Here is a 72089-nt window from a genome sequence, read left to right as displayed (position 1 = left end):
TAAAGCTCGACTTGTCGCAAAGGGTTTCCGACAAATTCAAGGAGTTGACTACGGTGAGACTTTCTCACCTGTAGCGAAGCTAAAGTCTGTGAGGATTTTGTTAGCAATAGCTGCATTTTTCGATTATGAGATTTGGCAGATGGATGTCAAAACGGCGTTCCTTAATGGTGATATTGAGGAAGAGTTGTATATGGTACAACCCAAAGGTTTTGTCGATCCTAAAAATGCTGACAAGGTATGCAAACTTCAGCGTTCCATTTATGGACTGAAGCAAGCATCCCGGAGTTGGAACCTACGCTTTGATAGAGTGATCAAAGACTTCGGTTTTATACGGACTAATGGTGAGGCATGTATTTACAAGAAAGTGAGTGGGAGCTCTGTAGCGTTCCTGATATTATATGTAGATGACATATTATTGATCGGGAATGATATAGAACTATTAATCAGCGTTAAAGGTTATTTGAATAAGTCTTTTTCAATGAAAGACCTTGGTGAAGCAGCGTACATTTTAGGCATCAAGATTTATAGAGATAGATCAAGACGTCTAATAGGCCTTTCACAGAGTACATACCTGGACAAGATTCTAAAGAAGTTTAGAATGGATGAAAGCAAGAAAGGGTTCTTGCCTATGTTGCCAGGTAAGGTCTTGAGTAAGACTCAAGGTCCGGCTACGGCAGATGAAAGAGAGAGGATGAGCAAGATCCCCTATGCTTCGGCAGTAGGCTTTCTCATGTATGCCATGCTGTGTACTAGACCGGATATCGCACATGCTGTTAGTTTGACCAGCGGATATCAAAGTGATCCAGGGATGGAACACTGGACAGCGGTCAAGAATATCCTGAAGTACTTGAAAAGGACTAAGGATATGTTTCTTTGTTATGGCGGTGACCAAGAGCTCGTTGTAACAAGTTACACCGATGCAAGTTGGAACACCGATCCTGATGACTCTAAGTATCAGTTTGGGTACGTGTTTATATTGAATGGTGCGGCAGTAAGCTGGAGCAGTTCCAAGCAGTGCACGGTGGCGAAATCTTCAACAGAATCTGAATATATAGCGGCTTCAGAGGCTTCATCGGAAGCGGTATGGATGAAGAGGTTCATTGTTGAGCTTGGTGTGGTTCCTAGTGCATTGGACCCGTTAGTCATTTATTGTGACAACACGGGTGCCATCGCCAATGCAAAGGAACCAAGGTCACACAAGAAGCTAAAGCATATCAAGCTGCGTTTTCATTCGATTCGCGAGTACATCGAAGATGGTGAAGTAGAGATTTGCAAAGTACACACAGATCTGAATGTTGCAGATCCGTTGACTAAAGCTCTCCCTAGAGCAAAGCATGACCAACACCAGAATGCTCTAGGTGTTAGGTGATGTCTACGGGAGCTTCTATTCTTGTAGACAGTGTTGGGCCTCCAAGAGCAGAGGTTTGTAGAACAGCAGCAAGTTTCCCTTAAGTGGATCACCCAAGGTTTATCGATCTCAGGGAGGAAGAGGTCAAAGATATCCCTCTCAAGCAACCCTGCAACCACAAAGCAAGAAGTCTCTTGTGTCCCCAACACACCTAATACAATAGGTGCACTAGTTCGGCAAAGAGATAGTGAGATACAAGTAATATGGATGAGTGTGAGTGATAATAGCAATCTGAATGAAATATGGCAGCGAGTAAACATTCAACAAAACAGTAAACAAACGGAGATTCGATGCTTGGAAGCAAGGCCCAGGGATCCTGCTTTCACTAGTGGACACTCTCAACAATGATCACATAATAGGACTACTCTACACCCTCTTGTTGGATGATGAACACCATTGTGTAGGATTATACGAACCCTCAATGCCGGAGTTAACAAGCTCCACAATATTCAATGTTCATATTTAAATAACCTTAGAGTGCAAGATAGATCAACACAACCAAACCAATTACTAACATAGCATGCACACTTCTACCATCACACTATGAAAGGAGGAATAGATCGCATCCATACCATCATAGTAATAGTTAACTTCACAATCTACAAGAGATCACAATCATAGCATAAACCAAGTACTTCATGATGCACACACTGCCAACATTACATCATGGAGGAGGAATAGACTACTTTAATAACATCACTAGAGTAGCACATAGATGATATTCAACTTGATCACAAAGAGAGAGAGATGAACCACATAGCTACAGCGGAGCCCTCAGCCCCGGGGGTGGATTACTCCCTCCTCATCATGGAGGCAGTGATGGCGGTGAAGATGGCAGTGGAGACGGCGGTGGAGATGGCTCCGGGGGCAATTCCCCGTCCCGGCAGGGTGCCGGAACAGAGACTTCTGTCCCCCGAATTGGAGTTTCGCGATGGCGGCGGCGCCCCTGGAGTCTTTCTGGAGTTTCGTCAATTGGTACTGCGTTTTTAGGTCGAAAGGGGTTTTATAGGCGAAGAGGCGGCGCAAGAGGGCACCTGGGGGCTCCACACCATAGGCTGGCGCGGGCCCAGGCCAGGCCGCGCCGCCTTATGGTGTGGTGGCCCTCTGGCCCCTCTCCGACTCTTCTTCGGTGTTCTGGAGCCTTCCGGGAAAAATAGGAGGTTTGGCGTTGATTTCGTCCAATTCCGAGAATATTGCCCGAACAGCCTTTCTGGAACCAAAAACAGCAGAAAACAGGAACTGGCACTGTGGCATCTTGTTAATAGGTTAGTTCCGGAAAACGCATAATAATGACATAAAGTATGAACAAGACATGTCGGTATTATCATAAAACAAGCATGGAACATCAGAAATTATAGATACGTTGGAGACGTATCAGCATCCCCAAGCTTAGTTCCTACTCGTCCTCGAGTAGGTAAACGATAAAAGATAATTTCTGAGGTGACATGCTACCAACATAATCTTAATCATACTATTGTAAAGCATATGAGATGAATGCAGCGGTTCGAAACAATGTAAATGCAATGAGTAAACAATTGAATCATATAGCAAAGACTTTTCATGAATAGTACTTTCAAGACAAGCATCAATAAGTCTTGCATAAGGGTTAACTCATAAAGCAATAAATTCATAGTAAAGACATTGAAGCAATACAATTGAAGATTAAGTTTCAGCGGTTGCTTTCAACTTGTAACATGTATATCTCATAGATAGTTGTCAATGCAAAGTAATATAACAAGTGCAATATGCAAATATGTAGGAATCAATGCACAGTTCACACAAGTGTTTGCTTCTTGAGGTGGAGAGAAATAGGTGAACTGACTCAACAATAAAAGTAAAAGAATGGCCCTTCGCAGAGGGAAGCATCGATTGCTATATTTGTGCTAGAGCTTTTTATTTTGAAAACAAGAAACAATTTTGTCAACGGTAGTAATAAAGCATATGCATCATGTAAATTATATCTTACAAGTTGCAAGCCTCATGCATAGTATACTAATAGTGCCCGCACCTTGTCCTAATTAGCTTGGACTACCGGGGTCATCACAATGCACATGTTTTAACCAAGTGTCACAATGGGGTACCTCTATGCCGCCTGTACAAAGGTCTAAGGAGAAAGCTCGCATTGGATTTCTCGCTATTGATTATTCTCAACTTTAGACATCCATACCGGGACAACATAGACAACAGACAATGGACTCCTCTTTTATGCATAAGCATGTAGCAACAATTAATTTTCTCATTTGAGATTGAGGATATATGTCCAAAACTAAAACTTCCACCATGGATCATGGCTTTAGTTAGCGGCCCAATGTTCTTCTCTAACAATATGCATGCTCTAACCATAAGGTGGTAGATCGCCCTTACTTCAGACAAGACGAACATGCATAGCAACTCACATGATATTCAACAAAGAGTAGTTGATGGCGTCCCCAGGAACATGGTTATCGCACAACGAGCAACTTAATAAGAGATAAAGTGCATAAGTACGTATTCAATACCACAATAGTTTTTAAGCTATTTGTCCCATGAGCTATATATTGTAAAGGTGAAGAATGGAATTTTAAAGGTAGCACTTCAAGCAATTTACTTTGGAATGGCGGAGAAATACCATGTAGTAGGTAGGTATGGTGGACACAAATGGCATAGTGGTTGGCTCAAGGATTTTGGATGCATGAGAAGTATTCCCTCTCGATACAAGGCTTAGGCTAGTAAGGTTGTTTGAAGCAAACACAAGCATAAGCTAGTACATCAAAACTTACATAAAAGACATATTACAAGCATTATAAGACTATACATCGTCTTCCTTGTTGTTCAAACACCTCACTAGAAAATATCTAGACTCTAGAGAAACCACTCATGCAAACCAAATTTTAACAAGCTCTATGTATTTCTTCACTAATAGGTGCAAAGTATATGATGCAAGAGCTTAAACAAGAGCACAACAATTGCCAAATATCAAGTTATTCAAGACATCATACCAATTACTACATGTAGCATTTTCCGTTTCCAACCATATAACAGTTAACGAAGCATTTTCAACCTTCGCCATGAAAATTAAAGGCTAAGAACACATGTGTTCCTATGAACCAGCGGAGCATGTCTCTCTCCCACACAAGCATTTATTCAAACAAGAACAAGAACAAGAAACATACAGACTCTCCAAGTAAAGTACATAAGATGTGACCGTAAAAATATAGTTTCAAGAGAAGGAACCTGATAATTTGTCGATGAAGAAGGGGATGCCTTGGGCATCCCCAAGCTTAGATGCTTGAGTCTTCTTGAAATATGCAGGGGTGAACCACCGGGGCATCCCCAAGCTTAGACCTTTCACTCTTCTTGATCATAGTATATCATCCTCCTCTCTTGACCCTTGAAAACTTCCTTCACACCAAACTCGAAACAAACTCATTAGAGGGTTAGTGCATAATCAAAAACTCACATGTTCAGAGGTGACACAATCATTCTTAACACTTCTGGACATTGCTCAAAGCTACTGGAAGTTAATGGAACAAAGAAATCCATCCCACATAGCAAAAGAGGCAATGCGAAATAAATGGCAGAATCTGTCAAAACAGAACAGTCCGTAAAGACGAATTTTATTGAGGCACCAGACTTGCTCAAATGAAAATGCTCAAATTGAATGAAAGTTGCGTACATATCTGAGGATCACTCATGTAAATTGGCATAATTTTCTGAGTTACCTACAGAGAATTTTGCCCAGATTCGTGACAGCAAAGAAATCTGTTTCTGCGCAGTAATCCAAATCTAGTATGAACCTTACTATCAACGACTTTACTTGGCACAACAAAACACAAAACTAAGATAAGGAGAGGTTGCTACAGTAGTAAACAACTTCCAAGACACAAATATAAAACAAAGTACTGTAGCAAAATAACACATGGGTTATCTCCCAAGAAGTTCTTTCTTTATAGCCATTAAGATGGGCTCAGCAGTTTTGATGATGCATTCGCAAGAAACAGTATTTGAAGCAAAAGAGAGCTTCAAGAGGCAAATTCAAAACACATTTAAGCCTAACATGCTTCCTATGCAGAGGAATCTTGTACACAAATGAATTCATGAAGAACAAAGTGACAAGCATAAGAGGATAAAACACGAGTATCTTCAAGATTCTCAACATAAAGAGGGGAAACTTAATATTATTAAGATGCATATAACCATATTTCCCTCTCTCATAATAACTTTCAGTAGCATCATTGATGAAATCCACAATATACCCATCACTTAAAACATTCTTATCATGGTTCATATGCATAGAAGTATCATTAATTTTGGCACAAGTAGAGTTCTTTTCATTAATAGTATTTGGAGCAAGATTATTATCAAGAATTTGGACATGGTAAACAAGTTGCATATTAAGGGAATTGTTTTTGGTAATCCAATCATGACTATGACAAGTTTCATAAGGATAGTTATAACCTATATCATAGCATTCTTTATAATAATCATCAAAGATCGGAGGCACAGTGTCATCATAAGAAATAAAATAGTTATCTTTCACAGTCGGTTTATCTGTGTCCACACCATCATTGTTATTAGAAGGAGATGTATCAAGAACATAATGACCAGTAGCAAAAGGATTTTCAAACACCTCTTCCCCAAGCTTAGAGCTTTCTATATCATTATGGGAGGAAGCATGGATAGCACTGACAATATGGCAATTATTATCATCATCATTTTCAGAATTAGTTTCCCAGAGATTTGTAATATCAAAAGTAGTGTGCTCATTCAAATCATGATCACTAATGTATATAAAGGGCATAGGAAGATCATCATATTCAGATTCATTGTCACAATAATCATTAGGAGCAACATACTTACGGTTACCTAGCGTTATCTCATTCACGCGGGGATACGCCGTTACCTCTTTCTTTTTATTCTCCTTCTTCTTCTTCTTCGTTCCCTTCTTCTTCTTCTTCTTCTTCTCTTCCTTCTCCTCGTTCCCTTCTTTAGGAGGAAGAGGCTTGAAGGGTGGCTTGTCCGCAGAACCTGATTTATTTTCAGAAACAATAGAAGAAACTTGGGAGGATCCCTCCTTTTCATTAATTAGTTGAAAACACACAGCGGTCCTATCATATTTTGGCACGGTGTCATCTTCTAAAATATTTTGTATGTAAGTATTTGTATGGCTATTATCAATGCAATAAGAAAAACACCCATGCAGGACATCATCAATATCAAGATCACTCATATGTAACAAAGAGATTTTTCTCGACAGTTCTTCACACCCCAAAAATAAAGTAAGTTCATCATGCTGATTAGGAGTAATTTCATCATCACAATACAAATTTGCAGCACTCATTGGGTTCAAATTATCATTGGAGGAGCATTGAAAATTAAAATGACTCACTTCATGGCAAACTTCACAAATAAAAGGATAGAGGGCACAAACTTTTTTACCAAGATCATCTAGAGCCCTAAACCACTTTCTAGTTTTTTCATTAGCATGATGGATACAATATTCATCTTTGATTTGATTAATTCCACAAGGTCTATGTATTCCACAAAAATTAACATGCTTATAGGAAATAGCATTCTTAGGAGTTTGAGCATGCTTATTGCAATAATTAACAATAATTTCATTCTTCATGCAAGCCTCTTTAAAAGGTTCATGATACTTATCAAAATTCTTTTTAGGCAATTCAAAGTGAGAAGCGAAGGCTTTATAAAGATTTGCAGCAACTTGAGAGTCAAGACCATAAGTAGCACTCATATTTCGAAATTTATCGGTATCCATAAAAGCTTCAATGCATTCATAATCATAATTTATACCTGACTCTTTACCTTTGTCGTTCTCCCATCCTTCAGCGTTGTCCTCAATCCGATCAAGAAGATCCCACCTAGCTTCAACCTCTTTGCTTGTGAAAGATCCTTCCGAACAGGCATCCAGATAGTCCTTGTGTTGTCCTGAAAGTCTCGCATAAAAATTGTTAACAATAACATTACGGGGGAGCTCATGAATGGAACATTTGAGCATTAGTGACTTCAATCTCCCCCACGCTTGAGAAATACTCTCTCCATCACGAGGATAAAAGTTATAAATATAATTCCTATCAATATGCACTTCATGAGGAGGATAAAATTTAGAATAAAAGAGAGATGCAATTTCCTCCCAACCAAGAGAATGACTATTCTCCAACAATTTATACCAATGCGCCGCTTTACCAGACAGCGAAACAGAGAATAGCTTCTTCCTCACTTCATCCATAGAGATACCTGCACACTTGAATAACCCGCATAATTCATGCAAAAACAGTAAATGATCTTTAGGATGGACAGTTCCATCCCCTTCATAGCGGTTGTCCATAACACGTTCAATGATTTTCATGGGTATCTTGAAAGAAGTACTTGCAGTAGGTGGATTTAAAATATCAGAAGCATCATTAGAGTTATTGCATATGGGAGATAAAGCATTATCAGAGCAAAATATTTCTTCAAAAACTGAAGAGCAAAAAAGATTATTTTTATATAAACTAGCTTCCCCAAGCTTAGACTTATTCATAGCATTAGTAGTGATTGCGTTCATACTAATAACATTGCTACTAGCATGCAATTGTGGCTCCATAGGTTCTTTAATTTTCGCATCACACAATTCATGTCCTAACTTAGGAAATAAATCAAAAAGCTCATAGTTGTATTCCATTATGCCTAACTAGTGTAAACAAGAAACAAAAAGTTGCAATTGCAGGATCTAAAGGAAATAGCTTCGAGCACAAACACAATGGCGCCAGAAAAGTACTGTTACCTGGAACCGAAGTATGTGTGCCTTTTACCTTTCCTCCCCGGCAACGGCGCCAGAAAAGTGCTTGATGTCTACGGGAGCTTCTATTCTTGTAGACAGTGTTGGGCCTCCAAGAGCAGAGGTTTGTAGAACAGCAGCAAGTTTCCCTTAAGTGGATCACCCAAGGTTTATCGATCTCAGGGAGGAAGAGGTCAAAGATATCCCTCTCAAGCAACCCTGCAACCACAAAGCAAGAAGTCTCTTGTGTCCCCAACACACCTAATACAATAGGTGCACTAGTTCGGCGAAGAGATAGTGAGATACAAGTAATATGGATGAGTGTGAGTGATAATAGCAATCTGAATGAAATATGGCAGCGAGTAAACATTCAACAAAACAGTAAACAAACGGAGATTCGATGCAAGGAAGCAAGGCCTAGGGATCCTGCTTTCACTAGTGGACACTCTCAATAATGATCACATAATAGGACTACTCTACACCCTCTTATTGGATGATGAACACCATTGTGTAGGATTACATGAACCCTCAATGCCGGAGTTAACAAGCTCCACAATATTCAATGTTCATATTTAAATAACCTTAGAGTGCAAGATAGATCAACACAACCAAACCAAGTACTAACATAGCATGCACACTTCTACCATCACACTATGAAAGGAGGAATAGATCGCATCCATACCATCATAGTAATAGTTAACTTCACAATCTACAAGAGATCACAATCATAGCATAAACCAAGTACTTCATGATGCACACACTGCCAACATTACATCATGGAGGAGGAATAGACTACTTTAATAACATCACTAGAGTAGCACATAGATGATATTCAACTTGATCACAAAGAGAGAGAGAGATGAACCACATAGCTACAGCGGAGCCCTCAGCCCCGGGGGTGGATTACTCCCTCCTCATCATGGAGGCAGCGATGGCGGTGAAGATGGCGGTGGAGACGGCGGTGGAGATGGCTCCGGGGGCAATTCCCCATCCCGGCAGGGTGCCGGAACAGAGACTTCTGTCCCCCGAATTGGAGTTTCGCGATGGCGGCGGTGCCCCTGGAGTCTTTCTGGAGTTTCGTCAATTGGTACTGCGTTTTTAGGTCGAAAGGGGTTTTATAGGCGAAGAGGCGGCGCAAGGGGGCGCCTGGGGGCTCCACACCATAGGCTGGCGTGGGCCCAGGCCAGGCCGCGCCGCCTTATGGTGTGGTGGCCCTCTGGCCCCTCTCCGACTCTTCTTCGGTGTTCTGGAGCCTTCCGGGAAAAATAGGAGGTTTGGCGTTGATTTCGTCCAATTCCGAGAATATTGCCCGAACAGCCTTTCTGGAACCAAAAACAGCAGAAAACAGGAACTGGCACTGTGGCATCTTGTTAATAGGTTAGTTCCGGAAAATGCATAGTAATGACATAAAGTGTGAACAAGACATGTCGGTATTGTCAGAAAACAAGCATGGAACATCAGAAATTATAGATACGTTGTAGACGTATCATTAGGTACCTTACAATGTAATCTAGATTATTGACTCTAGTGCAAGTGGGAGACTGTTGGAGATATGCCCAAGAGGCAATAATAAAGTGGTTATTATAATATCTTTGTGTTTATGATAAATGTTTGCATATCATGCTATAATTGTATTAACCGAAACATTGATACATGTCTGTTATGTAAACAACAAGGAGTCCCTAGTAAGCCTCTTGTATAACTAGCTTGTTGATTAATGGATGATCATAGTTTCGTGATCATGAAAATTGGATGTTATTAATAACAAGGTTATGTCATTAGTTGATAGATATAATGGACACACACCCAAATGAGCGTAGCATAAGATCAAGTCATTAAGTTCAATTTGCTATAAACTTTCGATACATAGTTGCCTTAGTCCTTCGACCATGAGATCATGTAAATCACTTACACCGGAAGGGTACTTTGATTACATCAAACGCCATTGCGTAAATGGGTGGTTATAAAGATGGGATTAAGTATTTGGAAAGTGTGAGTTGAGGTATATGGATCAATAGTGGAATTTGTCCATCCTGATGACGGATAGATATACTCTGGGCCCTCTCGGTGGAATGTCGTCTGATTAGCTTGCAAGCATATGATTGGATCATAAGAGATGACATACCACGGTACGAGTAAAGAGTACTTTTCGGTAACGAGGTTCAACAAGGTATGGAGATACCGATGATCAAACCTCGGACAAGTAGAATATCGTGTGACAAAGGGAATTGGCATCGTATGTAAATGGTTCAATCGATCACTAAAGTCATCGTTGAATATGTGGGAGCTGATACGTCTCAAACGTATCTATAATTTCTTATGTTCCATGCTAGTTTTATGACAATACCTACATGTTTTGTTTACACTTTATATCGTTTTGATGCGTTTTCCGGAACTAACCTATTGACAAGATGCCGAAGGGCCAGTTGTTGTTTTCTGCTGTTTTTGATTTCAGAAATCCTAGTAAGGAAATATTCTCGGAATCGGACGAAATCAATGCCCAGCATCCTATTTTTCCACGAAGCTTCGAGAACACCCGAGAGCCGCCAGAGGGGAGCCCTGGGGGGGCCACACGCCAGGCCGGCGCGGCCCAGGCCCTGGCCACGCAACCCTATTGTGTGGTGGCCCCGTCAGCCTTCCGACTCCGCCTCTTCGCCTATTTAAGCCTCCTTGACCTAAAACCTCGATACGGAAAAGCCACGGTACGAGAAACCTTCCAGAGCCGCCGCCATCGCGAAGCCAAGATCTGGGGGACAAGAGTCTCTGTTCCGGCACGCCGCCGGGACGGGGAAGTGCCCCCGGAAGGCTCCTCCATCGACACCACCGCCATCTTCATCAACGCTGATGTCTCCCATGAGGAGGGAGTAGTTCTCCCTCGAGGCTAAGGGCTGTACCGGTAGCTATGTGGTTAATCTCTCTCCCATGTACTTCAATACAATGATCTCATGAGTTGCTTTGCATGCTTGAGATCCATATGATGAGCTTTGTAATCTAGATGTCATTATGCTAGTCAAGTGAATTTTACTTATGTGATCTCCGGAGACTCCTTGTCCCACGTGTGTAAAGGTGACAGTGTGTGCACCGTGTGGGTCTCTTAGGCTATATTTCACAGAATACTTATTCACTGTTATGAATAGCATAGTGAAGTGCTTATTTATATCCCTTTATGATTGCAATGTGTTTTGTATCACTATTCATCTATGTGCTACTCTAGTGATGTTATTAAAGTAGTCTATTCCTCCTGCACGGTGTAATGGTGACAGTGTGTGCATCGTGTAGTACTTGGCATAGGTTATGATTGTGATCTCTTGTAGATTATGAAGTTAACTATTGCTATGATAGTATTGATGTGATCTATGCCTCCTTCATAGTGTGATGGTGATAGTGTGCATGCTATGTTAGTACTTGGTTTAGTTGTGTTGATCTATTGTGCACTCTAAGGTTATTTAAACATGAATATCGAATATTGTGGAGCTTGTTAACTCCGGCATTGAGGGTTCGTCTAATCCTACACAATTAGTGGTGTTCATCATCCAACAAGAGAGTGTAGAGTATAGCATTTATCTATTTATTCTGTTATGTGATCAATGTTGAGAGTGTCCACTAGTGAAAGTATAATCCCTAGGCCTTGTTTCCAAATACTGCAATCATCGCTTGTTTACTGTTTTACTGCATCTTTACTTCCTGCAATATTACTACCATCAACTGCATGCCAGCAAGCACTTTTCTGGCGCCGTTACTACTGCTCATATTCATTCATACCACTTGTATTTCACTATCTCTTCGCCAAACTAGTGCACCTATACATCTGACAAGTGTATTAGGTGTGTTGGGGACACAAGAGACTTCTTGTATCGTGATTGCAGGGTTGCTTGAGAGGGATATCTTTGACCTCTTCCTCCCCGAGTTCGATAAACCTTGGGTGATCCACTTAAGGGAAACTTGCTGCTGTCCTACAAACCTCTGCTCTTGGAGGCCCAACACTGTCTACAAGAATAGAAGCACCCATAGACATCAAGCACTTTTCTGGCGCCGTTGCCGGGGAGGAAAGGTAAAAGGCACTCATACTCCGGTCCCAGGTAACTAAGTACTATTCTATTGCCGTTGTGTAAGTGCTCGAAGCTATTTCCTTTAGATCCTGCAATTGCATCTTTTTGTCTCTTGTTTTTATTTTCACTAGTAAGGCTTAATGGAAGACAACAACAAAATGAGAGATCTTTATGAACTTTATCTTGAATTAGGACATGATGTGTTTGAAGAGAAAATTAAAAAACCCATGGAACTTATGCATACTAATGGGAATGTTATTAGTATGAATGCTTTAAACACCATTGTTGCTAATGCTATGGAAGAATTTAAGCTTGGGGAGGTCGGTTTTGATGAAAATGATCTCTTTAGCCCTCCAGGTATTGAGGAGAAAGTTTATGTTGATTATGATATGCCTCCCATATATGATGATTATAATGATAGTGGTCTTTTGGTGCCGCCTACTATGGAGGATAAGTTTAATTATGATTACAATATGCCTCCTATATTTGATGATGAGAATAATAATGATAGCTACTTTGTTGAATTTGCTCCCACTACAACTAATAAAATTGATTATGCTTATGTGGAGAGTAATGATACTTTTATGCATGTGAATAAGAATGCTTTATGTGATAGTTACATTGTTGAATTTGTTCATGATGCCTCTGAAAGTTATTATGAGAGAGGAAAATATGGTTGTAGAAATTTTCATGTTACTAAAACACCTCTCTATATGCTGAAATTTTTGAAGTTACACTGGTTTTATCTTCCTATGCTTGTTACTTTGCTCTTCATGAACTTGTTTATTTACAAGATTCCTATGCATAGGAAGCATGTTAGACTTAAATTTGTTTTGAATTTTCTTCTTGATGCTCTCTTTTGCTTCAACTCTTATTTCTTGGGAGTGCATCATTAAAATTGCTGAGTCTATCTTAATGGCTATAAAGAAAGAACTTCTTGGGAGATAACCCATGTGTTTATTTTGCTACTATTTTGTTGAGTCTTGGAAGTTATTACTACTGTAGCAACCTCTCCTTATCTTTATTTTATTGCATTGTTGTGCCAAGTAAAGTCTTTGATAGTAAAGTCAATACTAGATTTGGATTATTGCGCAGAAACAGATTTTTGTCTGTCACGAATTTGGGCAGGGTTCTCTGTAGGTAACTCAGAAAAATCTGCCAATTTACATGCGTGATCCTCAGATATGTACGCAACTTTCATTCAATTTGAGCATTTTCATCTGAGCAAGTCTGGTGCCCCTGTAAAATTCATCTTTACGGACTGTTCTGTTTTGACAGATTCTGCCTTTTATTTCGCATTGCCTCTTTTGCTGTGTTGGATGGATTTCTTTGTTCCATTGACTTCCAGTAGCTTTGTGCAATGTCCAGAAGTGTTAAGAATGATTGTGTCACCTCTGAACATGTGAATTTTGATTATGCACTAACCCTCTAATGAGTTTGTTTTGAGTTTGGTGTGGAGGAAGTTTTCAAGGGTCAAGAGAGGAGGATGATATACTATGATCAAGAAGAGTGAAGAGTCTAAGCTTGGGGATGCCCCCGTGGTTCATCCCTGCATATTTTAAGAAGACTCAAGCATCTAAGCTTGGGGATGCCCAAGGCATCCCCTTCTTCATCGACAACTTATCAGGTTTCTTCTCTTGAAACTATATTTTTATTCGGTCACATCTTATGTACTTTACTTGGAGCGTCTGTTTGTTTTTGTTTATGTTTGAATAAGTTCATCCTTGTGTGGGAGAGAGACACGCTCCGCTGGTTCGTATGAACACATGTGTTCTTAGTGTTGCTTTTAATGTTCATGGCGAAGGTTGAAACTGCTTCATTGATTGTTATATGGTTGGAAACAGAAAATGCTGCATGTGGTAATTGGTATAATGTCTTGAATAATTTGATACTTGGCAATTGTTGTGCTCATATAGATCATGTTTAAGCTTTTGCATCATGTACTTTGCACCTATTAGTGAAGAAATACATAGAGCTTGTTAAAATTTGGTTTGCATGAGTGGTCTCTCTAGAGTCTAGATATTTTCTGGTAAAGGTGTTTGAACAACAAGGAAGACAATGTATAGTCTTATAATGCTTGCAATATGTTCTTATGTGAGTTTTGCTATACCAGTTCATGCTTGTGTTTGTTTCAAATAACCTTGCTAGCCTAAACCTTGTATTGAGAGGGAATACTTCTCGTGCATCCAAATCTTTGAGCCAAAAACTATGCCATTTGTGTTTACCATACCTACCTACTACATGGTATTTCTCTGCCATTCCAAGCAAATACTTCATGTGCTACCTTTAAACAATTCAAAAGCTATTATCTCTTATTTGTGTCAATGTTTTATAGCTCATGAGGAAGTATGTGGTGTTTTATCTTTCGATCTTGTCATTTACTTCTGACAGACTTTCACAATGGACTAGTGGCTTCATCCGCTTATCCAATAATTTTGCAAAAAGTGCTGGCGCGGGGTTCCCAGCCCCCAATTAATTAACTTTCATTAATAATTATCTTCACATGTTTTGCTCTGATTCATCAGTAAGCAACTTAATTTTTCAAATAGACACTCCTTCATGGTATGTGATTGTTGGAAGGCACCCGAGGATTGGGTTAGCCATGGCTTGAGAAAGCAAAGGTTGGGAGGAGTGTCATCTAAAAAATAAAATAATAAAAACTAAACTAAAGTACATGTGTAAATGATACGTCTCCGACGTATCGATAATTTCTTATGTTCCATGCCACATTATTGATGTTATCTACATGATTTATGCACACTTTATGTCATATTCGTGCATTTTCTGGAACTAACCTATTAACAAGATGCCGAAGTGCCAGTTGCTGTTTTCTGCTGTTTTTGGTTTCAGAAATCCTAGTAAGGAAATATTCTCGGAATTGGACGAAATCAACGCCCAGGGGCCTATTTTTCCACGAAGCTTCCAGAAGTCCGAAGACGAAACGAAGTGGGGCCACAGGGTGGCCAAACCCTAGGGCGGCGCGGCCCACCCCCTGGCCGCGCCGGCCTATGGTGTGGGGCCCCTGTGCCCCCTCCTGACTTGCCCTTCCGCCTACTTAAAGCCTCCGTGACGAAACCCCCGCATCGAGAGCCACGATACGGAAAACCTTCCAGAGACGCCGCCAACGCCGATCCCATCTCGGGGGATCCAGGAGATCGCCTCCGGCACCCTGCCGGAGAGGGGAATCATCTCCCGGAGGACTCTACGCCGCCATGGTCGCCTCCGGTGTGATGTGTGAGTAGTCTACCCCTGGACTATGGGTCCATAGCAGTAGCTAGATGGTTGTCTTCTCCCCATTGTGCTATCATTGTCGGATCTTGTGAGCTGCCTAACATGATCAAGATCATCTATCTGTAATTCTATATGTTGCGTTTGTTGGGATCCGATGAATAGAGAATACTTGTTATGTTGATTATCAAAGTTATATCTATGTGTTGTTTATGATCTTGCATGCTCTCCGTTACTAGTAGATGCTCTGGCCAAGTAGATGCTTGTAACTCCAAGAGGGAGTATTTATGCTCGATAGTGGGTTCATGCCTGCATTGACACAGGACGATGACAAGAAAGTTCTAAGGTTGTGTTGTGCTGTTGCCACTAGGGATAAAACATTGATGCTATGTCTAAGGATTTAGTTGTTGATTACATTACGCACCATACTTAATGCAATTGTCTGTTGCTTTGCAACTTAATACTGGAAGGGGTTCGGATGATAACCTGAAGGTGGACTTTTTAGGCATAGATGCAGTTGGATGGCGGTCTATGTACTTTGTCATAATGCCCAATTAAATCTCACTATACTCATCATGATATGTATGTGCATGGTCATGCTCTCTTTATTTGTCAATTGCCCAACTGTAATTTGTTCACCCAACATGCTGTTTGTCTTATGGGAGAGACACCTCTAGTGAACTGTGGACCCCGGTCCAATTCTCTTTACTGAAATACAATCTACTGCAATACTTGTTCTACTGTTTTCTGCAAACAATCATCTTCCACACAATACGGTTAATCCTTTGTTACAGCAAGCCGGTGAGATTGACAACCTCACTATTTCGTTGGGACAAAGTACTTTGGTTGTGTTGTGCAGGTTCCACGTTGGCGCCGGAATCCCTGGTGTTACGCCACACTACATCCCGCCGCCATCAACCTTCGACGTGCTTCTTGACTCCTACTGGTTCGATAAACCTTGGTTTCTTACTGAGGGAAACTTGCTGCTGTACGCATCACACCTTCCACTTGGGGTTCCCGACGAGCGTGTGCTTTACGCGTCATCAAGCTAAATTTCTGGCGCCGTTGCCGGGGAGATCAAGACACGCTGCAAGGGGAGTCTCCACTTCTCAATCTCTTTACTTTGTTTTTGTCTTGCTTAGTTTTATTTACTACTTTGTTTGCTACACTAAGTCAAAATACAAAAAAATTAGTTGCTAGTTTTATTTTATTTGCTATCTTGTTTGCTATATCAAAAACACACAAAAAAAATTAGTTTACTTGCATTTACCTTACTTGATTCATCATGTTTCCTTTTAATTTTACCACAAAAGACATACCGGTAGGACGTGGGTCTATAGTTGGGAGAAATAATATAGAAGAATTTTTCAATCATGTTAGTACCATTGAAAATTTTGAAGATAGACACTTGGTAGACCTTGCGCCTACTTATGAAATTGCTGCTGCGCATTTAGTTCGCCTGTTGGAAACTAAATTTGTTAATCTTAATCCTATAATCCAACACATGTTTCTCACACTTGGTGATATGGAAGAAGGGGAAAAGAAAGATTTTGTTTTAGAAACCCTTCTTAGAGAATTTGGTGGTCTAGCGAGAGAGGCTAGAAAGGTCTTTGCTAAATTTAATATGCTTGGTTCTCATACTAATTTTGTTAGTCTCCTTGAAAAGATGGACATGGAAAGAATAAGATACACTAATAATATTGATGATGGAGGGGAGATCAAAGCACCAATACCATGTAAACTCCTAGCTATGAATGATGCACTAGAAAATAACTATGCTTGGCTTGTTCCTGAAAATTTGTTTGATGAGAGTAGCACGCCTAAGACTAATGAAAAGGGAGATGCTAAAACTTATGTATCTAATATATTATGCCTGGTTGAGAAAACTCCGCACCCCGCTGAGAATGCACCATCCTTCGATAATACTTGATACACACTTTCTGCGCCTAGCTGAAAGGCGTTAAAGAAAAGCGCTTATGGGAGACAACCCATGTTTTTACCTACAGTACTTTGTTTTTATTTTGTGTCTTGGAAGTTGTTTACTACTGTAGCAACCTCTCCTTATCTTAGTTTTGTGTTTTGTTGTGCCAAGTAAAGCCGTTGATAGAAAAGTAAGTACTAGATTTGGATTACTGCGCAGTTCCAGATTTCTTTGCTGTCACGAATCTGGGTCCACCTCCCTGTAGGTAGCTCAGAAAATTAAGCCAATTTACGTGCATGATCCTCAGATATGTACGCAACTTTCATTAAATTTGAGCATTTTCATTTGAGCAAGTCTGGTGCCATTTTAAAATTCATCAATACGAACTGTTCTGTTTTGACAGATTCTGCCTTTTATTTCGCATTGCCTCTTTTGCTATGTTGGATGAATTTCTTTGATCCATTAATGTCCAGTAGCATTATGCAATGTCCAGAAGTGTTAAGAATGATTGTGTCACCTCTGAATATGTTAATTTTTATTGTGCACTAACCCTCTAATGAGTTGTTTCGAGTTTGGTGTGGAGGAAGTTTTCAAGGATCAAGAGAGGAGTATGATGCAACATGATCAAGGAGAGTGAAAGCTCTAAGCTTGGGGATGCCCCGGTGGTTCAACCCTGCATATATCAAGAAGACTCAAGCGTCTAAGCTTGGGGATGCCCAAGGCATCCCCTTCTTCATTGACAATATTATCAGGTTCCTCCCCTGAAACTATATTTTTATTCCATCACATCTTATGTGCTTTTCTTGGAGCATCGGTTTGTTTTTGTTTTTTGTTTTGTTTGAATAAAATGGATCCTAGCATTCACTTTATGGGAGAGAGACATGCTCCGCTGTAGCATATGGACAAGTATGTCCTTGGTTTCTACTCATAGTATTCATGGCGAAGTTTCTCCTTCGTTAAATTGTTATATGGTTGGAATTGGAAAATGATACATGTAGTAATTGCTATAAATGTCTTGGGTAATGTGATACTTGGCAATTGTTGTGCTCATGATTAAGCTCTTGCATCATATGCTTTGCACCCATTAATGAAGAAATACATAGAGCATGCTAAAATTTGGTTTGCATATTTGGTTTCTCTAAGGTCTAGATAATTTCTAGTATTGAGTTTGAACAACAAGGAAGACGGTGTAGAGTCTTATAATGTTTTCAATATGTCTTTTATGTGAGTTTTTCTGCACCGGTTCATCCTTGTGTTTGTTTCAAATAAGCCTTGCTAGCCTAAACCTTGTATCGAGAGGGAATACTTCTCATGCATCCAAAATACTTGAGCCAACCACTATGCCATTTGTGTCCACCATACCTACCTACTACATGGTATTTTCCGCCATTCCAAAGTATATTGCTTGAGTGCTACCTTTAAAATTCCATCATTCACCTTTGCAATATATAGCTCATGGGACAAATAGCTTAAAAACTATTGTGGTATTGAATATGTAATTATGCACTTTATCTCTTATTAAGTTGCTTGTTGTGCGATAACCATGTTCACTGGGGATGCCATCAACTATTCATTGTTGAATTTCATGTGAGTTGCTATGCATGTCCGTCTTGTCTGAAGTAAGAGCGATCTACCACCTTATGGTTAAGCATGCATATTGTTAGAGAAGAACATTGGGCCGCTAACTAAAGCCATGATCCATGGTGGAAGTTTCAGTTTTGGACATATATCCTCAAATCTCAAATGAGAAAATTATTAATTGTTGTTACATGCTTATGCATAAAAGAGGAGTCCATTATCTGTTGTCTATGTTGTCCCGGTATGGATGTCTAAGTTGAAGAATAATCAATAGCGAGAAATCCAATGCGAGCTTTCTCCTTAGACCTTTGTACAAAGCGGCATAGAGGTACCCCTTTGTGACACTTGGTCAAAACATGTGCATTGTGATGATCCGGTAGTCCAAGCTAATTAGGACAAGGTGCGGGCACTATTAGTACACTATGCATGAGGCTTGCAACTTATAAGATATAATTTACATGATACATATGCTTTATTACTACCGTTGACAAAATTGTTTCATGTTTTCAAAATCAAAGCTCTAGCACAAATATAGCAATCGATGCTTTTCCTCTATGGAGGACCATTCTTTTACTTTCAATGTTGAGTCAGTTCACCCATTTCTCTCCACCTCAAGAAGCAAACACTTGTGTGAACTGTGCATTGATTCCTACATACTTGCTTATTGCACTTATTATATTACTCTATGTTGACAATATCCATGAGATATACATGTTACAAGTTGAAAGCAACCGCTGAAACTTAATCTTCTTTTGTGTTGCTTCAATGCCTTTACTTTGAATTATTGCTTTATGAGTTAACTCTTATGCAAGACTTATTGATGCTTGTCTTGAAGTGCTATTCATGAAAAGTCTTTGCTTTATGATTCACTTGTTTACTCATGTCATATACATTGTTTTGATCGCTGCATTCACTACATATGCTTTACAAATAGTATGATCAAGATTATGATGGCATGTCACTCCAGAAATTATCTGTGTTATCGTTTTACCTGCTCGGGACGAGCAGAACTAAGCTTGGGGATGCTGATACGTTTCCGACGTATCGATAATTTCTTATGTTCCATGCCACATTATTGATGTTATCTACATGATTTATGCACACTTTATGTCATATTCGTGCATTTTCTGGAACTAACCTATTAACAAGATGCCGAAGTGCCGATTCTTTGTTTTCTGCTGTTTTTGGTTTCAGAAATCCTAGTAAGGAAATATTCTCGGAATTGGACGAAATCAACGCCCAGGGGCCTATTTTTCCACGAAGCTTCCAGAAGTCCGAAGACGAAACGAAGTGGGGCCACAGGGTGGCCAAACCCTAGGGCGGCGCGGCCCACCCCCTGGCCGCGCCGGCCTATGGTGTGGGGCCCCTGTGCCCCCTCCTGACTTGCCCTTCCGCCTACTTAAAGCCTCCGTGACGAAACCCCCAGGACCGAGAGCCACGATACGGAAAACCTTCCAGAGACGCCGCCAACGCCGATCCCATCTCGGGGATCCAGAGATCGCCTCCGGCACCTGCCGGAGAGGGGAATCATCTCCGGAGGACTCTACGCCGCCATGGTCGCCTCCGGTGTGATGTGTGAGTAGTCTACCCCTGGACTATGGGTCCATAGCAGTAGCTAGATGGTTGTCTTCTCCCCATTGTGCTATCATTGTCGGATCTTGTGAGCTGCCTAACATGATCAAGATCATCTATCTGTAATTCTATATGTTGCGTTTGTTGGGATCCGATGAATAGAGAATACTTGTTATGTTGATTATCAAAGTTATATCTATGTGTTGTTTATGATCTTGCATGCTCTCTGTTACTAGTAGATGCTCTGGCCAAGTAGATGCTTGTAACTCCAAGAGGGAGTATTTATGCTCGATAGTGGGTTCATGCCTGCATTGACACCGGGACAAAGTGTGAGAAAGTTCTAAGGTTGTGTTGTGATGTTGCCACTAGGGATAAAACATTGATGCTATGTCTAAGGATGTAGTTGTTGATTACATTACGCACCATACTTAATGCAATTGTCTGTTGCTTTGCAACTTAATACTGGAAGGGGTTCGGATGATAACCTGAAGGTGGACTTTTTAGGCATAGATGCAGTTGGATGGCGGTCTATGTACTTTGTCGTAATGCCCAATTAAATCTCACTATACTCATCATGATATGTATGTGCATGGTCATGCTCTCTTTATTTGTCAATTGCCCAACTGTAATTTGTTCACCCAACATGATGTTTGTCTTATGGGAGAGACACCTCTAGTGAACTGTGGACCCCGGTCCAATTCTCTTTCTTTGAAATACAATCTCTTGCAATACTTGTTCTACTTGTTTTTACGCAAACAATCATCTTCCACACAATACGGTTAATCCTTTGTTACAGCAAGCCGGTGAGATTGACAACCTCACTGTTTCGTTGGGACAAAGTACTTTGGTTGTGTTGTGCAGTTTCCACGTTGGCGCCAGAATCCCTGGTGTTGCGCCGCACTACATCCCGCCGCCATCAACCTTCGACGTGCTTCTTGACTCCTACTGGTTCGATAAACCTTGGTTTCTTACTGAGGGAAACTTGCTGCTGTATGCATCACACCTTCCACTTGGGGTTCCCAACGAGCGTGTGCTTTACGCGTCATCAGTAAACAAAAGAGAAGAGGGATGATCTACCTTGCTGGTAGAGATAACGTCCTTCATGGGAGCCGCTCTTGAAAGTCTGGTTGATGAGGTAGTTAGAGTGCTCACTACCATTCGTTGACAACAACAAACACCTCTCAAAACTTTACTTTTATGCTCTGTATATGATTTCAAAACTTAAAAAGCTCTAGCACATGATTTAATCCCTGCTTCCCTCTGCGAAGGGCCATTCTTTTACTTTATGTTGAGTCAGTTTACCCACTTCTTTCCATCTTAGAAGCAAACACTTGTGTCAACTGTGTGCATTGATTCTTACATGTTTACCTATTGCACTTGTTATATTGCTTTATGTTGACAACTATCCATGAGATATACATGTTACAAGTTGAAAGCAATTGCTAAAACTTAATCATCCTTTGTGTTGCTTCAATGCCTTCTACTTTGAATTTATTGCTTTATGAGTAACTGTTATGCAAGTCTTATTGATGCTTGTCTTGAAAGTACTATTCATGAAAAGTCTTTGCTATATGATTCAGTTGTTTACTCATTGTCTTCATCATTGCTTTGAATCGCTGCATTCATCTCATATGTTTTACAATAATATTGATCAAGATTATGTTGGTAGCATGTCACTTAAGAAATTATCATTGTTATCGTTTACCTACTCGAGGGCGAGTAGGAACTAAGCTTGGGGATGCTTGATACGTCTCAAACGTATCTATAATTTCTTATGTTCCATGCTAGTTTTATGACAATACCTACATGTTTTGTTTACACTTTATATCGTTTTGATGCGTTTTCCGGAACTAACCTATTGACAAGATGCCGAAGGGCAGTTCTTTGTTTTCTGCTGTTTTTGGTTTCAGAAATCCTAGTAAGGAAATATTCTCGGAATCGGACGAAATCAATGCCCAGCATCCTATTTTTCCACGAAGCTTCCAGAACACCCGAGAGCCGCCAGAGGGGAGCCCTGGGGGCCACACGCTAGGCCGGCGCGGCCCAGGCCCTGGCCGCGCCGCCCTATTGTGTGGTGGCCCCGTCAGCCTTCCGACTCCGCCTCTTCGCCTATTTAAGCCTCCTCGACCTAAAACCTCGATACGGAAAAGCCACGGTACGAGAAACCTTCCAGAGCCGCCGCCATCGTGAAGCCAAGATCTGGGGGACAGGAGTCTCTGTTCCGACACGCCGCCGGGGCGGGGAAGTGCCCCCGGAAGGCTCCTCCATCGACACCACCGCCATCTTCATCAACGCTGCTATCTCCCATGAGGAGGGAGTAGTTCTCCCTCGAGGCTAAGGGCTGTACCGGTAGCTATGTGGTTAATCTCTCTCTCATGTACTTCAATACAATGATCTCATGAGTTGCTTTGCATGCTTGAGATCCATATGATGAGCTTTGTAATCTAGATGTCATTATGCTAGTCAAGTGGATTTTACTTATGTGATCTCCGGAGACTCCTTGTCCCACGTGTGTAAAGGTGACAGTGTGTGCACCGTGTGGGTCTCTTAGGCTATATTTCACAGAATACTTATTCACTGTTATGAATAGCATAGTGAAGTGCTTATTTATATCCCTTTATGATTGCAATGTGTTTTGTATCACTATTCATCTATGTGCTACTCTAGTGATGTTATTAAAGTAGTCTATTCCTCCTGCACGGTGTAATGGTGACAGTGTGTGCATCGTGTAGTACTTGGCGTAGGTTATGATTGTGATCTCTTGTAGATTATGAAGTTAACTATTGCTATGATAGTATTGATGTGATCTATGCCTCCTTCATAGTGTGATGGTGATAGTGTGCATGCTATGTTAGTACTTGGTTTAGTTGTGTTGATCTATCGTGCACTCTAAGGTTATTTAAACATGAATATCGAATATTGTGGAGCTTGTTAACTCCGGCATTGAGGGTTCGTGTAATCCTACACAATTAGTGGTGTTCATCATCCAACAAGAGAGTGTAGAGTATAGCATTTATCTATTTATTCTGTTATGTGATCAATGTTGAGAGTGTCCACTAGTGAAAGTATAATCCCTAGGCCTTGTTTCCAAATACTGCAATCATCGCTTGTTTTCTTGTTTCTTGCATCTTTACTTCTGCAATATTACTACCATCAAGCATGCCAGCAAGCACTTTTCAAGCCGTTACTACTGCTCATATTCATTCATACCACTTGTATTTCACTATCTCTTCGCCGAACTAGTGCACCTATACATCTGACAAGTGTATTAGGTGTGTTGGAGACACAAGAGACTTCTTGTATCGTGATTGCAGGGTTGCTTGAGAGGGATATCTTTGACCTCTTCCTCCCTGAGTTCGATAAACCTTGGGTGATCCACTTAAGGGAAACTTGCTGCTGTTCTACAAACCTCTGCTCTTGGAGGCCCAACACTGTCTACAAGAATAGAAGCACCCGTAGACATCAGGAGCCATTATGGATCTCCAGATACCGCTATTGGTTATTGCTCGGAGAGGAGTCTCGACCATGTCTGCATAGTTCACGAACCGTAGGGTGACGCGCTTAAGGTTCGATGTCGCATAAGTAGATTCGGAATATGAGATGGAGTCCGAAGTTTTTGTTCGGAGTCTCGGATAGGATCCAGGACATCACGAGGTGGTCAGGAATAGTCCGGAGAATAAGATTCATATAAGGGAAGTCATTTTCCGGGGTTCGGGAAAAAGTCCGGTGTTTTGACCGGAACTTCTAGAAGGTTCTAGAGGGCCACCAGTGGGTCCACCACCCCGGGAGAGGCCACATAGGCACCACATGGCATGGTGGGTCCTGCCCACTATGACATGTGGGCCCAGGCCGGCCCACCCCTAGAGATAGAATCTATCTCTAATTTAAATGGTTTAAATTTAGAGATAGAATCTATCTCAAGATTAAATGGTTTAAATGAAGAGATAAAGGGAAGACTTGAGGGGAAGACTTCCCCCCTTGATGCACCGGCCAAGGAAGGAGGTGGGCCAGGGGGAAACCCTAGGCCGACCCCTCCCCCTATATAAAGAGGGGAGGGGGTGGCCGGCCACACCACCTCTCCTCCAACCCTAGCCGCCTCCCTCTCTTCCTCCTCCATACGATGTGCAGGCTTAGGCGAAGCCCTGCAGCAATTCTTCTCCACCACCACCACCACGCCGTCGTGCTGCTGGGATTCCGTGGAGATCTACCACACATCCGCTGCCCGCTGGAACGGGGAGAGGAAGGGGCTTCATCGACACCGTACGCGTACGGAAGTGCTGCCGGATTGCAGCACCGGGACGATCGTCTACACCAACAATGAGATTAATCTCGTAGGCTTTGGAATCTTCGAGGGTTAGTCTCATCTCCATCTCGTTGTTCAGATCTCATAGATTAGATCTTGGCTTTTCCATAGATTAGATCTTGGATTTATTCGTCTTTGCGGTAGGAATTTTTTTGTTTTCTATGCAACGAACCCCATCATCGAATGCCGTGGAGGATATTCATGAATAGCCCTTTGCTCATCCTATACCAGCGCCGAAAATTGTTGGCATGTGTTGCATCGTCGGCGAAGTAGTCGTTGTGCAGCATGGCATGCCCCTCCATCCTCTGTCGGGGCTTGGACTTCCTTCTCCCCGGCCTTGATCCTCCGCGGCGCGACCTCTTCCTCTTCTCCGCCTCGGCGTCAAGTATGTCCTGGAGGGACGTGATGATCAGCAAATGCTCCCGGAGGTCGTCGTCGAAGGCTTGCTCGTCCTCCAGCAGCAGGGCAACCATCTCATCGTCGCTATCCATGTCTAAAAGCAAAATCAATGGTTAAAATTGCACCGAGGCAGACGACGCAACGAACAACGGCCAATCGCGCCTACCTGGCAAGTCGTCGAGCACCTTGTGTGCGCGGAGGTGGGGCGGATTTGACGCCGCGTTCTGGGACGCGATGGCCAAGCGGCGGCGGCGGAACGACCGGAGGGAGCGCCAGCCGCGGCGACGGCGCCGACTCTCAGAAGAGATCAGACGCTCAAACGGCTGGCAAATCCAGCGGCGGCGTAGGGGTGGGAGGCGTGGGAAGGAAGGAGCGACGAGAAAAAAAGCGCGAATCAACGGTTTATGCAACACGTCGCCGACATGTGGGAGCCCGCGTCGCTTCGCCTCGCTTTTCGTTGTGTTTGGCGTGCCCGGAGCGTCCCCTGTGGAACGGGGACGGCCTCGGGGCGCCGGACAAAATTGGGCTTTGGAGGACGCGGCTTGAACCGTTTTTTGGTCCGGCGCGCCCCAAATTGCTTTAGGTGGCGCTTTGAGGGACGCGGCTGGAGATGCTCTAAGCTAGCTGCAGCTTGTGCTTCTCGAATTTTGATGATGATCGTGTCCATCCGATCCGCCGTTAGTTAAACTCGATGCCGCTCGCAGCTGGCAGTATCAATCTAGAGAATATATCCGGTCGATCTTGGATTCATCCAAGGAAGAGATCCTCAAAAAGCGCGTGATGAGACGATGATGGTGCCGTGGAGCTGGCCTAGCAGACCCTCGTTCTTGACCTTGGTGCTGTATATTCTAAAAGATACTAATCCGATCAGTGGATTAGATAATTAAATGATCGGACGTAAAGAAAACAGATGTGAAGCTAATCAAAGAAATCACCTGAGGGTAAAGGAAATATAAAGAGTGGTGAATTGCATCAGCCTGGACGGCCTACCGCGGCCCTGGCAGGGAAACGTGGCGGGTATGGACTTAGAGTTGATGCTCACGATCTGACCCAAGAGAAATCTATTCACGCGGACACATGAGCAGTCGCAGATAGCATGAGTACGTATGTCAATGTCTGGCTGGACGGCGCCGACGTGAAGAGACGCAGATTGTGCTTCCTAGGCAAAACAAAGTTACCTGCTCCGTCCTTTTCTTGCTCATCTCTCTTTTAATAGTTCTACAAACCGAACATTAAGAATCCAATCTAATCTATCAGCAGTTCCAATTTTCAATATTTAAAGGAGACAAATATATTGCATGACCGATTAGACTGGAAGGAAACAAACCTTAGACTACCATGGATACGGGAGTCATATGCATCGGCCATGCATGTTGGCCTAGAAGCAGCTTTGCCGGCCGGCGACGTTCGCATGCGCAGAAACATGTGGGGGCGAGCTCGTACGTGATAGGGATGTGGCGGCAGGCCGTGAGGTGCAGCCGCCAGGGAGATATAACGCCAGACTGAGGACAGCGGAAGCCCTACATTTTTTCTTAATAAAAAGCCCTAGAATCTGGTTGTTGGATGGAAAACGCAGCCTGCTTTGCATCTAACATCTAATGCTACTTTTATCTTTCCACAATCAATCTGAACCCTGCTTGGTGCTAAATCTGAGCCGTCGTTTGTTTGTTGTTTTAATTATATAATAGATAGATAGATGGTCCGTGTGGGACATGATGTGGGCAGAAATTGTGTCCAACGGCAGCCCCCAATCACTGCAACCTTGCCGTCTCCTCCTGACTGCTGCTTGGAGCTCTACCTCGCCTCACCGCTTGGACCCTCGGTCACCTTGGATGCCTCAACAACCGTTGGTGTTCGCTCCACACGCAATGTGTTCGATCATTTTCCCAAACAAACAATTTAGGTAAAAAAAACCGCAAACTATCTCCGATAACTTCCTCAATGTATAGTGTATGACTTTAATTTCCATGATTTGTCATAGATAATGGTAGATGAACATGAAATGTTTATCTTCAACAAGTGCTTTCACACGTCTTCAAATGACTCGTCCGACGATAATAGATACATTGCTCGCAGCTGCTCTTGTTCCATGTGAAAACCACATGTGTGCCATACCAAGGTTCAGAAAATCTATCTGAGTCCATGAAACCTTGAACCGCGATAGAATTGCTGCCCATATTCAACTCTACAATAACTACTTTAGTCTGGCAAGCACTAGCTATACCCCAGCCTATTTCCGTCAAAGCTTCTGCATGTGAAGGGTTGTGCTCAACCGTATATTGCAGGGTGTGAGAGGCTATGGAAACTACTTCACTACGAAGAGATATGCCACCTGCAAGCGTAGGTTCTCTTCCATTTAAAAATGCATAGCCGCAGTTCATATGCGTGCATATGGTGTTGTCGGTGATCTTGTTGATGAGCATATTCGCATGGGAGAATCCACCTGTCTTGAAGCGACATGCATGTTTTGCAAAGCGGTGGTGGAAACATTTGGCAAAGCACTAGTTGACACGGCTAAATGGTGAGGACACAACTCGGCTCATGGCTATTGGCAATTCAAGGGGCTTTCTTGGAATTTTTAGAAGCATCGATTGCATGCACTGAAAATGGAAGAAATGTATGTTTGCTTGGAAGGGGTGGTACAAAGGGTGTGTTGAAGGTTGCAGAGTCATTCTTGAAGAATTGACATCTCAAGATCTCTGGATCCGGTTTTCTCTAGGCTTGGTCAACGTCAGACACCGGACTATAACTTTCATATCAACGACCATGACTACATAAATGGGTACTTACTTGCAGATGACGTTTATCCTGTGATGGTGCTCCGGTGATGGCGTCAGACAATCTTGGTTGGGAAACCCCAAGAGGAAGGTGTGATGAGCACAACAACAAGTTTTCCCTCATTAAGAAACCAAGGTTTAATCGACCAGTAAGAGAAAGGCGTGACTTCTGAAGGTGTTGCTAGCTGACTAGTGGCAGGGCGCACTACCGGCGTCAGCAACAACGTGGAACCTACACACAACACAACCAAAGTACTTTGCACCAACTTACAGTGAGGTTGTCAATCTCATCGGTTTGCTGAACACAAAGGATTAGACGTACCGAGTGGAAAGAGATGTTTGCAGTAATTAAAGAGAACAAGATTGCAGAAAGTAAACAGAACATGATTGCAGTGGTTGAATTTATTAGTGTAAAGGAAAAGGGCCGGGATCCACAGTTCACTAGAGGTGTCTCTCCATAAAAATAAATGGCATGTTGGATGAAGAAATTACAGCTGGGCAATTGACAGAATATCGACCATACATGATGATTACTATGAGATTTGTTTGGGTGTAAATTAAACAATAGAATTACCCTTGGATAAGGAAACCGCCTTACGCAATCATGTCCGGACTTCCACATTGGTCCATCAGAAACTGGCCTGCCCGGTTAGGTCATAGTCCCGACCACCTCTATGGGCCATCCGAACTTGCCGGTATAAGCACTGTCGCGGATATACTCATTTGGCATATCCTAGCAATGCCACATGGACTTGTTTGATTTACTCCCACTTTAAGGTGTGAGACTATTTTATTCACACAACCTTAGTTTTGAAATCTATATATTGGTCAATGACTTCTAGTTAGATGATTACATGAACATGATTTGAAGTACAAATTAGATACGTCCAGTTTGGAAACAAAAAAACTACAGAGGTTGATGTTCAAAATATGAGCAAATTTTCATATGATTTAATCTATAAAAATAGTAGATAAAACATGATCATCGACGTTGGGATTAAACTAGGCATGCAATCCATTAGGTAAGACGTAAAATAACATGTCCAAACTGATTGTTAGAATGAGTACTCCAAATACGATTCCCAGTAGAGGGGACAAGACACTAGTAGAAAAAAGGCCTCTCATCCCAACCCATTACTTCCCAAATACTTTGACTTGGGACTAATGGGGTCTTTAGTCCTGGTTCTGCTGGTGAACCGGGACTAATGCTCCGGCCGAGACTAAAGGGTAGACCTTTAGTCTCGATTGGTAACACCAATCGAGACTAAAGGGCTATGGCACGCTGCGGCCGACGCAGGCCTCTTAACAACCGGGATTAAAGATCTACCCTTTAGTTCCGGTTGGTGTCCCCAACCGGGACTAAAGGTTTTTTCTGATTTTTTACTCCCCACGCACCCTTCACCCCCCCCCCCCCCCCCCCGCCCTGTGTGGATCGTCTTTTTTGTTTTGTAAAATACAAAAGAAAATGATAGAAAATTCAAAAAATAAAATGTTTTTAGATTCTTGTATGTTATGCAACCTACTATTCGGTGAAATTAAGAAATTCGAATTTTCACTTTTTCGCAAAAAAAAGATTTGAAAAATGGTAAAACCGCATTAACTTTTGCATACGACGTCGGAAAAAACGTATAATATATCAAAATGATTGTGGGAAAAAATTACATCCGAATTCACCTGGGTTTACCCGATTAACCAATTCTTAGATTCTAAAAATTTCAAATGAAAATATGAAAACATAAAGTTTTAAGTTTTTGCTATAAATTACGGATTTTATATTTTTTTATTTTTCAAAAAATTAATATTGATAATTGCATCCTGCATAAAGATTACTATTACTTTTACCCAATTTTTAGATTTTCAAATTTTTAGGTTTTAGGTTTGGCAAAAAAAAAATTAAAAATAGAAAATTAAAAAAATACAAATTAAAAAGTTACTATTATTTATTTATTTATTTAAGATTATTATTACATCATTAATTTTGTTTATTAAAAGAATTATTTAAAATTAAAAAATCAAGAAATATGACATCGACCAACATGTTAATAGGATTGATATGATACTAGTATCACATACATGTGCGTGAATCACTTGGATGCGGAACAGAATGGAACTCGGAAGTTAAGCGTGCTAGTGCTGGAGTAGTGGGAGGATGGGTGACCGAGCGGAAAGTTTGACCATGAGTAATTAATTTGACTAGAGATAAGTGTAGTTAGAGATAGAGACTAAACTATGCAAATAACTGAAATAGTAAAAATTCTGAAAAAAATAAAAAAAGGAGGGAATAAATTAGAAAAAAAAATAAAAAAAAATTCACATAGAGCATTTTCGCCCCGATGGATGCAGCCCACGTGAATGGACATTTAGTCTCGATTTGTAAGTAACCGGGACTAAAGGGGGGTGAGCTTTAGTCCTGCTTATTAACCGGAACTAAAGCTCCTTATAAATAGGGACTAAAGTCTATTTTTCTACTAGTGAAGAAGTCAAGAACACATACGTTGTGTTGGAAGCATTGTTCTTTGTAGCGTCAGAGAACACATGTGATCAAATAAGTTGTCAACGTCGCGAAAGTGATCCTCTGCAACCACGTTGGAGAAAATGCAAGTAGCTGCACTGAGTGCGCTCCCCAAAAATCGGATCACTTCACTTCCCGTGCAGGATCTCATGTGAAGGACTGAAGGTGGTTTTGATTTACTTGTAGAGGTGAACGTAGTAAAACTTTCGTTATTGAAAATTTCATTATTTTGGGGATGACTCTGTAGCATTCGTAAACGTTTGGCACTTAGAATTAAAATCTTACATTCACACGATAATATACCCAAATAAAACAGATGGAGATGAATAGAATTCTAGAGACGGTAATATGTCATCTTAAGTCTTAACGATCAAACTTTTGCATGTAGATCCCACCAATTTGTGGACCCATGAGTTTTATTAGGTTATTTTTAAATATTAAATGATTAATTTTCACATAAACCAACCTATGGGATATGATTGGGGTTATAATTTATTATTCCAATTCATGTGGAACTCAAAAGTTTTGATTCCACCTATTATGGACCATAAGTTTTGATTTTATGTAAATCAGAATAGATCTCCAAGTATGGATGATGTAATCTTTTTTATGAAGGTACAAAAAATCAAGATCATTTTAACAATTGCATTTGGAATTTTGAAGAAACAAACATAACATGGATGTTATATTTTAGCTTCTCCTAATTTTATTTTATTTTTTCGTCTCTCCTTTACGTATCTCCCTCTGATGATTGTGTTTCAACGTTCAAATTTACATGTATACGGACAATCATCTGGTCAATATTGTACTGGGACAGATTTGTAAGTAGTTTAATTGTGGTGTTCTTTTGGCCTAAAATTTTCTCAAAGTTAAAAATAATCTAGAAGAGATAGCGCATCTCTTAGAGTCATGACCGTTGGAGCCCACGGCATAATTTTGATCTCACCGTGAAAAAAATTATAGACTTGCCGAGGTAAAAAGATATTGTTAGGCCACCAAAAAAGGGTTTGGCCCAGACTAGTTGAGGCTGAGAAGATAAATTACCACCCGGAAGCTAAATAGCAATAAACCTTTGTAGAACTCACATTTGAAAGCTAACGTTTTTGCGAAACACAATTTATACGCAGACACTAAAAAATATGTACATGCATTTACTCCTATGAACGCACACACACATACGCTGCCCCTATGAGCACTTTCGAGAGGTTGAGTCCAAAAAATTAATATGACATGCTTTCAGATTAACGAAGTCACACATGTGTCTCGCTATCGACGGGACCTCGCCTCCTACCGGAAGAATGTTCTCAAAAAGTCGGATTGTAGGTGTACTACAAAGATGATGTTTTATTAGCATGTGGAATTTGAAGTTCAAACTCATATTGCTTTTTGAGTAGATGAACCAAATTATGCATGAATTGCTATGTTGTACTATTTCACTATTCATCGCTGAATTTAGTTTTTGCATAAACATCACCTCTTCAATATATTCCATTTTTGGTAAAAAAAATAAATTATAAATATGGTTTTCACTTTGACACTTTGCTTCCATCGGATATTTTTCCGGCCGAGACTGTCCGGCTAACGCGCCGGCTCTCGGTGTCGATTGGGCAGGGTCAGTAGCGTCATTTCGACCACGTGGGCAGGAAGGAATTGGCGCGAAAGCGGTCGCACTCGGCTGAGGCCATGCGGCGTATTCCCGCCAAATCCCACACCGGGGGTCCCCACCGCCTCACCGATGGGCACTAAAGAAGGGGAGAGATGCTGCCTCGTGGCGCACCAAATATCCCGACTGAAAAGTCAGTCGCCGGAGGTAAGACGACGGCAGGGAAACGTGGCCGTGGCAAGCCTCTGTCTGTTTTCTATCTTTTTCCCTATAATCTTGGCGACCGACGGCGACACGGCGGCTACGTTCCTTTGATCTAGACAACTTTGTTGGGAATGATTCGCGGCCCTACGTGCTTGAAAAACGGAATCACGAATTCCTACTTCGGTCGCCACTCATGAGTTTGCCACTGGACCTGGGTCGGGATCATGCTACTCAAGCAAGCGAACCCACTTGGATTTATATTTTTGATAAAAATTCATCAATCTGTTAATAATTATTATAAATAGCTCTATAAGTAGGGATGAAAATGAGGCGGAAAGTTTCCAACTTTTCAGTGAAAATACGGAAACGGAATGAAAATGAGGAAACGAAAACGGAACTTTACAGAATGAAATAGAAATGGAATTATTTTGGCGGAAATAAAAATACAATGGCGTTTTACGGCGTAGCGGGCACGAAAACAGAAATTCCACTTCAAGGCTTGATTATAACCCAATCCAACAGTCCCTATGTGACCTTGTAAAAAAGAACAACCAAAGCAGCCCAACACAAAATAGATGGCCTTGTGAGTTCGAGAAAGCTCTTCCCAAGTACACTAAGAGCTCATTTGATTTATAAGAATTGTGTAGAAAAAATATGTAGGATTTAGATCATCTGTAGTTTTTTTATACTAGTTGTTTAATTCATAGGAACATACCCTATAAAAATAATTTTACAGGAATCTTATAGTGCAAATTCTATAGGAAAAAAACATGAGGTCATATCATGGAAAATTACTTTGGCACAATCAAAGACAACTCACTTTCCTATCGGATTCAACTAGACATGACATACTAACCCTATGTTTTTTCTATTCCTACAATTTTCTATCATATGAATCAAAGGAGCCATAAGTCGTGCTAGGGCTAGGGATCAGGTTCATCAGTTTCTTGTGTTGTTCGAGTTTTCTTCATGATTGAAGTGGTTTATTGGTTCCAGCAAACATCCGCTTTGTGCTCCGTGTCTACATTGTATTTGGTTCGCAATGCTTCAGATAATATCTATTTGTGTATTTGTTTTTGTGGTTTCCGTATATGTTTCCTCTTCCACAAAAAATTCTGAAAGCAAATGTGGCACTACTCAGTTTCGTCTGTTTGCGCTTCGTTGTGTGCTATCTATAAGTAAGAAAAATACAAATAGATTGTTGGATCACCTAGCCAAGACTACAAGCACTACAATGAACCGAATGTGCGGCGCCGCCCCTCCCTCTATAAAGCCGAGCAAAAGATAGTATAATACTACTCTCTCCGGACGAAATTAATTGATGCAACTCAAGAGTACACTAATAGTAGATATAGTATAGGGTGTGACTAATTCTTGGTTAACCGAGAATTAAGCTAGTTTCTAATTTTAAGGTGATGCCATTAAATCATAGTTGCGAATTAAGCTAGAACTCATGGGTAGCATCACTCACGAAGAAATCAAACGAACCAATGTTGTAACTCGTGACTAGCATGAATCACGAGACATTTTAGCAGTTCAAATATATTTTTTGGAACAATTGCTAACCTATTCATAACTTTTAAAAAGTCGGTTGCAATTCATGCTAGCATGAATCACGGTGCAATCCTAAGTCAGACTGAGAATTAAGCTAATTCTTAGTGGATTGGGAACTAGAAAAAGTGCATAGTATATGGCTGGAACAATTCTGTTGAGCGGAAGGGAGTAATAAAACATTAAGGTAGGTGTTGTTCCGATAGTTTGTTCAAAAGAAGGTTGAAGACCCAACCTCTAGACTCTGCATAAAAAAGATGCATACTACTTTATCATAGTTTATTAACAAATGTCTAAAAACTACACATCAAACAGCTCGAAGCCACCAGTCAACATCTAAAAATCTCACAATGGGAGGAAGATAATGCCATTGAGCCTTGTGTCCTTACACACAAATAAATGACCCACAAACTATAACAAACCGGAAGCACATGTCTGTTCCAGCAAACCCTCCACGTGCACCTCATGCACATGCTCCAGAAGTCGCCACCACTATCGTACCTTCGACCCATCTCCAGGGCGGAGATCCTCATATTTCTCGACATGCTTGTCATCGATGTTGTCACGACGCCAGATGGTGCTCCCACCCTATGTGTGTCAATCATCTTGCATCCTTCGCCAAGACCCCACTACGCCATGATGCCACCTGTCATCGTCAAAGATTGGATGTGACACCGCTCCACCTCGTCGAGCACCACCATTTGTTGTTGATTCACGAAGCCTGGTCCAACGCCCACATGTTGCCCCAATGGGGAGAACGAAGCTAGGCACCATCAACGTTCAACCCGTAGATCTAGGGTTTTCCTAGGAGCGATTTGAACAGTACCTTAAACTGCATCATGGACGCCCAAACACGAAGTGCATGTTCCAGGATTTCAACAGTAGCTTAAACTGCATCACATTCTATGTTTTTTTTTACATAGGGCACACACAATGCTTTTCGTGCCAAGCTTTTGCGAGCTAACATAGAATGTGAGGATGTACATTTAGGATTTTATTTCGAAATTTCTGAACATTTTCAAATAAATTTAAAATACATTTTCTATAATAGGTGCATCTAGACCTAGAATGAACACCATGTCCGAATGCAGCTGCACTTTTTTTCAAATATATTTAACAAATTGGGTCGAAGTGGGGAGGGAACGGGTGGCGGAGGCCACTGCCGTTGCTGTTTCGATAGTTAGTTAGCCAGATTAAAATTGATCTCATAGGGGTGACCACGGGAACACTTGTCACAAACATCAGCAAATCAAACGCATCACCTCTGACAACAACATCGCCACCAAGACCATTACAATTACAAATCTCCACCGCAGAAAAAACATCAGCACTGCGACGCGACTACACTGCTCCGTTTCCACGCGGGGGAGACGTGCGAGTTAAGGCAGCTCACGCACAACGCAACGGCGCCACTGACTGCTCCCAGGGACCCACCACAAGCAACGGACCATTTACCACCACCTCGACCTCGATCGCTACTACTAGTAGAGTACACTGTTTCTTCACTGCTACAACTAATTAATTAATAGAATAAAATAATAATATTACTGCTGCTGCTGCCACTCCCACTTGCTCTGTCATGCGTCTCCCGCCACTTCCCGCCCCGAGGGCGGGAAACGCCACGCCAGGCCTAGGGGCAGGGCCGTCATTGCACGCTCACGGCGCTCCCCGCCGTCAGCCCCGCCGCCGGCGCCACGAATTCCTCGTTCTCCCACCACTGCAGCTGCCAGTCGAACTCCGCCGCCTTCGAAGCCGGCGCCGCGCCCAGCTCGCACAGCTCGCCGTAGAGGATGTCCAAGGCCGGGGGAACCGCCTCGTCGGCGGCGCGCCGGAGGACGGAGGTCGGCGACGCGAACGGGTTGAATGACTCCGCCGCGTCCTCCGGCTGCGAGGGCTCTACCGGTTCCGGTGCCGGCGACGCGAGCTGGTCGAACGACTCAGCGGCGTCGTCTGTCTGCGAGGGCGGTTCCGGTTCCGGAGACGAGGCCGGCGACGAGGGAGATGCGGACGCGGGGGCTTCCGCTGCTGTTTCCACGGGAAGACCGGCTGCCTTGACCTGCTGCCGGGGACGACGGGTGGTCTTGGTGGCCGCGCCGGAGTCGGAGCTGGACGAGAAGTTGGTGACGGCGAGGGAGCCCTTGAGGCGCACGGCGGCGTCGTCGTAGACCGCGGCTGCCTCCTCGGCGGTGTCGAAGGTGCCGAGCCAGAGCCGCTTCCGCAGGCTCGGGTCGCGGATCTCCGCCGCGTACTTGCCCCACGGCCGCCGCCGCACGCCGCGGAAGCGCCGCCGGTCGCTGGCCTTGGCCACGCGCCGCCGCGCCAGGACTATCCGCTTGGGGTTGGGCGGCGCGGCCCACGGCGACGGCGGCGAGGTCGAGACGGCCTTCACGTCGATGTTGATGACTTCCAGCAGGCGCCGCCGGCCCCGCGGCTCGGCCTCCTCGCCGCCCGAGGACTCGGACTCGGTGGCGTCGGCGTCCACGAAGAAGACGCGGACGCGCTTGGGGCGCGGACTGGGACTGGGAGCCTCGAAGCGGCGGCTCCGGCCGGCGGCGATGGAGTCGGCAGGAGACGTCGCCATCCCCACCAGTACTACTGAGATTTCGGCAGAAATTGCATCCAAGAATTTGGGGGAAAACACACCAACCCAAAAATTTCACCCAAATCAGCAAGGAACAACAAGGGAAAGATTTAGTGGAGGGTTTTGCTGGGGTTGAGCACCGCAGATCTGGAGTAGCGCCGAGAGTGAGCTAGCTCACACTCCAAGAGACGGGTCAAACAAGCAAAGGCACCGCACCAGGAATTCCCCAAACCCAAGACCTCAAGAACCAGAGACGAAGCTCCGAGCAGAAATTGGACAGGGGCTTTCCCTTCCACGGCTGCTCCAGATGGATCAGGGGCGAGAAACAGCAAATCTTGCTGTGATTTGGGAGGTTTAAGACAGGGTTTAAGAGCGGAGCGGGAAAGGAACTGGGGGTTGGGGGGAGCTGGAAGCAATGGAGGAGGGGAAAGAGGGTTGGTATATATTCACGCCACAGGTGGAAGCCACTACCGCTCTCGATCTTATCACCCCTTTGTGAATTTACCCTGCTGCCCTCCTCTCTGCTCGCCCCAGCTGGATGCCCTGCTTTTCACAGTGAAACGAGGCGCATGCAGCGGTGCAGACAACTGCGCCGTGCCTAGCTTGGCTCTTTGTGCCCTGTAGGGGCGTTTACCGTTTTGCCCTCCTCCTAGGTTCATGCCCAAAACGTGCAGCCTGTGATTCGAACTCCAACTGGATTCAATTTGATGGCCCGGCTAGCGTAAATGAACATGCTGCATCCGGTTGGAGTACCACATTTTCGTGTGCTTGCCATGCCAAGCATAGTTTCCAGATGACTTGTTCACAAAGACTGGATTGGAACTTGCACTTCGAGTTAGGTGTATGATTCGATTTGCATGATACATTCTCGGACAGTAGACAGTTTGGGAACGCATTCAGTTCCTGGAGGCTGTTACTCGAAAATAATTTGTACATTTCAAATCTTTGCCACTCATTCACAATACATAGCTTCCGGCTGCTTATTTGTCTCCATCTCAAATGCATGCTTGAGGCCAAAATAATTAAATTAAGATGCAGCCCCTACAAAGCAATGGATTGTGATGGTTGGTTCTTAATATACTCTGCTCCCTACAATAACGCGGTTAAAGACAGTGCATTGTGAACGGCCTAATTTCAACAATAGTGATCTGTTTTAGACCCTAAATGCTTGATGCACGTGTTAAACAGATTCAATTTGTAAAATAGAACGGTTTCGGTGGTGATTTTGTTCAGGTGGGTGGTATTGTCTATGTGGCTGACAATATGGACGATATTATGCAAGAAAACAACCAAAATACCTCGAAAACACGAAAACCTGAATTTTAAGCAAAAGACAATATGGTGTCATCAATGTTGTTGTTTTTCCTATCAAGTTCACTACTAGGAAAAGGCCTAGCCGTAAGATTGACATCAGTGGCGCACCATGATGGCCGTGCGCCACTACCACTTAGCAGTGGCGCACCAAAAAATGGTGGGCCACTGTTACAAATGTAGTAGTGGCGTACCTTGCTTGTGGTGCGCCATTGCTAAATGCTGGCAGGAGGCCAGCTCCTACCCCAACCTAATAGTGGCGCACATCGGGGTGGTGCGCCACTGCTACTTCGCTTACCTATGGCGCACGACATCGTGGTGCGCCACTGCTAGGAGGTGGCCAGGGCACCTTTAGAGATGAGGTCCTTAGCAATGGCGCACTGCCTCGGTGCGCCACTACTAGCTATGGCGCACCACCAACAGGGTGCGCCACTACTAAGTTGGCGAGGCGCGTGGTGCAGTACCGGGTGAGCGGTGGCGCACCACCTAGCAAAGGCGCCATTGCTATGTCACCCTAGCGATGGCGCACGGCTAGGTGGTGCGCCACCGCTAACACTGGGACCATTTCCGCTTTTAACCCCTCCACTCACATGTGCCACCCACTTTCCCCAAACACTCTCCCACCAAATCTGGATCTGGTCGTGTTGCCCCTCCTTCCCACCTCATTTTCACCTCTTCATTCACCAAAATTAAGTTGGTAAACTTAATTTTCTTCATAGGTAAGTAATGGTGAAGCTTTCTTAGCTCAATACCCTACTCAATCTCAACTTTTTACCTCATCCAACACTCTAGGTCTCGCCGTATCGGTAACTTTGTTGGTTTTATGCTTTGTGTGTGACCGGTTCCGATATGATCGTCTTGCATGCACACACGTCACGTACACGTGTGTGTGCACATATGTTATGTGCGAAGCTCGATGATCATGTGTTGTGCGCATGCGCGAAAAGCGTCACGTGCATGTGTGTTGTATGCGAAGCCTCCGGATCCACATGTGTTGTATATGCGAAGCCTCCACACATGTGTTGCATGTGTTTTTGTTTGCAGGGATTTGAAATGCGATGGAGTTGCCAATATTTTGCCGAAACGTTGATTCATTTCCGTTTCGGCGAATGTTGGGCATACTACGCATATACATATGTCCTATTTTTAGGGAAGGTCATGCCAAAATTTTCTTTTGGTATGCTAAGATATCCATTTTCTCTATACCCGCAGGCGACCATGGTCCGCATGATGAGCGAAGGCGTTGTGGCTAGGTTTTTGAAAGCCGCGACAGCGGATATGATTAGAAATAACCAAAAGGAGATAAGATGTCCGTGTCGAAGATGCAAGCTGACGAGCCTTATGGACCCTAAAGCCGATATGGTGCGGGACCACCTTCTCATGCGTGGTTTCATGGATGGCTATCGGTGGGAAGGCGACGAAGATGATTATGAATTTGTCCATGGGATTTCAACAAGAAATAAGGAAGGAGGTGATCAGGATGTAGAAGATCTTGGACATGATCAGGATGTAGAAGATCCCGGAGATGATCATGATCACAATGTAGGAGATCCTGGACCTGATGATGAGGAAGATCAAGATGGAGGTCATCATGACGATCATGAAGATGAAGACTATGGACCATCGTCGATGGACTGGGTGCAGGACCCTTATCTTCAAGAGCTGCTTCTCAAGCAGACGAGTAACGCAAGAGCTGCCGCCCGAGAGAAAGCCAAGATGGATCAACTGGAGGTAGACGCGGTTACTCTATTGTATGAAGGATGCAGGCCGGAGGATACCCGCCTGAAAGTAACGCTCATGGCTCTGGAGATGAAGGTAAAGCACAAAATGACTGACACATCCTTCAACGACAACATGTCATTCTGGCAGGAAAGTCTTCCCAAAGGTAACACGTGTCCGACTAGTATCGAGGAGGCCAAGAAAATCGTGTGTCCTCTGGATTTACCGCATGTGAAATACCATGTGTGCTTGAACGATTGCATCATTTATCGGAACGAGCACGCGGAGTGTACCATATGTCCGGTGTGCGGCGTCAGTCGGTACAAGAAGGGGAAGAAAGCTCCTCGGAAGGTGGTGTGGTACTTTCCGATCACTCCTCGTCTGCAGCGGTATTTCGCGGATCCTAAGTAAGCAAAGCTAATGCGCTGGCACGCGGAGATGAGGAAGGGGGAAGATGACGCAGATGATCCGAAGAAAAAGAAAAAGGACAGGATATTGAGACACCCTTCGGATGCTAGCCAGTGGAATGCGTTGAACCTCGAGTACCCAGAATTTGGGGACGATCCTAGGAACATAAGGCTGGGCGCGAGCACCGATGGAGTCAATCCGTTTGGCAGCCAGAGCAGCACGCATAGCACCTGGCCCGTGTTTGTGTGGATGTATGATGTCTACGCCCCCTCCTTTTCCTGTAGACAGTGTTGGGCCTCCAAGAGCAGAGGTTTGTAGAACAGCAGCAAGTTTTCCCTTAAGTGGATCACCCAAGGTTTATCGAACTCAGGGAGGAAGAGGTCAAAGATATCCCTCTCATGCAACCCTGCAACCACAAAGCAAGAAGTCTCTTGTGTCCCCAACACACCTAATAGGTGCACTAGTTCGGCGAAGAGATAGTGAAATACAGGTGGTATGAATAAGTATGAGCAGTAGCAACGGTACCAGAAAAGTGGTTTGCCCAGACAAGAAACAAGCGGTAGTAACGCAGCAGTAGTAACGCAGATAAACAAGAAACAAGCAGCGATAGCAGTATTTAGGAACAAGGCCTAGGGATTAGACTTTCACTAGTGGACACTCTCAACATTGATCACATAACAGAATAGATAAATGCATACTCTACACTCTTGTTGGATGATGAACACATTGCGTAGGATTACACGAACCCTCAATGCCGGAGTTAACAAGCTCCACAATTCAATGTTCATATTTAAATAACCTTAGAGTGCAAGATAGATCAATTCGACTAAACCAAGTACTAACATAGCATGCACACTGTCACCTTCATGCTATGTAGGAGGAATAATACACATCAATACTATCATAGCAATAGTTAACTTCATAATCTACAAGAGATCATAATCATAGCATAAACCAAGTACTAACACGGATGCACACACTGTCACCATTACACCGTGTAGGAGGAATAAAACTACTTTAATAACATCACTAGAGTAGCACATAGATAAATTGTGATACAAAACACATTGCAATCATAAAGAGATATAAATAAGCACTTCACTATGCCATTCATAACAGTGAATAAGTATTCTGTGAAATATAGCCTAAGAGACCCACACGGTGCACACACTGTCACCTTTACACACGTGGGACAAGGAGTCTCCGGAGATCACATAAGTAAAATTCACTTGACTAGCATAACGACATCTAGATTACAAGCATCATCATATGAATCTCAATCATGTAAGGCAGCTCATGAGATTATTGTATTGAAGTACATAGGAGAGAGATGAACCACATAGCTACCGGTACAGCCCCGAGCCTCGATGGAGAACTACTCCCTCCTCATGGGAGCAAAGAAGGTGATGAAGATGGCGGTGGAGATGGCAGCGGTGTCGATGGAGAAGCCTTCCGGGGGCACTTCCCCGTTCCGGCGGCGTGCCGGAACAGAGACTCTTGTCCCCCAGATCTTGGCTTCGCGATGGCGGCGGCTCTAGAAGGTTTCTGTGGGTTTCGTCGAACGTGATAGGGTTTTCGCGACGGAGGCTTTAAATAGGCGGAAGGGCAGCCTCGGAGGGGCACAGGGCCACCACACCATAGGGCGGCGCGGCCCCCTCTGGCCGCGCCAGGTGTGGTGTGGGGCCCCCAGGGCTTCGCCTCCGGCGGCTCTCGGGTGTTCTGGATGGTTCCGGGAAAAATAGGAACACAGGCGTTGATTTCGTCCGATTCCGAGAATATTTCGTTACTAGGATTTCGAAACCAAAACAGCAGAACAGAACCGGCACTTCGCATCTTGTTAATAGGTTAGTTCCAGAAAATGCACGAATATGACATAAAGTGTGCATAAAACATGTAGATAACATCAATAATGTGGCATGGAACATAAGAAATTATCGATACGTCGGAGACGTATCAGCATCCCCAAGCTTAGTTCTGCTCGTCCCGAGCAGGTAAAACGATAACAAATATAATTTCTGGAGTGACATGCCATCATAAACTTGATCATATTGTAAACATATGTAATGAATGCAGCGATCAAAACAATGTATATGACATGAGTAAACAAGTGAATCATATAGCAAAGACTTTTCATGAATAGTACTTTCAAGACAAGCATCAATAAGTCTTGCATAAGGGTTAACTCATAAAGCAATAAATTCATAGTAGAGACATTGAAGCAACACAAAGGAAGATTAAGTTTCAGCGGTTGCTTTCAACTTGTAACATGTATATCTCATGGATATTGTCAACATAGAGTAATATAATAAGTGCAATATGCAAGTATGTAGGAATCAATGCACAGTTCACACAAGTGTTTGCTTCTTGAGGTGGAGAGAAATAGGTGAACTGACTCAACAATGAAAGTAAAAGAATGGTCCTTCAAAGAGGAAAGCATCGATTGCTATATTTGTGCTAGAGCTTTGATTTTGAAAACATATAGAGAGCATAAAATAAAGTTTTGAGAGGTGTATGTTGTTGTCAACGAATGGTAGTGGGTACTCTAACCCCCTTGCCAGACAAACCTTCAAAGAGCGGCTCCCATTTTATTTTATTTTTGGATGGCACTCCTTCCAACCTTTCTTTCACAAACCATGGCTAACCGAATCCTCGGGTGCCTGCCAACAATCTCATACCATAAAGGAGTGCCTTTTTATTTTAGTTTTATTATGATGACACTCCTCCCAACCTTTGCTTACACAAGCCATGGCTAACCGAATCCTTCGGGTGCCGTCCAACAATCACATACCATGGAGGAGTGTCTATTTTTGTTAATTAATTTGGGACTGGGAATCCCATTGCCAGCTCTTTTTGCAAAATTATTGGATAAGCGGATGAAGCCACTAGTCCATTGGTGAAAGTTGCCCAACAAGATTGAAAGATAAACACCACATACTTCCTCATGAGCTATAAAACATTGACACAAATCAGAGGTGATAAATTTTGAATTGTTTAAAGGTAGCACTCAAGCAATTTACTTTGGAATGGCAGGAAATACCATGTAGTAGGTAGGTATGGTGGACACAAATGGCATAGTGTTGTTTGGCTCAAGGATTTGGATGCATGAGAAGTATTCCCTCTCGATACAAGGTTTAGGCTAGCAAGGTTATTTGAAACAAACACAAGGATGAACCGGTGCAGCAAAACTCACATAAAAGACATATTGAAAACATTATAAGACTCTACACCGTCTTCCTTGTTGTTCAAACTCAATACTAGAAATTATCTAGACTTTAGAGAGACCAAATATGCAAACCAAATTTTAGCATGCTCTATGTATTTCTTCATTAATGGGTGCAAAGTATATGATGCAAGAGCTTAAACATGAGCACAACAATTGCCAAGTATCACATTACCCAAGACATTATAGCAATTACTACATGTATTATTTTCCAATTCCAACCATATAACAATTTAACGAAGAAGAAACTTCGCCATGAATACTAAAAGCTAAGAACACATGTGTTCATATGCAACAGCGGTGCGTGTCTCTCTCCCACACAAGCATGATGTAATCCAATTTATTCAAACACAAACAAAAATAAAAGCATACAGACGCTCCAAGTAAAGCACATAAGATGTGACCGAATAAAAATATAGTTTCAAGAGAAGGAACCTGATAATTTGTCGATGAAGAAGGGGATGCCTTGGGCATCCCCAAGCTTAGACGCTTGAGTCTTCTTGATATATGCAGGGGTGAACCACCGGGGCATCCCCAAGCTTAGACTTTTCACTCTTCTTGATCGTAGTATATCATCCTCCTCTCTTGACCCTTGAAAACTTCCTTCACACCAAACTTCTCATAAACTTCATTAGAGGGGTTAGTACATAATCAAAAACTCACATGTTCAGAGGTGACACAATTATTCTTAACACTTCTGGATATTGCTTAAAGCTACTGGAAGGTAATGGAACAAAGAAATCCACCCAACACAGCGAAAGAAGCAATGCGAAATAAAAGGCAGAATCTGTCAAAACAGAACAGTCCGTAAAGACGAATTTTTAGTAAATACTTCCGTTGCTCAGATCAGAAAACTCAAAACTAATGAAAGTTGCGTACATATCTGAGGAACACGCACGTAAATTGGCATATTTTTCTGATTTTTCTACAGAGAAAACAGCCCAGATTCGTGACAGATAGAAATCTGTTTTTGCGCAGAAATCCAAATCTAGTATCAACCTTCGATTAGAGGCTTCACTTGGCACAACCAAACACAAAACTAAGATAAGGAGAGGTTGCTACAGTAGTAAACAACTTCCAAGACACAAATATAAAACAAAGTACTGTAGCAAAATAACACATGGGTTATCTCCCAAGAAGTTCTTTTCTTTATAGCCATTAAGATGGGCTCAGCAGTTTTGATGATGCACTCGCAAGAAATAGTATTTGAAGCAAAAGAGAGCATCAAGAGGCAAATTCAAAACAAATTTAAGTCTAACATGCTTCCTATGCAAAGGAATCTTGTAAATAAACAAGTTCATGAAGAGCAAAGTAACAAGCATAGGAAGATAAAACAAGTGTAGCTTCAAAAATTTCAGCACATAGAGAGGCATTTTAGTAACATGAAAATTTCTACAACCATATTTTCCTCTCTCATAATAACTTTCAGTAGCAACATGAGCAAACTCAACAATATAACTATCACATAAAGCATTCTTATCATGAGTCTCATGCATAAAATTATTACTCTCCACATATGCATAATCAATTTTATTAGTAATAGTGGGAGCAAATTCAACAAAGTAGCTATCATTATTATTCTCATCATCAAATATAGGAGGCATATTGTAATCATAATCAAATTTATCCTCCATAACAGGTGGCAACAAAAGACTACTATCATCATCATAAATAGGAGGCAAAGTATCATCAAAGTAAATTTTCTCCTCAATGCTTGGGGGACTAAAAAGATCATGAAAACCAGCTTCCCCAAGCTTAGAACTTTCTATATCATTATCAACAATGGTGTTCAAAGCGTTCATACTAATATTACTACCAGCATGCAAATAAGATTCCATAGGTTTTTTAATTTTCGCATCAAACAATCCATGTTTTAAATCAGGAAATAGCATAAGAAGCTCATTCTTGTCCATTATGCCTTACTAGTGTAAACAAGAAACAAAAAGATGCAATTGCAGGATCTAAAGGAAATAGCTTTGAGTACTTACAACGGCGGAAAATAGCTTGGTAGCCGAGATCCGGAGTGTGAGTACCTTTTACCTTTCCTCCCCGGCAACGGCGCCAGAAAAATAGCTTGATGTCTACGCCCCCTCCTTTTCCTGTAGACAGTGTTGGGCCTCCAAGAGCAGAGGTTTGTAGAACAGCAGCAAGTTTTCCCTTAAGTGGATCACCCAAGGTTTATCGAACTCAGGGAGGAAGAGGTCAAAGATATCCCTCTCATGCAACCCTGCAACCACAAAGCAAGAAGTCTCTTGTGTCCCCAACACACCTAATAGGTGCACTAGTTCGGCGAAGAGATAGTGAAATACAGGTGGTATGAATAAGTATGAGCAGTAGCAACGGTACCAGAAAAGTGGTTTGCCCAGGACAGTAAACAAGCAGTAGTAACGCAGCAGTAGTAACGCAGTAAAACAGTAAACAAGCAGCGATAGCAGTATTTAGGAACAAGGCCTAGGGATTAGACTTTCACTAGTGGACACTCTCAACATTGATCACATAACAGAATAGATAAATGCATACTCTACACTCTTGTTGGATGATGAACACATTGCGTAGGATTACACGAACCCTCAATGCCGGAGTTAACAAGCTCCACAATTCAATGTTCATATTTAAATAACCTTAGAGTGCAAGATAGATCAATTCGACTAAACCAAGTACTAACATAGCATGCACACTGTCACCTTCATGCTATGTAGGAGGAATAATACACATCAATACTATCATAGCAATAGTTAACTTCATAATCTACAAGAGATCATAATCATAGCATAAACCAAGTACTAACACGGATGCACACACTGTCACCATTACACCGTGTAGGAGGAATAAAACTACTTTAATAACATCACTAGAGTAGCACATAGATAAATTGTGATACAAAACACATTGCAATCATAAAGAGATATAAATAAGCACTTCACTATGCCATTCATAACAGTGAATAAGTATTCTGTGAAATATAGCCTAAGAGACCCACACGGTGCACACACTGTCACCTTTACACACGTGGGACAAGGAGTCTCCGGAGATCACATAAGTAAAATTCACTTGACTAGCATAACGACATCTAGATTACAAGCATCATCATATGAATCTCAATCATGTAAGGCAGCTCATGAGATTATTGTATTGAAGTACATAGGAGAGAGATGAACCACATAGCTACCGGTACAGCCCCGAGCCTCGATGGAGAACTACTCCCTCCTCATGGGAGCAGCAGCGGTGATGAAGATGGCGGTGGAGATGGCAGCGGTGTCGATGGAGAAGCCTTCCGGGGGCACTTCCCCGTTCCGGCGGCGTGCCGGAACAGAGACTCCTGTCCCCCAGATCTTGGCTTCGCGATGGCGGCGGCTCTAGAAGGTTTCTGTGGGTTTCGTCGAACGTGATAGGGTTTTCGCGACGGAGGCTTTAAATAGGCGGAAGGGCAGCCTCGGAGGGGGCCTGGGGCCACCACACCATAGGGCGGCGCGGCCCCCCCTCTGGCCGCGCCAGGGTGTGGTGTGGGGCCCCCAGGGCTTCCTACGGCGGCTCTCGGGTGTTCTGGATGGTTCCGGGAAAAATAGGAACCTGGGCGTTGATTTCGTCCGATTCCGAGAATATTTCGTTACTAGGATTTCTGAAACCAAAACAGCAATGAAACAGGAACTGGCACTTCGGCATCTTGTTAATAGGTTAGTTCCAGAAAATGCACGAATATGACATAAAGTGTGCATAAAACATGTAGATAACATCAATAATGTGGCATGGAACATAAGAAATTATCGATACGTCGGAGACGTATCAATGTACAACCTCCCCCCCTGGTTGTGCATGAAGAGGAAGTACATTCAAATGAGTATGCTAATTGAAGGGCCGAAAGAACCAGGGAACGACATCAATCTGTATATGGGGCTTCTGAAAGAGGAGCTAGCCACGCTATGGGACGCGCCTGCCAACACGTGGGACGCCGCCGCGGAAGAATATTTCCCTATGAGAGCCGCGTTGCTCACGACGGTGCACGACTTTCTTGGTTACGGATATGTCGCGGGGCAGGTGGTCCACGGATTCAATGCATGTGTCAGGTGCATGGACGACACAACGTACCGCCAGCTAGATAGAGATCCTGGGTCCTCGAAAACGGTGTTCATGGGACATCGAAGGTGGCTTCGCGAGGACGACCCATGGAGGAAACGCAAGGATCTGTTCGATGGTCAAGACGAACCACGAAGACGGCCACGTACGAGAAGCGGCGAGCAAATAGACGAGCTATTGAAAAATTGGAAAGAGTGCCCACCGCCGGGAAAGAAGCTAAAGGCGCCGGAGCCGCTGCTTAAGGTATGGAAGACGAGGTCTGTTTTCCGGGACTTGCCGTACTGGAAGATCCTCCGTGTGCCTCACAGCCTTGATGTCATGCACATCACGAAGAACGTGTGCGAGAGTGTGCTTGGTACCCTCCTCAACATGCCAGAGAAGACCAAAGATGGGCCGAAAGCAAGGTACGACTTGCAATCAATTGGGATCAGGGAGGAGCTTCACGCGGGACGCCCTAATGATGATGATGATGATGATGACGATGACGATGATGAGGCGGAGGACACGCAAAGTCGTCGCAAGGGCAAAAAGGCCAAAAATATCGAATATTACTGCCCCCCCCCCCCCGCGTGCTTCACTCTAAGTCAGAAGGAGATCGAGCAGTTTTTCGACTGTCTCCTAGGAGTAAAACTTCCTTACGGTTACGCGGGGAAGATAAGCAGGTACCTAGACAAAGCGAAGAAGAGGTTCAGCGGGATGAAGTCTCACGACTGTCACGTGCTGATGACGCAGATACTTCCGGTTGCAATCCGTGGGATCATGGACGCGCACGTCCGTGAAACGCTTTTTGGCCTATGCAAATTTTTCGACGTCATCTCTCGGAAGTCTGTTGGCGTGAGGCAACTTAGAAGGCTACAGGAAGAGATCGTGGTGATACTGTGCGAGCTTGAGATGTACTTCCCGCCCGCATTCTTCGACGTTATGGTGCATCTGCTGGTAAATATCGTGGAGGATATCATCCAACTGGGGCCGACGTTCCTGCACAGCATGATGCCATTCGAAAGGATGAATGGTATCATCAAAGGGTACGTTCGCAACAGGGCACGTCCAGACGGAAGCATAGCCAAGGGATTTCTGACCGAAGAGTGCATCTCCTTCTGCACGAGTTATCTAGAAATCGAGAATCCCGTCGGTCTGCCCGTAAACAGGCACCTCGGGAAGCTCGCTGGATGGGGTCACCGCGAGGGTAGCCGCGAAATGCATGTCGACTTCAAGGGTCGAATCACCGACTTTGAAAGAGCAAACCTAGTCACGCTACAACACATAGACGTGGTCGATCCTTGGGTGGTAGAGCACAAAACCTTCATCGCCACGACGTACAATGATCAGGGCCAACAGAGGACGGACAGAGATATAATCAAAGAGCACAACTCAACCTTCACGCGGTGGTTCAAGGACAAGATGCCGACGTACCCTATAGACAAGGATTCTTCTACGGAAGAAAAACTCATCTTCGCCTTGTCACAGGGCGCCGAACACAACCTGATGACATTTCAGGCGTACGATATCAACGGCTACACATTCTACACCGAGGAAAAGGACATGAAGAGTGATTATCAGAACTCCGGGGTAACGATGGAGTCCTACACCGGTGACATCAAGCAGAGATACTACGGAAAGATCGAGGACATCTGGGAGCTGAGCTACGCCAGAGAGAATGTGCCGATGTTCCGTGTCAGGTGGGCCAAGAACGTCGTAAAATAAGACCGACATTTCACCACCATGGTTATACCCGAAGCCAAATCCAAGACAGCGGGCGCAAAGGTCACCGCGAAATATGAGCCATGGGTACTAGCTTCCCAAGTGGACCAATGCTTCTTCATTACCGACCCGCAAAAGCCCAGCCGTGTTGTCGTGAGGAGAGGCAAAAGGAGCATCATCGGAATGGATGGAGCCGCCAACGAGCTAGACTTTGACCAGTACGGCGATCCGAAGATGGAAGATGACGACGACGATGATGAAGAACCATACACAACAAGAAGAAGCAGGACCACCCTACCTAAAGGCCGTCCATTCAAGAGAAGAAGTCTAGAAGTTCCGGGGCTAAATTATTCAACCGCGAGAAAGAAGGGCAAGAAGATTGTGAAAAGATAATTATGTATCATTTTCTTGTATGAATAATGGATGTCATATTGTTAATCTACACATTGTACCGATCAAAATAGACATATAATTTATATTTTTGGATATTTTCTAGATTCTATAGTATTTTAAATATTCTACATAATTATAATTATTTATGCCTTTTATGTTGGTGTATTATGCTATTTATTATAGTGTTAAATCAATTTAATAAAAAAAGTGAAAAAGAATGGGGCCGCCAGGGTTCGAACCTAGCCGGCCAGGTTTGGCAAACCAACCAGGGGACAGAGCCAGTGTGGTACTAATCGATTTCTGTCAAACCCTGATCTGTTTGCATTTTGACCCAAACCTATACTGGTAGTGGCGCACCCCTAGAGGTGCGCCATTGCTAAGCCTCATAGTGGCGCACCACTAGAGGTGCGCTATTGCTAAGGGGGTCTGGGACTTAGACAAAAATCCCCCGTCCCGACCATCCTCCCCATTCCCCACTCGATCTCGACGGCCACCTCCCACCGGCGACGCCCTCTCCGACGCCACCTCCCACCCGCGGCCCCGGCGACGCCCTCCTCTCCTCGCCACCTCTCCAACGCCCTCACCACCCCGGTGACATGTAATATCCCAGGTTTAGAGGCAAGAAAAAGAGAGAACACGAGAGTGTGCACTGCATTCATGCATAGAAAATCCGGGGGATTTTCGCGCGTTCATCTAAAACACAAAGTAATCGAGGTTTCTCTTGTGTCGATGGAATTGATGTGTGTCATCCACACAAGTGCGATAAATTTTGACATGACCTTTGTAGATTTATTATATTTTCAAGGGAAGCAGTTTGAATTCAAATTCAAATATGGAAGACAGAATTCAAACAAGATCTTGAATTGGAATTTGAATTCTAAACAATTATATAAATGCAAAGTAACAATGAATATAAATGAGAAACAAATATTACAAATAACAGTTCACATAAATATTATTACAACACTTATTATAATATTACAAGTTACACAAGAAATATGAGAATACAAAATGGAAAATTACAAAATAATGGAAAGAAAACCCTAAGACTAAATCTTCATCTTCTCAATCCTTAGTCTTCATTTACTGCAAAAGAAATATAAAACAAAGACAAAAGGAAAACAAATTGTTATGGTTAAAATGTCGCCATCATCAAAGATGAGACATTTTGATATTGGAACTCGACTACTAGATATTAGAAACTTGTTCTAATATCTAAATTGTGGATTAGAGGGATCAATTTCAGTTATAGGCAACTTTGGGAATTATGTATCATCTCTGGATCATAAGAGGGATCAATGTATCATTCTGTATCATTTGGCCTCAATGAGCAAATAGGCAACAGGGACAAGTAACAACATTTGATCCATGTCAAATAAGAGAAAAAGGGCAACAATATTTGATCCACTTGTTTTAGGCAACAAAAGCAACCAATTAATCCCTCTAACCTAACCAAGTTCCTATTTAAGCAAGCCCACATGATTAAAATAAAGTAATTCACCATTGACATTAGATGGTCAAGATGAATGATCATTAGCCACACAATTTAATCCCACAGATTATAATGCAAAGCTCACATGTAGCAGCCCATGAGAATTAACACTTGGCAGTACCAAAATAAGGCAAGGCATGGTCAGGCAAGGGATAAGATCAACCTGAGGTACCTTGCACAAGAGGAAAAGCAAACCAACATTGAAACTTGTACTATCAGGTGATGTCACTCCAAGCAGCTTACTCAACACATGCAAACTGTGTGTTGTCACCCTCACAAAGAAATAGCCAAGCACTATATAAACAACACAGCCAGCCAAACCATTTGGCTCAGCCTTTACCAAAGCAGTGTAACAGCAACACCAACATTTTTGATCACACACACTTCAGCCAAATCCATCTCATAGCAGCAGCAGATCTAGCAGAATACATGCAGATCAACTATAGCCCAAGATCAACAAATAGATCATATGAAGCAGATCAAGAAGCAAGGAGGAGAAGGCATGCTACAAGAAGCAGCATATATCAGTAGCCAGAAGAACCAGCTAACAAGCTACAAAGTGCATCAGGTAGAAACCAGTAATAGGATGAGTAGATCAGGTAGCATCTGTTCTTAGTTTTGCATGAGCACATCAATAAGGGGAAAAAGGGAAATACACACACAACCAATCCAACTAACCTTCCACTAGATTTTCATCAAGGAGGATTGGAAGGATTTATTCTTCTCAGATCTGGCATAGAAGTGCTATGCCCAGTTCATCACAGAGAATTTTATAAAACCATAAATAGTATATCTGTTCTTATCAAAAAGTTGTGCCTCAGCCTTTGCATCACAGGCAGGGTCAATGAATCAAGCAACATCATCTGTTCTTATAAATCTTTACACAGCACAGCTTTCCTTAACAAATCTACAATCTCCAGGAATTACTTGGGGTCCAGAAAATAAGTTCCAGGCCAACCAAGTAGAACCCCAAGTAGCAGCAGTAGGAAACCCATCAGGGGATGACCACATAGTTAACCTTGCTCCACACATAATGAATCACAGACAATTAATGGATCATCTCAAATCTCCAGTAAAACTATCACAAATATGCATACAAGCTCAACCATAAATCATCAAGTAAATAATCCGCCTTTATGTATCAGTACTTGTATCTGAACTCAATAGGAGTCTACACAAAAATATAACTGAATTCATCCAATTAACCACTGTCATGTGGACAGTACAACCCCAACAAATAGCCACACACACTTGCAATTCATACCAAATGAATTCAAATCATTTTCCTAGTTAATCTAGCTAGGAATAATTGCTCGCATCGATTCACTGTCTTATTAAACAGCTACAAGCAAATATCATACCAGCAGCATAATCCTTTAATCATAGATAGTGTTGTCTATAGAAATCACAGATCATCAGTGACATAGTTACACAGGCTGGGATGATTCATTTATCCAAGTTGAGGCCTTGGATCAAGCACAAGACATTAGATAATTTAACAGCAATATCATTTGATAATCACCATGAACATGCAGCAATCGGGTTAAGCACACCCAAATGTTTGGCCAACAAATCCATGGGCATATAGAATACTGAGAGACAGAGAGAGAGAGGGAAAGAGGGTATGAGTAGCTCACAGTGTGATAGAGGAGTAGTCGTAGCGGTTGACGCCGGGGTTGCGTCGGCGACGCCGTCCTGCCGGCGTCGAGGTCGAGGATGCCGTAAGGACAGCGACAGCACCACCAGTACACCGACACCGAGGTAGCGGCTGATGGCCAGGAGGTCCGTGGTGAAGCCACGCCAGGGAGCAGCGTCGGAGGAGGAGACCGGCGACGGCCGGAGCAGCAGCAGGCGGCGGTAGACCCGCCGGTGACCACTAGGGTTTCGGGGTCGAGGCGACCGCTAGAGATAGCAGCGGCCAAATCAATCTAGGGGAGGTGGTAGAGTTCGTCGAGGAGAGCAAAAGCCCCATCACACCGGTGCCTGGGTTGGCCAGGAGCGGCCGGGGGCGAGCGGCGCCGCCGCGGGAGCGTGGTGGTCGTGAGAGAGAAGAAAGGTGAGGGCCGTGCCGTGTGCGTGAGTGAGAGAGAGGGTGAGGTAGAGAGTGGGGGTTGGGTTGGGTTAGACCCAACCGACCCGGGCCAGGTTTGGGCCAAATCAATTGGGCCAGCCCAACAGACCACTTGGTCTAGTTTTAATATTATTTTTATTTGGTTATTTTTTTTAGAAATCTTTTAAACATTTAAGAAAATAAAAAAAGAAATCAATAAATAGAATTGAGTATCATAAAATGACCTCTATAAATAAAATAGAAAACAAATACTTAAAGTTTAAAAGAACAACAATATGAATTTCCTCTAAAATTTTAGAAGACCAAATTTTAAATTTTAAACTATTAAAACTTAAAAACTAAGTAGATAAATTCTTGTTTCAATTCTTCACATAAAGAAAACATTAAATATTACTTCACCTTAAGATGCCATATAAAACAACAAATATTTCTTGATGATTATGTTTAATCACATGAGAATCCTAATTGACCATTACTTCAAGTAAAAAAACTCTAAACCCTAATAAGTATTTATCATATTTCCTTTATAATACAATATTAAATCCATATTACTTCTATCTTCAATTTAATAATAATCTCTACCACTTATCATGTTAATAAGTAAATCAAAATTTAGAAACCCTAATTCTAATATAAACAAGAATCTTGGTTCCATCATTTTATGTGATCATCCTAAAATAGTTCCAATCCTAAAACCCTGGGGGTTTAACCCATGTGATCATAGCCACTTCACCTTTACATGTAAGACCATAATAAACAACCAATGAGTGCATACTCATGATCCATTAAAATAAAACTAGGTACAATTCACAAGACCATCATTTCATGTCTTTATTTTTGGTTAACATCTATATGATCCACTAATGCCACCTAGATATAGACTCTAGCTTGATATCACATGTTAGCACCATTGATCACCACTCCTATATACCATACCATTAAGATCAACCTCAACCATTAAACCCTAGAAGCACCATAAGATAAAACCTAGAACCAACCTTGTATGGCAATTCAGAACACATGTTCCTATTCCACTCCACCCTACTTAGGAAATGACAGACCACTTAGATTAGTAACCATTAGAGATTATTTAGTGAAGCAATTGTGAAACCATAGTAAACCCTAACTTATAGCAACACTTTGACCATCATTCTTTGATATGATACCCATAATCAACCATAGTAATAAATTGTTAATACTTGTTATGTATAGACCAATTCTATTTAACAATCCAACTAGTTCCTATTAGAGAACTAAATGAATCTAATAAGTAAATCTTAGAAGCCATAGCCCTTAATTATAGTAGTTCTTGCTCTTATTTAACCTGTTCTTCAAAAGTTATTCTTTTGAAGTACAAATGTCAATCAAACCTTAGAAGCCTTAATCCTTCTTTGAAATACTAATTATTTCTTAAACAACATGTTCTTCAAAAGTTATTCTTTTGAAGTATAATACAAGTAATCATCAACCATGTTCTATAGAACTTAAAATTGACAACTGTTCTCTACATATTATTCCATCACTATTCTTTATGTGTATGGTTGTTATGATGTCTTATATCACTTGATTATGATGACTAATATAACCAAACCCTAATAAGAACCTTGTTTGAGAACCATTCTAAAAGCGCAACCAACCCTAAAGAAATCTTTACAACTCATCAATCTTAAATCATCGGGATCAAGTTACACTCGGGACGATTGCATCTCATACTATGCATTATAGCATCTTTGCCAGTTCTTTAAACATTGTCCTTACCGGACGATGATGGTATTTCAGCATTTGGAGTTCTCACGTATCGAAGCTTTTGCCTGCATAATCTTGCAGTCAAGAAAGGCAAGTTCATCGCTTGCTCATGTCATTTGATTATTTGTATCAAACTATATGCAAAGTACTATACTTATCACTCATGCATTGAAAAGCAAAGTATTATTTTACAATTATGAATATGACTATGTGGTGGGCAATGGAACCATGGTATGTGTTGATATGGTGGAGGTTCCATTGCAATGGGTTATATCACCCTAGGATTAATCACCAATGCCGTCCAGCGATTCTAGCGCCGTACAAATCGCGTTGACCATGAGATCTATAATGGCTCTGGGGAAGCCAGCCGTATCTTTTCCCTTCTGCACGCCAACGGATTGGTAGAGCCGGCGGGGTGTTGGAGGCACTGCTGTAGGTTGGGATAGCCTTTTAAATCCCCATCCATTAGTGATGATGGCTCTATGATCTATGAAGGATTGTCCGGAGTACACCGTGAGTAAAGCCGTATTATCGGGGGAAGTCTACTGGGGGTGTACGGTTGGACAAAAGGGTGGGTTTGCAGTCGCGGAGAAGGCGGTGTGGGCTTGGATCTTACACCTGGCCTCACACCAAAGGAAGTGTGGACGAGCATGCTACTCGGTTGGCAACAAGGATAAGTTCTCTTATGGGAAAAGTAACGCACCTCTGCAGAGGATACTGAATTGTGACTGTCACTCCCTGTTCCGGAAGGGAACTGCGAACGCAGCAGGAAAGGAACTCCACGAAGTTCTAGTCAACCTGTGAAGACTGACGGGCATAGTTTTCAGAATAAAATAAACCTTTGGAAGAAATGTTTATGAAAACTTGCATTGGCCTATGACTTTCTGGTCTATGGCTGTAGCTAGTGCATGATACACATATTTCCTAATATGAACTTGCTGAGTACGCTCGTACTCATTCTATCTCGTTTGAACCCCCTTCTTAGATCAAGGCACCGAAGGAGAAACTACCGTGGAACCGAAGACAAAGAAGTCAACTGCAACAAGATGAAGAATCCAATCAAAGAAGTCAATGGAGTCAACTTCTGCATCAGCTATACTGGAAACCTAGACTAGTGATAGAAGGGAACATTTCCCTAATCCTAGCACCTAAGCAGCTAGTTTTCTATAGCAAGCCAAGTAGCTCTTAAACTTGAGTTAGCAATAAGATAGACTACGAGTCGTTCTTCTGAAGCTTTATTTGAAGTTTTACCTCACTGTAAAGTAGGAGGTTGTGTTGATCTTATGTAAACAGCTCGTGTGTACTTCTATAGACATACCTTGGACTCACATATGTTTCTGTTGTACCACTCTGAGAGATGTAATATGAGTGGAACGGTGTTTCACTTGTGTTATGTCAACGACTTGTGTAATACACCATGCAGTGGTACGCTGGGTCACCACAGCTGGTATCAGAGCAAATGCTTTGACCCTAGGATTAAAACCCTTTAAAGGAGACCTATAGGTTTGGTAGTGTCTATAGGAAGATGTCTTAGTTAAACCAATTATTCTTCTGACCTGAGATGGGTATTCACTTGAGAATAATCCTGACACACTTGAGTCAATCTTTCTCACTTATTTTCTTAAGTAAAGTTAGTTAGTTATCTGGCTTCATTCCAAACAATTAGAACACCATTGAAGCTTAAGATAAAGGGTGGTAGTAGACCACAGTTGGTATACAACACATGGTAGTCCAAAGAGAGGATACAACCATAAGGAAGATATCCTATTGGAAGAAGTATACCAACGCAAGTTATGGTTAAGTAAGAGTCATTTAAAATGTCAAATGACTGATGTTAAGTAATGGAGATAAGTAATATGAGGTAGTATGTACCTATGATGAGTCAATCATAGGAGGTAAGGAAGAGTGATAGGAGTTATACAACTCCATTTTTCATGGTAAAGTTGGTAATCATATATGATTCACTTGAGAATCATGATGTGAGGGAGTAGAACATCATAAGTTAGTTAACAGAAGTATGATAAGGAGTAGGATTTAGGGAATAGTTCGAAAGCTTAGGCCTTAAAATCCTAATAATTGTACCAAGTATGTTAGAACCATAGTCCTTATTTTAATGAAGGCTTATTTATAGCATATCTCCTAGATAAAACCTAGAGTTATAGGTGGTATATTCTAAACAATCATGTGTTTAGAGTAGACATGTTGGAACTAATTGTATTATTAGGAAGTAGTCTTCAATAGCACATAGATATGGTAGACTATTCTGTTAGTACTTCCAAAGAAAACTAGGTTAACTCCAACTATCCCAGGCCATTTTGTTTCAAGTTTGTCTCATTGCAAATGTGCAATTAAGATAAATGTTGAGACCACTAGTAGAAATTCACGTATTGTGCTAAGTATCACAACCTAAACCTATCTTATGTGGTGTTATATACTACACATCTAATCCTGATGTTTAGGGATGTCTTACCCAATTATTATATTCAGGCATATAAGGATGTGTATTATAAGCACAAAGCTGAATCTTCTTGGATTTTCTGGAATCTTCATTGTTTGACTAGATCCATACATGAAGTTTTACTTTGATATGCAAATGCATGTTGCAATATCAAGCTCTTACTTGATGTTATAGGTCTAGAGGGTAAAGGTATTCGTGTGAGGAAGTGACGAATTCTGAAAATTTTGGAAGATAAGGGGAAGGTTCACTAGAAGAAGTAAGTCAAGTTGTGGGAAGCTACCACAACAATCTAAAGGAAGGACCAATTAAAACTCACTTTTATCCTTAGTCAAGGAGTACTTCAATATGGAAGTATCATGGAAGTGAGAAAAATAGTGAATATGGAGCAGAAGAAGTAGAGCTGTATTCAGTCCGGAAGAAGGGAATGCAAGTGAAGTCACTTATAATACTATTTTCATAGTGTCAACAAGTGGTTTTCTTGCAAAACAAACCCTAGAAGAAGGAAAATAGACAAGTGAAGTCGCAGCTGGTATCATAAGACCGCAGCTGAGATAGGATAACCATGAAGAGAAAGAATGTAAAGTAAAATATATTTTAACTAAAACTATAAAAGTAGCCACAGCTGGTAGGTAGATATTGCCTAAAACCATAGCATAGCCACAGCTGGTATCCAATCAGCCACATCTAGTACTAGGTAGTCTGCAACTGGTACCAGACAACCCACAGCCTGAACAGTTCTTTACCCTAAAAGAAAAGGGGATTCCACAGCTAGTATTTCACAGCTGGTATCTCATGGTTGGTAAATATTTAGTAGGAGGATTCATAATGGATACCCACAACTGTGTGGATACACCACAAAGAATTCTTTGTGAGACTTTAGAAAGGTACAAAATATGAACCAGACTTAAACCAACTACCTAACCTTGGAGTTTAATGATTAGAAGAAAGGAAGTTGGAAGATTATTAGTAAACTCCAAGGGGGAGAGGAAGGTTGAATGAGAAGTATTAAGATATAATATTTGGAGTATGATGGACCAGGAAGAAGGTCTGAACTGAGAGGAAGTCCGATCTTATTTTGATAAGGTTGTTGGGAACTACCCCTATAAAAGTACTCTCAGGAGGTTGTCAGACCAGAAGCCGAGGTTCATACCTCGAGGAAGTAAGGGTTAGACCTGAACTTGAGTGGGTAATTGTAATTACTCCAAAAACCAAGAGAACTCAAGTAAGTCTAAGATAATGACGTTGGATGAAGAAGATGCCGGAAGACAATCAAGGCTTAAGAAGGCTTAAAGAAGAAGGGTTTGACCATACCAAAACTAATGATTAGTAGAAAGATTCCTTTCATGGAACCTAAAGAAACCAAAAGGAAGATAACTAGTATAAACTAGAAGCCATGATGGGATGGACTAAATGAGTCTAATCCATTCGTAGGACTAAACAACCAGGACCATGCCTATTGTAAACACCTTACGAAGTACCATTACTTTCGTTATGGTAGTAAGGGAAAACAATACCCTGCTTTAAATGAATCTTTTAGAATTAAGGTTTGAGTATCGCAGCTGGTAATCGTAGTGCCACCGCAGCTGGTACACCGTAGTGCCATATTATACCGTAGCTGATAGAACAAAGCTTTGGACATCAGATAGGAAATTGTCACCACAACTATTAGTAAAGTCCATCAGCATAAGAAACTGTCCTAATCCAAGGATCTTTGAAGAATAAGACTAGAAGTTTCGAATGTTAGAAGGAAATTCTAGAATTAAAGGAAGTATCAGTGCCCGACATCAGAAGACTCCAGGAAGGATCTGGACGAGGGATATATTTCATTATATCTAGTGTGATCACCATGGAGTTGAAGGATGGTGATCTGTTCAAGACATTTCAACAATTCCAAAACATGAGAGCGTTCGAACTTCGGGACGAAGTTCAGTTTAAGGGGGAGAGGCTGTAATATCCCAGGTTTAGAGGCAAGAAAAAGAGAGAACACGAGAGTGTGCACTGCATTCATGCATAGAAAATCCGGGGGATTTTCGCGCGTTCATCTAAAACACAAAGTAATCGAGGTTTCTCTTGTGTCGATGGAATTGATGTGTGTCATCCACACAAGTGCGATAAATTTCGACATGACCTTTGTAGATTTATTATATTTTCAAGGGAAGCAGTTTGAATTCAAATTCAAATATGGAAGACAGAATTCAAACAAGATCTTGAATTGGAATTTGAATTCTAAACAATTATATAAATGCAAAGTAACAATGAATATAAATGAGAAACAAATATTACAAATAACAGTTCACATAAATATTATTACAACACTTATTATAATATTACAAGTTACACAAGAAATATGAGAATACAAAATGGAAAATTACAAAATAATGGAAAGAAAACCCTAAGACTAAATCTTCATCTTCTCAATCCTTAGTCTTCATTTACTGCAAAAGAAAAATAAAACAAAGACAAAAGGAAAACAAATTGTTATGGTTAAAATGTCGCCATCATCAAAGATGAGGCATTTTGATATTGGAACTCGACTATTAGATATTAGAAACTTGTTCTAATATCTAAATTGTGGATTAGAGGGATCAATTTCAGTTATAGGCAACTTTGGGAATTATGTATCATCTCTGGATCATAAGAGGGATCAATGTATCATTCTGTATCATTTGGCCTCAATGAGCAAATAGGCAACAGGGACAAGTAACAACATTTGATCCATGTCAAATAAGAGAAAAAGGGCAACAATATTTGATCCACTTGTTTTAGGCAACAAAAGCAACCAATTAATCCCTCTAACCTAACCAAGTTCCTATTTAAGCAAGCCCACATGATTAAAATAAAGTAATTCACCATTGACATTAGATGGTCAAGATGAATGATCATTAGCCACACAATTTAATCCCACAGATTATAATGCAAAGCTCACATGTAGCAGCCCATGAGAATTAACACTTGGCAGTACCAAAATAAGGCAAGGCATGGTCAGGCAAGGGATAAGATCAACCGGAGGTACCTTGCACAAGAGGAAAAGCAAACCAACATTGAAACTTGTACTATCAGGTGATGTCACCCCAAGCAGCTTACTCAACACATGCAAACTGTGTGTTGTCACCCTCACAGCAAATAGCCAGCACTATATAAACAACACAGCCACAGCCAGCCAAACCATTTGGCTCAGCCTTTACCAAAGCAGTGTAACAGCAACACCAACATTTTTGATCACACACACTTCAGCCAAATCCATCTCATAGCAGCAGCAGATCTAGCAGAATACATGCAGATCAACTATAGCCCAAGATCAACAAATAGATCATATGAAGCAGATCAAGAAGCAAGGAGGAGAAGGCATGCTACAAGAAGCAGCATATATCAGTAGCCAGAAGAACCAGCTAACAAGCTACAAAGTGCATCAGGTAGAAACCAGTAATAGGATGAGTAGATCAGGTAGCATCTGTTCTTAGTTTTGCATGAGCACATCAATAAGGGGAAAAAGGGAAATACACACACAACCAATCCAACTAACCTTCCACTAGATTTTCATCAAGGAGGATTGGAAGGATTTATTCTTCTCAGATCTGGCATAGAAGTGCTATGCCCAGTTCATCACAGAGAATTTTATAAAACCATAAATAGTATATCTGTTCTTATCAAAAAGTTGTGCCTCAGCCTTTGCATCACATGCAGGGTCAATGAATCAAGCAACAGCATCTGTTCTTATAAATCTTTACACAGCACAGCTTTCCTTAACAAATCTACAATCTCCAGGAATTACTTGGGGTCCAGAAAATAAGTTCCAGGCCAACCAAGTAGAACCCCAAGTAGCAGCAGTAGGAAACCCATCAGGGGATGACCACATAGTTAACCTTGCTCCACACATAATGAATCACAGACAATTAATGGATCATCTCAAATCTCCAGTAAAACTATCACAAATATGCATACAAGCTCAACCATAAATCATCAAGTAAATAATCCGCCTTTATGTATCAGTACTTGTATCTGAACTCAATAGGAGTCTACACAAAAATATAACTGAATTCATCCAATTAACCACTGTCATGTGGACAGTACAACCCCAACAAATAGCCACACACACTTGCAATTCATACCAAATGAATTCAAATCATTTTCCTAGTTAATCTAGCTAGGAATAATTGCTCGCATCGATTCACTGTCTTATTAAACAGCTACAAGCAAATATCATACCAGCAGCATAATCCTTTAATCATAGATAGTGTTGTCTATAGAAATCACAGATCATTAGTGACATAGTTACACAGGCTGGGATGATTCATTTATCCAAGTTGAGGCCTTGGATCAAGCACAAGAAATTAGATAATTTAACAGCAATATCATTTGATAATCACCATGAACATGCAGCAATCGGGTTAAGCACACCCAAATGTTTGGCCAACAAATCCATGGGCATATAGAATACTGAGAGACAGAGAGAGAGGGAAAGAGGGTATGAGTAGCTCACAGTGTGATAGAGGAGTAGTCGTAGCGGTTGACGCCGGGGTTGCGTCGGCGACGCCGTCCTGCCGGCGTCGAGGTCGAGGATGCCGTAAGGACAGCGACAGCACCACCAGTACACCGACACCGAGGTAGCGGCTGATGGCCAGGAGGTCCGTGGTGAAGCCACGCCAGGGAGCAGCGTCGGAGGAGGAGACCGGCGACGGCCGGAGCAGCAGCAGGCGGCGGTAGACCCGCCGGTGACCACTAGGGTTTCGGGGTCGAGGCGACCGCTAGAGACAGCAGCGGCCAAATCAATCTAGGGGAGGTGGTAGAGTTCGTCGAGGAGAGCAAAAGCCCCATCACACCGGTGCACAGGTTGGCAGGGAAGCGGCCGAAGCGACGGCGCCGCCGCGGGAGCGTGGTGGTCGCGAGAGAGAAGAAAGGTGAGGGCTGTGCCGTGTGCGTGAGTGAGAGAGAGGGTGAGGTAGAGAGTGGGGGTTGGGTTGGGTTAGACCCAACCGACCCGGGCCAGGTTTGGGCCAAATCAATTGGGCCAGCCCAACAGACCACTTGGTCTAGTTTTAATATTATTTTTATTTGGTTATTTTTTTTAGAAATCTTTTAAACATTTAAGAAAATAAAAAAAGAAATCAATAAATAGAATTGAGTATCATAAAATGACCTCTATAAATAAAATAGAAAACAAATACTTAAAGTTTAAAAGAACAACAATATGAATTTCCTCTAAAATTTTAGAAGACCAAATTTTAAATTTTAAACTATTAAAACTTAAAAACTAAGTAGATAAATTCTTGTTTCAATTCTTCACATAAAGAAAACATTAAATATTACTTCACCTTAAGATGCCATATAAAACAACAAATATTTCTTGATGATTATGTTTAATCACATGAGAATCCTAATTGACCATTACTTCAAGTAAAAAAACTCTAAACCCTAATAAGTATTTATCATATTTCCTTTATAATACAATATTAAATCCATATTACTTCTATCTTCAATTTAATAATAATCTCTACCACTTATCATGTTAATAAGTAAATCAAAATTTAGAAACCCTAATTCTAATATAAACAAGAATCTTGGTTCCATCATTTTATGTGATCATCCTAAAATAGTTCCAATCCTAAAACCCTGGGGGTTTAACCCATGTGATCATAGCCACTTCACCTTTACATGTAAGACCATAATAAACAACCAATGAGTGCATACTCATGATCCATTAAAATAAAACTAGGTACAATTCACAAGACCATCATTTCATGTCTTTATTTTTGGTTAACATCTATATGATCCACTAATGCCACCTAGATATAGACTCTAGCTTGATATCACATGTTAGCACCATTGATCACCACTCCTATATACCATACCATTAAGATCAACCTCAACCATTAAACCCTAGAAGCACCATAAGATAAAACCTAGAACCAACCTTGTATGGCAATTCAGAACACATGTTCCTATTCCACTCCACCCTACTTAGGAAATGACAGACCACTTAGATTAGTAACCATTAGAGATTATTTAGTAAAGCAATGGTGAAACCATAGTAAACCCTAACTTATAGCAACACTTTGACCATCATTCTTCGATATGATACCCATAATCAACCATAGTAATAAATTGTTAATACTTGTTATGTATAGACCAATTCTATTTAACAATCCAACTAGTTCCTATTAGAGAACTAAATGAATCTAATAAGTAAATCTTAGAAGACATAGCCCTTAATTATAGTAGTTCTTGCTCTTATTTAACCTGTTCTTCAAAAGTTATTCTTTTGAAGTACAAATGTCAATCAAACCTTAGAAGCCTTAATCCTTCTTTGAAATACTAATTATTTCTTAAACAACATGTTCTTCAAAAGTTATTCTTTTGAAGTATAATACAAGTAATCATCAACCATGTTCTATAGAACTTAAAATTGACAACTGTTCTCTACATATTATTCCATCACTATTCTTTATGTGTATGGTTGTTATGATGTCTTATATCACTTGATTATGATGACTAATATAACCAAACCCTAATAAGAACCTTGTTTGAGAACCATTCTAAAAGCGCAACCAACCCTAAAGAAATCTTTACAACTCATCAATCTTAAATCATCGGGATCAAGTTACACTCGGGACGATTGCATCTCATACTATGCATTATAGCATCTTTGCCAGTTCTTTAAACATTGTCCTTACCGGACGATGATGGTATTTCAGCATTTGGAGTTCTCACGTATCGAAGCTTTTGCCTGCATAATCTTGCAGTCAAGAAAGGCAAGTTCATCACTTGCTCATGTCATTTGATTATTTGTATCAAACTATATGCAAAGTACTATACTTATCACTCATGCATTGAAAAGCAAAGTATTATTTTACAATTATGAATATGACTATGTGGTGGGCAATGGAACCATGGTATGTGTTGATATGGTGGAGGTTCCATTGCAATGGGTTATATCACCCTAGGATTAATCACCAATGCCGTCCAGTGATTCTAGCGCCGTACAAATCGCGTTGACCATGAGATCTATAATGGCTCTGGGGAAGCCAGCCGTATCTTTTCCCTTCTGCACGCCAACGGATTGGTAGAGCCGGCGGGGTGTTGGAGGCACTGCCGTAGGTTGGGATAGCCTTTTAAATCCCCATCCATTAGTGATGATGGCTCTACGATCTATGAAGGATTGTCTGGAGTACACCGTGAGTAAAGCCGTATTATCGGGGGAAGTCTCACGGGGTGTACGGTTGGACAAAAGGGTGGGTTTGCAGTCGCGGAGAAGGCGGTGTGGGCTTGGATCTTACACCTGGCCTCACACCAAAGGAAGTGTGGACGAGCATGCTACTCGGTTGGCAACAAGGATAAGTTCTCTTATGGGAAAAGTAACGCACCTCTGCGAGAGGATATCTTGAATTATGTTGTCACTCCTGTTCCGGGAAGGAGCTATGACAGCAGGAAAGGAACTCCACGAAGTTCTAGTCAACCTGTGAAGACTGACGGGCATAGTTTTCAGAATAAAATAAACCTTTGGAAGAAATGTTTATGAAAACTTGCATTGGCCTATGACTTTCTGGTCTATGGCTGTAGCTAGTGCATGATACACATATTTCCTAATATGAACTTGCTGAGTACGCTCGTACTCATTCTATCTCGTTTGAACCCCCTTCTTAGATCAAGGCACCGAAGGAGAAACTACCGTGGAACCGAAGACAAAGAAGTCAACTGCAACAAGATGAAGAATCCAATCAAAGAAGTGAATCGAGTCAACTTCTGCATCAGCTATACTGGAAACCTAGACTAGTGATAGAAGGGAACATTTCCCTAATCCTAGCACCTAAGCAGCTAGTTTTCTATAGCAAGCCAAGTAGCTCTTAAACTTGAGTTAGCAATAAGATAGACTACGAGTCGTTCTTCTGAAGCTTTATTTGAAGTTTTACCTCACTGTAAAGTAGGAGGTTGTGTTGATCTTATGTAAACAGCTCGTGTGTACTTCTATAGACATACCTTGGACTCGCATATGTTTCTGTTGTACCACTCTGAGAGATGTAATATGAGTGGAACGGTGTTTCACTTGTGTTATGTCAACGACTTGTGTACTACACCATGCAGTGGTACGCTGGGTCACCACACGACACCCTCCTCTCCTTGCCACCCCGGCGACGCCCTCCTCTGCATCGTCACCGACGCCCCCTCGATCTTGATCTCCGGTGGCCAGATCCCCTCGATTTCCCTCCTGCCACCGGCGGGTGCCTCTCCTCTGCATCGTCACCGACGCCCCCTGCTCCTCCATATCGGTGCCTCCACAACGGAACCCTGCTCCTCCACATCGGCGTCCTCGTCTGCGAGCTCGTCGGCGTCCTCGTCTGCGACCTCGTCGGCATCCTAGTCTGAGACCTCCACCAAAACGCCATCATCTTCGAGGGTGAGCGAAGCCTCCTGCCCCATCTCCCCTCTCCCCTCCCCTCTCCCCTGCTAGCAGTAGGTTCCTCTCCCCTCCCCTCTCCCCTCAGTAGGTTCTCTGTGATATAGAAATAGCTAGGATTTGTTACTGCTAGGATTTGTTTAGTTTAGGTGGCAGTAGCAAATTTAGGTTTTAAATTTAGGTTTCATTTAGTTTAGGTGGCAGTAGCAAATTTAGTTTAGGTGGCAGTAGCAAATTTAGGTTTTAAATTTAGGTTTAGGTGGCAGTAGCTTAGGTTCATCCACTGCTGCTGTTACCTAGTTGCTCCTCAGTAGCTTAGGTTCATCCACTGTGCTATGTGCTTGCTAGGTTTAGGAAATTTAGGTTTAGGTGGCAGTAGCTTATAGCTTGCTTGCTGCTGCTGCTATGTGCTTACAATTTAAAGCAGTTAGTTTTTTTAGCTTAGTGGATGAAAGCTTGATGTTCTTGCTGCATATGTGTATCATTTAGTTCATTGATCATTTAGTTCTTGCTGCATATGGTTTTCCCTTACATGTAGTTCTTTGTAGTTCATTGGAGTTCATAGGAATGCTCTCTGTAATTTTGATTTCACAAAAGGAGTTCATAGGAATGCTCTCTGTAATTTTGACAATGAATATGAATATGTCTATGCTATGTCTCTGGTTATATGCATATCATAAAGGCAGCAGCATTTTCATTGATCTTGGACTCTTGGTAGTGTAGCAAGAAAGGAAGGGGAAAATCATGGAAAATTGCTGCTGCTGCTGTTAGGTTGTTGTTTAGTAACTCACAATTGTTGCTGCTGCTGCTTAGTAACTCACAAGTGAAATTTGAACACCTTGAACTGCAAGCCTGCTGCTTAGTAACTCACAATTGCATGCTATTAAGAGCATTGTTACATGTAAAGTACACTTTAAGCAATAAAAGTCCATTCAGATATTGTTAATGTTAGATAGGTTGCTGCTGTTACTTGGTGTTGTTGTTGCTGCTAGATAGGTTGTTGCTGCTTGGTGTTGTTGCTGCTGCTAGATAGGTTGCTACTGCTAGATAGGTTGCTGCTGTTAGGTTACATATCCTCTATTTTTAGAACAAATGCATTGTAAAATCATTCATTTTGTTATAGAGCCCATTGGCAAACCTTCAAAATTGGCATTGTAACAAGTGTGAAAAAAGAAAGCTTCTCTGTTTGGTATGTAGAGAGTGAGAGAGAGTTGCTTGCTGAACATTGGCATACTGAACATTGTGTGAAAAAAGGGAAAATTGGCATACTGAACATTGCTTGATGCTATCTGATTCTGGCCATAGTCTGTAGTGTCATTTTCCTATGTAAAGTTTCCATTTATTTGATTCCTTTTTAATGCTGATTTTAATGCTGCTAGGTGTGTATGTTGCTGCTACTTCCTGGAACTTGAGCACCTGACCTGATCTTCCTCGACCCGGAGCAACACCTCACCTCTCGGCGACTCCACGCGACTCACGGTGAGCAACATCTCACCTATCGGCGACTCCACGCGACTCATGGTGAGCAACACCTCACCTCTCCTGGTGCTGATGTTGCTGATGGTGCTTGCTGTTGGTGCTCCTGGTGCTTGCTGCTACTAGTGCTTGCTGCCGGTGCTGATGGTGCTTGCTGTTGGTGCTGATGGTGCTTGCTGCTGGTGCTACTAGTGCTTGCTGCTGGTGCAACTAGTGCTGATGGTGCTTGCTGTTGGTGCTTGTTGCTGCTTGCTACTGCTGCTAGCTGCTTGCTGCTTGATGCTGCTTGCTGCTTGCTGCTTCCTGTACTGCCCATGGTTAGCTGATGCATATGGTGTATATGGAGGAACAATTGTGTATGTGCCATGGTGCTCAGCTGGTGGATTGTTTTCCTGGTGTCTTTGTGTCATATTCTTGTGCAGGGATCGACAGAGTTGCCCATTATCGCCGAAATGTTGATTCATTTCCGTTTCGGCGAAAATGGGGCACTCATATGTACATAAATTAGCATAGGTCATGCCCAATTTTTCCGTGAAATCTTGCACTAATTTATGCATTTTTTCCTAATTAGTTCGAACATGGCAGACAACGATGAGGCCGGCGGCAGCGGCAGCAAGCCATTTTGGATGCTAACCGATGAAATGGAGGTGATGGAGTCACAACCTCGCCGTGACGAAGGCGAGGATGATGGCACCGATCCAGAGTACCAAGCGGACGATGCCGCCGACGATGACACCACTGATGGTGCCGGCGAGGATGACCACACCACGGATGGTGCCGGCGAGGATGACACCGGCAAACCGAAGAAGCTACGGAGGGAGCGTCGCCCAAATGTGCTCAGCACCGTGAAGCAGGCATTCACCGAAGTGAACGCCAGTGGGCAACCAACGGCGCCCCCTGAGTTAGTCAAAGGGTACTCAGCCCAACTCGGGTGCATCCTCCGGAGCACGGTCCCGATCAACACCGAGAATCTCAGGCATCCTGACCGAGCGAATTTGCGCACCCTCCTCTTCAAGAAGCTGCACGAACGATACGAGTTCCCGGTGGACTGCTCAGAAAAGTGTCTCATGCGGAACAAAGTGCACAATGCCGCCCTCACGAAGATGAGCACCGCCCTCGCTAGTTGGAGGAACCGAGTGAAGAAAATGATTAATAGTGGTGAGAGTTACGAGAAGATCAAGGAGTCAAATCCCTCGATCACCGAGCAAGACTACGCTGATTTCAAGATCAAGTGCGAGAGCGAGTCAACGTCGGATTCTAGTCAGTGGGGGAAGGACATGCGAAAACTGAACTTAGGCACCCACAAACTTGGTCCTGGCGGTATTAGGGTGGCGCAACCGAAATGGGACGCCGCGGATGAGGAGCGTGTGAAGAACGGCCTCGAGCCCCTCTTCCCGCAATACAAAAACAAGCAAACCAGGAACTTTCTCCTGGCCCGGTACCGTATTGACCCGAAAACAAAGGAGCTCACCACCACTCCGGATGTGAAGCAGTTTGAGGCTCTTCTGGTAAGGAATGCACCCGCTTAATTAGCTCCTTTATGGTTGCATTCTTATTGATGAATCCAAATTTCTAAATGGTTCATGCATGTTCCTCCCGTAGGCTAAGGAGATTGCTGCGGAAAGTGAAAAGGAAGCTAGTAGCGGCGCGGGGTCCACGAGCTCCTCGCAGTGTGCCCCTTGGGACAACCCTTTAAATAGGGCGTTGAATGCCCACAAGAAGAGGGATCCATTGAGTAAGCCGACGTCGGCTGGTCGTGTGGTCGGCGAAGGATGCTCTATGAAATGGTCAGAATACTATAAGTCGGGGAAAAAGGAGAAAAAGGCCACCATCGATGAGAAGGAGGTCGCACATCTCAAGGCACAAGTTGCGCAGATCCCGACATTGGTCGAGACATTGGTCGAGGAGCAAGTGCGGCAACAAGTGCAACATATCGTGGAGACCCAACAGAGGACGCAACGACAGCAAGTGGAGGACCAAGTGGGCACGACGCTTAGCTCCATCATCCCTACCTTGGTTGCCGGTCTGGACGCGTGGTATAGGGGAGGAAAAAAGGGGCCTCCCCCGGTTCCCAGTTTCACGGGCAGCAACTCCCACAACGTGGAGCCATCGGTGAGTCCGCATGCGGCAACAATGGTGTCTCCGGCGGCGCCAACATTGGTGGCTCCGGCGGCGCCAACCTTGGTGTCTCCCGCGGCGCCATTACTTCAGCTCAATGCACCCGTCGCTGCGGATAATACGCCGCCCGGCACCGCGCCAACAAGCGGCCACTCCATCAGTGCCACGCCCGCCGCCGGTGGTGCCTCGACCTTAGCCGAGCTGGACGCCATCACGGTAACCAACCCTCGTCTCCGATGACTTCCATATCCTTGCCTTTGACTACGCTAGCCATCCCTAACGCCCTACATGTTTTCCGCAGGGTGCCGCCGCTGACGTCCCATGCACTCTCCTGCATTTTGTGAACGGCGAGTTGATCGATGTTGCCAAGGCCAAAATCGTTCAACCGAGCAACCGCCAGTTACACGGTGTACCCATGGCACCCGACGTGTATAGGATTCAACTGGTTCGGGTGCTTAGTGGCTATGACGACGTGGTACCTCCCTTTCAACCCCATGGCGCCGACGCAGATGAGGTCCTTACCCTCCACCAATGCTTCAATTGGTCCATGGTTTGGCCAAAGAGCCAGATTCGTTTGGGGGCGAGCGACACCACCCCACGGACAGCACCCCAAGCCGTGTCGGCGCCAAGCCATGGCAAGACCACCCCAACGGTGCTGCCATCAGCCGACGAGGACATGCATATGGCACAGGATCCGAACGATGGTCCGGACGAGGACAATACGTTCGCCAACCTGGATTGCCACTTCGATTTTGGGGCGGACTACGATCTCAGTAGCCAACCCTCTCAAGCTGCCGCCGAGGGGAAAACCTATTGCAACAAGAGGCGTCTATTCTGTTCTCAGGAGATGCCTCCAGCTGCCGACTTCACCGAGACTCAGCCGATAGCCGAGGTGAGAAGTGTTATCAGTCCTAACACACTGAAGAAGGCTTGCGAAGAGGAGAATCCAGTCCCAGTAAATACGAAGCCGAAGAGACGGAAAAGAAAGAAGAAGGACGACAAGTCTGCCAGCCAGCCGACACCTATCCGTGCTCAGGACGGGCCACCAGTGCCCAAGAATATCGAGTCGAGGGTGCATGTGTCGGGTGAGCGGATGCTAATTCAAAGATTGTACGATGCTGCACCCGGTCCTATGCGATCTCTGGTTGACGGTATTCAGTTTATGGAGGAGCGGCGTATCAGGGAGAAAGATCATGGATACCCAGTGTATGTTGCCAAGGTGCCCTCGGGCCATGGCTTTGTCGATAGTGGCTTCGCGGAGAACATCTTCCTGCGGTATGATGACATCTTCGCCATGCTGAACAGTTATCCGCTGCACTACACCTTCATTCGCCTATACTCGCTCAGCAAGGCGATGCGGATCATTAGAAACAACATCCCGGACATCGCGATAGCCGACCCCTTCTACATGCGTGCTGTCCACTTGTCCACCGCCGGAGACCGGGCAGTCGCGAGTGGATACCTCAAAGACTTCTTTCTAGCGAACCAGAAGAAGTGTAACCTCCTCCTGCCTGTATTTCCCGAGTAAGTCACCCCTCACCGTACCGGTCTTAACTCGTGATTTTTTTAGATTTCAATCGTCATGTTCTTAAACATTATGTGTTCTACGCAGAGAAAAAACCTGCACACTCATCTCCATAACCCCGAAACATTCCGTGGCCACATACCTCGATGCGGACGATGAGTCAACCACGGACTACACGAATGTCAAGGCCGTACTTGATGATGCTCTCAGTGGCTACGTCAAAGCGAAAGGCTACATGCAGAGGCCAAATGTTAGGTACGGGAAGCATGTGTTCAAGCACCAAACAAAGTTTCCCTGCGTCAAGAAGCCGTCTTCTAGTAACAAGGATGCCTACTACGCCCTCTATCACATGGATAAGTTCATATGGGACCAGCAGCAGCTTATGCTACCTGAGCATCTCAGAGACTGGGCCAACAAATTGTCGCGGGTCCCTGACGACGGCATCAAGCAAGAGTTCTTTCGCATCCAAGTAGAGTTCTGTGAAATCATCTTTCAAGATGTCATTAGAAGCGCGGGGGAGTTCTATGCCGGCTATCAGCCGTCGAACAGTGTCATAGACACAATGCTCCAAATGCAGGGTGACGACTACCGCTCATGGATGTGCTTGAAGAAAGGCGGCGGTTTTATCCACGCTCCTAAGTCCCTTTAGCCGAGTCTTGATGTGCGAGCCTTGTTATGTAGTTGTGAACTAAAGACGAGCTTGTGTTGTAATAAACTTTATCCAGCACTTTACTTGCATGTCTGTTTAATTACTAGTTCGGCTATGTTTGTGAACTTATATATATGGCTCTGTCGTTTTCCGCACTTGATTTGGTCGTTAATTTTGTTTGCATATGCCGATGATTAGAATGGTTGGTCACTTGTACACTCAGGGGTGGAGCAAGCGAGCCTGGTGTGATGGCACAAATATCCATGTCTTGTGCATCCTACCTGGCCTCGCTTACTCCATCCCTGAATGTTAAAATTTGTTTTGACCAACAATGTATGAGGCCATCGTCATTCCATTTGCTTTGGTTTTTCAGAATGCCGATGATTAGAATGTTCGGTCAACTGTACACCCCGGGGTGACGCAAGTGAGCCTGGTGTGATGGCACAAGTATCAATCTCTTGTGCATCCTACCTGGCCTCACTTACGCCATCCCGGGATGTTCATATTTGTTTCGACCAACAATGTATGAGGCCATCGTCATTCCATTTGCTTTGGTTTTTCAGAATACCGATGATTAGAATGTTCGGTCAACTGTACACCCCGGGGTGACGCAAGTGAGCCTGGTGTGATGGCACAAGTATCAATCTCTTGTGCATCCTACCTGGCCTCACTTACGCCATCCCGGGATGTTCATATTTGTTTCGACCAACAATGTATGAGGCCATCGTCATTCCATTTGCTTTGGTTTTTCAGAATGCCGATGATTAGAATGTTTGGTCACCTATACACTTGGAGGAGGGGCCAGTGAACCTGGTGCGATGACACAAATATCAATCTCTTGTGCATCCTACTTGGTTTCACTGACGCCTTCTCTAAATGTTCATATTTGTTCC

General features: G+C 42.8%; 1 protein-coding gene across 1 annotated transcript; it reads right to left on the bottom strand.

Annotated features, from left to right (window-relative positions):
• Window positions 1-35111: 35111 nt before the first annotated feature.
• Window positions 35112-36932, bottom strand: LOC127294379 (uncharacterized). Its single transcript, XM_051324187.2, has one exon. It carries the CDS (start codon window positions 36441-36443, stop codon window positions 35508-35510), a length of 936 nt encoding a protein of 311 aa, XP_051180147.1. The 5' UTR covers window positions 36444-36932; the 3' UTR covers window positions 35112-35507.
• Between the last annotated feature and the right edge of the window lie 35157 nt (window positions 36933-72089).

This window comes from Lolium perenne, chromosome 1 (genome assembly GCF_019359855.2).
Source record: "Lolium perenne isolate Kyuss_39 chromosome 1, Kyuss_2.0, whole genome shotgun sequence".
Taxonomy (NCBI): domain Eukaryota; kingdom Viridiplantae; phylum Streptophyta; class Magnoliopsida; order Poales; family Poaceae; genus Lolium; species Lolium perenne.
The sequence above is the reverse complement of the archived record's forward strand: the minus strand, read 5'-3'. Positions and strand labels throughout refer to the sequence as shown.

Bases quoted from the DNA above. Each gene is read 5' to 3' on its own strand.
- LOC127294379 (XM_051324187.2), bottom strand. From the start codon at position 36,443: ATGGCGACGTCTCCTGCCGACTCCATCGCCGCCGGCCGGAGCCGCCGC.